The 72,089-nt window shown below is 32.6% G+C and overlaps 3 protein-coding genes and 1 pseudogene across 5 annotated transcripts; 1 reads left to right on the top strand and 3 right to left on the bottom strand.

The window, feature by feature from the left end:
- Positions 1 to 6,323: 6,323 nt before the first annotated feature.
- Positions 6,324 to 12,511, bottom strand: LOC114173040 (uncharacterized). 2 transcript variants are annotated; one of them, XM_085669570.1, is made up of 10 exons: positions 12,351 to 12,511; positions 12,118 to 12,252; positions 11,480 to 11,596; positions 11,152 to 11,280; positions 10,014 to 10,190; positions 9,539 to 9,679; positions 7,910 to 8,095; positions 7,645 to 7,716; positions 7,103 to 7,287; positions 6,324 to 6,759 (listed from the first exon to the last, which is right to left on the bottom strand). In XM_085669570.1, exons 1-9 carry the CDS (start codon positions 12,450 to 12,452, stop codon positions 7,141 to 7,143), a joined length of 1,206 nt encoding a protein of 401 aa, XP_085525696.1. In that variant the 5' UTR covers positions 12,453 to 12,511; the 3' UTR covers positions 6,324 to 6,759; positions 7,103 to 7,140. The 2 variants fall into 2 exon arrangements, with proteins under 2 accessions (XP_085525696.1, XP_027913038.1); XM_028057237.2 differs by lacking the exon at positions 6,324 to 6,759 and having other exon boundaries at positions 6,774 to 7,287.
- Positions 12,512 to 16,809: 4,298 nt separating this feature from the next.
- Positions 16,810 to 19,573, top strand: LOC114172243 (uncharacterized; annotated as a pseudogene).
- A 24,601-nt stretch (positions 19,574 to 44,174) lies between these two features.
- Positions 44,175 to 45,603, bottom strand: LOC114174247 (heavy metal-associated isoprenylated plant protein 22-like). 2 transcript variants are annotated; one of them, XM_028059047.2, is made up of 3 exons: positions 45,416 to 45,603; positions 45,255 to 45,330; positions 44,175 to 44,565 (listed from the first exon to the last, which is right to left on the bottom strand). In XM_028059047.2, the coding sequence occupies exons 1-3, from the start codon at positions 45,488 to 45,490 to the stop codon at positions 44,273 to 44,275; spliced, it is 444 nt and encodes a 147-aa protein (XP_027914848.1). In that variant the 5' UTR covers positions 45,491 to 45,603; the 3' UTR covers positions 44,175 to 44,272. The 2 variants fall into 2 exon arrangements, with proteins under 2 accessions (XP_027914848.1, XP_085525782.1); XM_085669656.1 differs by having other exon boundaries at positions 45,420 to 45,564.
- A 23,918-nt stretch (positions 45,604 to 69,521) lies between these two features.
- LOC114174426 (uncharacterized) lies at positions 69,522 to 70,436 on the bottom strand. Its single transcript, XM_028059269.1, has 3 exons — positions 70,191 to 70,436; positions 69,897 to 70,085; positions 69,522 to 69,818 (listed from the first exon to the last, which is right to left on the bottom strand). The coding sequence occupies exons 1-3, from the start codon at positions 70,434 to 70,436 to the stop codon at positions 69,522 to 69,524; spliced, it is 732 nt and encodes a 243-aa protein (XP_027915070.1).
- Between the last annotated feature and the right edge of the window lie 1,653 nt (positions 70,437 to 72,089).

The following is a 72,089-nucleotide window of genomic DNA, read 5'->3' as shown; positions in this document are numbered from 1 at the left end:
ATTTAATTGGAGGGTTACCCACAATTGGGGGCAAGGACATTATCTTGGTCGTAGTTGATCGTTTCACTAAATATGGCCATTTCCTTACTTTGACAAACCCTTACACAGCAAAGGACGTGTGAGAAAAGAAGTCCCACATTGATGGGAACTTACTTTGGGGCTTACTTTTAATGTTACAAAAGGAGCCCAATGTTTCCTTAGGAAATCATCCCAAAGTCTCTCCCATCTTATTCCTTTTGCTTTATTTGCTTGAGAGAAGAATTGAGAGAATATTAGTTTCTCCTCTAAGAGAGAAGGTTAGTTTCTCCTTTAAGGTTCTCCTTGTATTAGTTTTTCCTATTTCCAGGGGTTGTCATTGTTTTCTCCTTGTGATTAGAGAGAATGGTATGTAATTTTTCCTTTCCTTAAATAAATTAAATTCATTGTCTATTATCTATTTTTGTTCCTTTATTTTCATCTTTTATTTTAGTTGTGAGTACTTGTGCTAGTACTCTGATACCCAACAGTGGTATCAGAGCTGTTGGTTCGTGTGATTATATTCCGCTACTATTGTCATTAGAATAATGTTGTGATAGTGGATAAAGTGTGGTAGTGTGAAAGTGCATGTCTTGGAAAATTCTGGCTAGGAAAGACTTGGTACTTAAGCGTGTCCATTAGTGACCCACCTCTCTTTCCTGGAAATTACCTGGTGCATTGGTTCACGACCTGCCTTCATTGTTACAATAGACAATACTATTCATAGTGAGAAGTGCATAAGTCGGTTTTAAAGCCATGACAACAAGATACGTGATAGAGAGGTTCAATGGGAAAATTTTCTCATTGTGGAAATTGAAGATGAAGGCAATTTTGAGAAAGGACAACTATCTAGAAGCAATTGAAGAAAAACCTGAGGGCATTACAGATAAAAAATGGAAGGAAATAGATAACAATGCTATAGAAAATTTGCACTTAGCATTGGCAGATGCAGTTTTATCCAGCATTGCGGAAAAGACTACAACAAAGGAGATTTGGGATACTCTCACAAGCCTGTACGAGGTTAAGTCACTTCACACAAGAATATTCTTAAAGAGAAAACTCTATACTCTTCGAATGAGTGAGTCCACATCGGTGACAGACCACATCAACAATCTAAATACGTTGTTTGCACAACTTTCAGCGGCAGATTTCAACATAATTGAAAATGAACATGCGGAGCTTCTACTACAGAGTTTACCTGATTCGTATGATCAGCTTATCATCAACATTACAAATTACAACGTTGTTAACCTCCTACACTTTGAGGATGTTGCTGGAGTTGTTCTTGAAGAAGAATCCAAGCGAAAGAACAAAGAGGATATGGTGGAAAGTGCAAGGCAAATATAAGCTTTGGTGATGACGAGAGGTAGATCAACAGAACGTGGATTTAGTGGGAGTCAGTCTGATGATAGATGTCAAAGTAAGAAGCATCTCAAATGCTACCATTGTGGCAAAAGAGGGCATGTAAAGAAAGATTGTTGGCATTTGAAGAATGGAGGAAAGAACTCTGACGCATCAAAGTCACAAGGTTGTATGGCAAATACCTCAGAGGACGAAGATATTCTGTGAAGAAGAGGAGAGATCTGGTAAGTCATGAAAGCTCAAAAGATCATGGCAGATGTGTATGTGCTTTTGGGAGATACGTTGCAGGATGCTAATGCAATGGTTGCATCGACAAGTCAAGAAGAAGCGGTGTTGACGTGACATCGTAAACTTGGGTATAAGTCAGAGCGAAGTTTGCAAATCCAGGCAAAACATAATCTCTTACTCGGGCTAAAGAAGGTAATTTTACCTCTACGCGAGCACTATGTGGTAAGCCAACAAACGTAGTCATAGATTGCAGATTGCTAGTTTGACTACTAGAAAAAGGAAAACACAAGAAGACTTGGTTTATTCTGATGTAAGGGAATCACCAGAGTTATCACTAGGAGAATCAAAGTTTACTCTAGGAGATTGTGGGTGTACTACGTCAAGAGGAAGTCAAATGTGTTGTTACCAGTTCAAGGAATCCAAAGCACGAGTAGAGCTTGAAACTGGGGAAAATTAAGTGCTTGGGCTATGCTAACAATGTGAAAGGGTACCACCTGTGGGTCCCACTACCCATAAGGTTATTGTTAAGCAGAAATGAAATGATGCACCAACCAGAAGGCGTTAAAGAACAAGAAAACTTGGTTTGCATGGTTGAACAAATCTCAGTACGGTTTAAAGAGAGCGCTCAGGTGTTCGTACCACAAATTTGATTCCTTCATAAGCCTCGGTTACATCAGAATGGGTGTTTAGACCATTGATGTTGTATGTGGATGACATGTTGGAGGTAGGCCCCAACAAAGTTCAAATCCAGAAATTGAAGGCAAAATTGGCTAGAGAGTATGAGAAGAAGGACTTGGAACCATCAAACAAGGATTTCAGGGATGCAAATTCATCGAGACAAAATAGATAGGAAGGTTTGGCTTTCTCAGAAGAAATACTTACTGATGATCTTGTGGCGCTTCAACATGCAAGATTGCAAACCAATTTCTACCCCATTTTCTATCAATTGTTCCTCACTATGAGTCCTAGCAGTGAAGTGGAGAGGATGGAGAAGTCTCGAGTACTGAGTGCATCAGTGGTGGACAGCCTTATGAATGCTATGATGTGTACAAGAGGTGGGAGTGGTTAGTAGATTCATGGCGGGTTTGGTGGAGAGCAGTGAAGTATTAACAAGAGGTCCTTAGGAGGAACCTCAAGTGTTGCATTGTGTTTCGGAGGATCAAAATTATGTGTCAATGAAGTCTACATGGATTCGATCCTACTGAAGTTTATCAGAAGAACAAGCAACATGAAGGCAGAGAATAAAGCATGGTGTGAAGATTTAATTAATTTCATCAAAATCTTCAAGTGGGAGATTGTGAGAAAAGAAGTCCCACATCGATGGGAACTTACTTTGGGGCTTACTTTTAATGTTATAAAAGGAGTCCAGTGTTTCCTTAAGAAATCATCCCAAAGTCTCTCCCATCTTATTCCATTTGCTTTATTTGCTTGAGAGAAGAATTAAGAGAGAATATTAGTTTCTCCTCTAAGAGAGAAGATTAGTTTCTCCTTTAAGGTTCTCCTTGTATTAGTTTTTCCTATTTCCAAGAGAGGTGTTGTCATTGTTTTCTCCTTGTGATTAGAGAAAATGGGATGTGTCCCAACCATACCCAAGTAGGCGGCCATCAGAGAGCACAATGGCCGCCTACCTCACAGAGACGCCCTCGCACAGAACCAGGCAGCCATCCGAGAGCGCGATGGCCGCCTACCACGCAGAGCCGCTTACCACACAAGAGCCCCTTCATATGGACAACACGGTCCCCACCTGGCACCACACCCCCCCTGTTAAACCACGCGGCCAGCATACCGAAGCCCGACAGCCGGTTCCCACGCCAAAGGCACCCTCCCAAAAGAAAGCCCCCTTTTACGCATCTCATGGCCGAGCACCGGACGCCGCCAACACCTGAAGGACCTGAGGGACCCCCTGGTAAATTCTCCACTTTTACACTAGATCCAAGAATGGCTAAAAAGGAGTATTGGGCCAGAAAGCCCATCCCAGGTAGGACCCACAGGTAAAAAGGTATAAATAGCACACTATCCCATGCATTCATTACGCATTAATTATTCTCTGAAACCCTGACATCACCAGTGCTGACTTAGGCATCGGAGTGTCTTTTGCAGGTCCCCTGCGCCGCCCTCAAGCCCCCCTTTGACGAAAGAAGACCGGCCCCCAGAAGACGTACAAGACCCTTGGTTGATTTGTGGATTACAGACCTCGGTCCTTTAAGAACAGGATGTAATTTTTCCTTTCCTTGAATAAATTAAATTCATTGCCTATTATCTATTTTTGTTCATTTATTTTCATCTTTTATTTTAGTTGTGAGTACTTGTGCTAGTACTCTGATACCCAACATGACATTGCTGAATTGTTCTTAAAGGAGGTGGTAAAGTTGCATGTGTTCCCTAAATCCATTGTTTCTGATCGGGATTGCGTTTTCATGAGTTCATTTTGGACTGAGTTATTCAAGCTTGCAAGCACTAAATTAAATTTTAGTTTAGCCTATCATCCGCAAACTGAAGTGGTGACTCAATGTTTAGAAACGTATTTGAGGTGCATGACAAGGTTGCATTCCAAACAGTGGCTGAAATGGCTCAGTTGGGCTGAATTTTGGTACAATACAACCTACCATGAATCCACCAAAATGACACCCTTCAAGGCTTTATATGGAAGAGACCCTCCTCCAGTAGTGAGAGGTGATATACCAACAACGTCCATGGAAGAGGTGACAGTGATGCTGCAAGAGCGCAATGAATTGTTGGCAATTTTTAAAGATCAATTGGTGCGAGCTCCAAATAGGATGAGGCAGCAAGCCAAAAAAATAGAAGGGAAGTGGAGTATAAGGTGGGAGATATGGTTTATTTGAAAATACAACCATATAAGTTAAAAAAATTGGCTGGAGAGTGAACCAAAAGCTCAGTCCACGATGCTATGGTCCTTATGAGATCCTAGAGAAAATAGGCGAGGTAGCTTACAAGTTGAAATTGCCCGAAAATAGTAGAGTTCACCCTGTGTTTCATGTATCTCTATTGAACCAAGGGTGGTTGAGGAAGGGGTTGTCCAGCCGCTACCTTCGTCTATCAATGAAGATTTAGAGCTTCAGGTCCAACCCAAAGAAATCCTTGTGATCAGGAGCAAGGGAGACCACATTCTGGAAGTGTTAGTCAAGTGGCGGAATCTACCAACTTGTGAAAATTCATGGGAATCTTGGAATAAGATGCGAGAATCTTTTCCTGAACTTCACCTTGAGGACAAGGTGACTCTTCGAGGGGTAGGTGATGATATGAATGAAGGAGTGGGAGGGCAAAATAGGACACTACACCAAGTCTACGAGAGGAATAAGTGGAAACCCATCACATGGGAGCCCACGAGCACACATACTTGATTCTGTAATAACAATTTGGCTGAGGTGGCAGGGGGATCGTGGGGTTAGTTAGAGGAGAGAGAATATAATGAGAAAACGGGGAAGGATGGGGGAGGTTGGGAATTGGTGAGGGCTCAGAGGAATTTATTTCTCTTTGGGATTGTTTTGCTCTATTTTATTTGATTCCATAAACTTTGAATAGATAGCTAGAATTCTATTCATTTTCTGGTCGTGTTAATATTGAATATACCTATCAACTAATCTAGGGAGAATGAGATTTTTTTTTCTTAGTTGAAATTTTACAGAATGCACATGGAGTATGCTCAGGAAGTGTTATCTCGTTTTGGCACGAAGAATTGTATTTCCGTCAAGAATCCAATTGTTTCAGGAATAAAGTTGTCTAGAAATGATAGAAGGACTAAAGTGGATGCTACTTTATTCAACAATTAGTTGGAAGCATTATGTACTTGATTGCAACCAGACGAGACTTGATATATGAAGTTAGCTTAATTAGCAGATTTTCATGTCCATTCCTACATAAACACATTGGTCTACAACCAAAAGAATTTTGTGGTACCTAAAAGACAATACTGAATTCAGGATATTCTTCAAGAAAGGGCACAAAAACACAAAAATAGTTGTTTATACAGACACTGGTTTTGCTGGAGACATAAACGACAGGAAGAGCACATATTAATTTGTTAGTTTCAGTTTTGTTTTCAATTAAGCATTTTGAGTTTCAATAAATTAGGTCAGTTGTTGATCTATTCAATCGGGAGTAGAGTGAAAGCTAAGATTTAGCTCATGATTTAGTTAGGAAATCACCCATGATTTGCGTGAAGGTGGGACAGGTTTTTATTCTCTCATTTCCTATATAAATGCAATTCAATTTTCAGTTTGAATAATACAATTACAGAAATTCAGAATCACCTTATCTGATTTTATTCTCAAAACTAGAATTCTGAAAATTGTCGGGGTGCAGGTAGAAATTGGGGGTGTTGGAAGCAATAGCCTAGAAGAAGAAATCAATAGCTTAACTAACGTTGCCGTACACGAAAGTAAAACACCTGATTAAAAGAGCTAAAACTTTATACCTTGCTTGTGGCAGAAAAACGTCATTGTTCTTTTCTTTACAGAAAACTACCTCAGTTTTCTATTGCTAAATTAATGCCACTGAAAAAACTAATTGTCTGCTAATAATGAAGGGAAAAAATTATAATTTAATCTCACGTAGTGAGTCATCTACTGTAGTAATAATAATAATAATAATAATAATAATAATAATAATAATAATAATAATAATAATAATAATAATAATAATAATAATAATAATAAGCCGTACAAATTTCCGACAACCTTCAAAGCCCATATCCTATGTGTTACTTAAATTACTAAGAATTATTTATTTCATGCACCTGAAAATAAGTTAATTTACCATACACAATCGAAAGTGAAAAAAATTGAGATACTAACTTTAACATGATGGAAAGGGCAACCTTTATCGCAGCTTGACAAGGAGTAGATACTATATAATCTTCCTCCTGTAAAGCTTTGAACTGTTTCAGGTTTAACAAATAAAGCTTAAACATTTTAGAGACCCAAATAAAGGTCTGAAATCAGATGGTACTGAGTGCTAAACCTGTCATTAAACCAATTCAGGTATATATCTCAAATCTGACCCACACCATTAGAGGATAGTTAGAAGTTAAAACATTCAGTACCTTCCCTGAAATAGATAGGTTTAGTCTATATGTAGTGTGCATTGTGGTCACTAACACCAGCAATTTTTCACCACATGTACTCTTCAAAGAGACTACCATCAAAACATACAAGGAACAAAAATGTTTCAATAAAATGAAAGTATTGAATGAAATCATAAAAAACATAAAGCTATAGGCACAAATAAACCAAACTTTTAAGTACACTGACCGAGGTAAATTATATGGACCTAAATGTGTGAATCAAATACATATTTGGCTATATGAGAATTGAAATACACTACTGCCTCCAGTGATTAATAACAATTGCAATATATTATCATTAACTCTCCAATGTTAATCAGGAAAATATCTTCAATGAGAATGCTAGCCGTGTATTATATTGTGAATGGTTATAAATCTATTGATTCAAACAAAATTGTCTCTCTCAAGAGATACCTGTGAACTAGGCCAAATGTTAATCAGGAAACCATTCTTTATCTTGGAATGGTGTGACCATTGACAGACATGAAGGAACTGCACCCGATATTGAGAATTTTATCACGTCTAAGTGAAAATGGATCTATCCCTGCCTTGTGAGCTGCAATAACTCCAATGGCCTCCCAATAATTTGAAACATGCAGCTGCCGAATGATAATTTTATCAACCAAAATGTTCTCATTTCAATTGTAATAGAAGAAAAATTGACTGTCTCGATGGTGCCTACAGTTAATTTTATTTTGTCTTTTTAGCACCAACAATAAAAAACTAACACTAAGTTGCCAAAAATGGAGATGTTATTATTTTACTTGTATGCTTATGCATCTATCTAACTTTAACTTTTGTCCAAACCCACATTTTTTTCTTTGGTGAGCAAATGGTACATAGTAACTTGAATTCTTGTCAATTGATTTCTCCAGAATTTTGAATGAAACAGATAAAGATCCTAACTTTTATTCACATCTCTAAAATAACAAGTTCACAGAATAAAAATCACGTACCACTTCAAGACCAAGTTTGTCTGCAGTATCATTAAGAACAGTTTCATTTTCGTCCACAGTAATTATAAGTGGCTGCAAGAAAATTGTACACAGTCATGTATAACGAAATAATGGTGTTATCAAAATTCTAGTTGGACAGTTTGATTTGCCGAACGGATGAAAGCTAACTTACCACAAGGAGATAATTGTTGTTTTTGCTAATATGTTTAATCAAACCAAAAAATAAAAATAAGGCAAAAAGACGCTGATGTGTTTGAATGTATACCTTTTTGCTTTTATTTCTAGCAAAAGCAAGACATGCATCCCCGCCGCAAGCATCTTTGGGTAGGATTACGGAATCCACATCATTTGCCTGTATGCAACCTTTTTCCAAGGATTTGGAGTCCATGACCAAGTATTGTGGAGCATTACTTAGGCCAGCAAGCACACATGGTAGGAAAGTGTACCCAATCTACTTAACAAGAGCAAGTTATCCATAAGTACTATTATCCATCAAATACGCAGAATGAGAAATCTCCAATTTATAATGAGAACAAAATCGTCTTAATAATACAAGAAATGTTAAAAAGAACCTACTAGAAATGTTAAGCTTCATTTATTTAATGGACACGTCAATCTTGAAAATGAATGACATGGGAAAAAAAGTCCAGTAAAAAGAGCAGGGAAAGAATGAGGAACAGTTTAGTGTAAACAGTTCAAACTTTAAAGCAACCTTACTCAAAATGGCTTTATCTAACTAAAAATTAGTTTTTGAGCAGGTCTAATCCATTTACCCAAACTTGCACCGTAATACTAATAGTAAGAAGAGGCTTAGTTGTTAATTGTGTCCATGTTTGAAATAAGCAAATCTTTATTTTCGTTTTACTTTATAACTGTATTTTCCTTTTCTTAGAATTGAAGTTTCTAATTCTTGTATATTGAAACAGTGTAAGAAAAGACAATTTTTAAATTCATCTTTACTGAAATTTTTAAAAATGCTACTTTGGGACAGAGATTTGAAACAAAACAAATTCAACAAAGCAGATGAGGACTTGACGATTTCTAACACCTTCACAGTCAACAAACATATGAACTCCTGAACTAGGTAAACCACCTTACTTCCTACTAGTTTTATTATAGAGCCTCAAGTTATCATCAGTTTTCAGAGTTTTAAGTAACATTTATCAATTAACGTATATTCTCATATAAACACACGAAAGACATACCTACGACCGGTATCTATTGGAGAAGGTAAGAAAGGAGCAGCACGAATCATTGAAACGGGTGGAAAATATATTCATCCTAAAGTGCAAGAAAATTTTCACAAAGCACAAAATAAGTGAGGTCCACCAATACAGTACACGGTGGACCAGTACCATATATTTAAGGTATAGAGTTCTGAATCTTAGATGCCATCTCCCATCAGCACGTGCAGACATAGATAAATGACAAAATTATTGAAATTGTAAATGCTCAACTAAGAATCTAACCACTAGAAATCTTAAATACTATTTGCTTTGGTATGATTATCGACCCCATAATTACAAAATCTACACTACACACATATGCTGAGCTTAATTAAAATATACAATAAACTATAAGATATCAGATTCTCTTAGCTGATGAAAAAAATGGATTAAAACACTGGCTTCAGAAAATTTATCACATCAATAGCAAATTAAACATGAGGCATGTTTGCTTAGTCACTAAAAAAATCAATCATACTCGTTTAAAAGATTATATGTCTCGGGTAAGAGAAAAACACAGTTCAAAGTAATAACTAAAATTATAATTCATAGATGAATTGTTTTGACATGATACTTTAACCTATCAGTTAGTTCTAAAAGTGGTAGCTCCACCAATCTAATATAGTTGAAACAAATGCCAAATGCGCTGTTATTTAGAGTGTACCAACCTCCTCAGCTGCTGATTTCGGACTAAGAGATAGGCTCATGGGAAGTGGAGACATTGCAGGAGCATGTGCACAAGGAATTTGGAACTCCTTCACTACTTGATGACTTATAACTGCCTCAACTCCTGCTAATAGGTCTATTCCCTAAACAAGGTAAAAAGAGGGAAGCAAACGTCACTGTGTCAGTAACAAAATATAAGATTCATTACTGAACTGCTGAATATACAAAGGAATGACTAAAATAATGTTCAAAATAAAAATGAAGGAAAAAAGGAACAAATTCTTGTTGGAATTTAGAGGACAGTGATAAGATGCAGACATAATCTTTTAAAATAAGGTTACATTTCACGAACAAATATCACAGATATGGTGAATATGAAAGAACCAAGAAAAAGAAACAACCTCATCCACGACTTCTTTAATCTTATAGAACTAGCACAATTAATCAAATTATATTCTTCTAGATTTATTGTCATACCATTCCCTGCCGATAGTCATCTACATCATCAATTTCATCATCTGGGAAACGTCCAACAACAGCAATGGCATTCACTTTTGACCTCTTCACTAAAGTATTCACAGCTCTAAGTAAAGAATCAGGGTGCTTAATCCTTCCAGTTGATTGGCCAGTTTCTGGATCAACCCACTTCTCTACCTGTAAAATTTGATGCTATGCAAGTCAAATTCAGGGTTTAAATTGGATAACGCTCACCCTAACTTTGGCTAGGCATTTTATATAGCTCCAGATCATGATAATAGATACTTGAAATTATAGACTAGGCATGCATAAAGACTTCTACCTCCAGCTTAAAAAATAATCAAGTCTGAAAGGTAAGAATAAGAATTCTGAAATGAATCAAAAAGTGTTCCAATTTTAACTAGACCAAAAAAATTGAGATATAGAAATATAAAACATACAACAATAAGATAAACTGGCAAGGTTTCCTCCAGTTAAAACTCTTGTGTTACTTGTTTCTTTCTAGTGCACAACATAGAATATCTTGTAAAATGTTCACAACTACAGATCCTATAACTTTGAGATATAGAAATATAACGCATACAACAATAAGATAAACTGGCAAGGTTTCCTCCAGTTAAAACTCTTGTGTTACTTGTTTCTTTCTAGTGCACAACATAGAATAGTAAAATGTTCACAACTACAGATCCTATAACTTTGATTTTCATAGAATTTATCCTACCACCAAAAATTCAACCCTTGCCAGATCCAAAATAAGCAATTGTCACACAGACTGGTTTGATTAAATTAAAACAAAATCTAGCAAAATGGAAAATTATTCTTTTTGCGGAACATCACATGCTTTATATGACTTCAAGATGCCCCAAAAGATCAACAGCACTCACATGCCTCTCTTAGTGTAGAAAAAACCTTTGGCTTAAGAACCAAATCACTCGGTCCAAACATTAAGACTTTATCAGCAAACACAAGTCTAGTGAATGGAAAATTGGCAGAAAATATAGGATGGTTTAAGTTTCATTACAATAAGAGCCTTGTCCCACTAAGAGATGTCGGCTACATCCATCATGTGACAGGATTCAACTCGTTTAATGGATGCTTTATATTTCATTATGATAGTTAATACAATATGATTTATTACCTTCAACGGAGTGTCTGTGACAGTATATTCCACGACAGGTAATCCAAGGGAAGCCCTTGCAGCATCAGCTACTTGTAAATGGCGAACCCGGAGTTCCTCCTCTATTCCTGCATCAAGAACTAATCCCACCTGCTTCACAAGATAAAATTAGGTACATACTTTTAAACAGAATGAAATAGCATGACTAAGAAAGCAACATGCAAGGTTCAGCACACAATGCATCACATAAACTAGTCATTGATGGAGCACATTCATAATGTACATATCTCTTTCTTTCCTCTCAGTATCAAAGAAAAAAAAAAAGAATATACATATGTTTGAGTGATACCCTGTTTTGGTGAACGGGCTGTAATGCCCACGATCCTTCTGCAAAACGGTCAAGAGCATAACCTTCAACGTATAACGCATTAGGCATCGGCCAGTATAGCATTGCAGCATTAAGCACCTGCAAAATTTTAATCTTATTTTTCTATCATTCAAGACAGGCTAACCTACAAGATTGCATAAACATGCACTTAGCTTTTTTTCTCTTAACAATATTTTTTTGGTTGTTGTTGTAGAACTTTTAACAAGTACAGTGAAGAGGGTGTGATTTTGTGCCTTATCTATATAATTTTTTGCTTAATTCTATTTTTGTTAAATGTAGAATTTTAATTCTTATAAAAATTTAATTGCTCAGTTGGTCATTTAATTTTCTAAAATTAAGTAACTTTAGTCATTGTTTACGTGACATCTTATTTTTAACAGAAAATGTTGACAAGGTGTAATTAAATTTTTCGATTAAAGTGAACTAGAATGACTTAATTTGGAATAATTAGAGAACTAAACATGCAATTAACCTTTAACAAAAAACCGAAAGTGTAGAATGGTGAAATTATTTGAAGGATAAAATAGTAAACAATGGATGTTTTTATATGAATGGTATAGATAAAAAGGAGTGGAATGAAAAGAGAGAGAATGGGTTACGTTAGGGTGAGAGATAAGGCAATCAACGACGGAGGACAGAGCGCGAGCTACAGGCAAAGCGTCACCGGCGTAACCTCCAATGGCGGCGCCAATCCCCGTGGGCACTATCATCACGGTGGTGTATTCTCTCTTGCACTGCATCATTCTCAAACACCACACAACACTGGTTATTATTTCTTAACTTTTTTAGAGCAACAAAAAAGTAGAAGAGAGAGACAGAGAAAGAGAGAGACCTTGAAAGCTTGAGAAGAGAGAGAGCATGAAAGCTTTGGTTTGGAGTTGGAGTATCGGGTCAGTGACGGAGAGAGAGTTGAAAGGGTGTGAGTGAGTGCCATTTTCACCACACTCAACACAACAAAAAAAACTTGTGTAAAATGTTCTGAGTATGAATTCAGTATTTTTCTTACACTTTTAATGCAACTTCCTTTCGTTTTTACAAAATTTGCCATATTTTACCAAAATTAACAAAAAACTACCTCTTAACTTTTTGATACGAAAGGCTTTACATTTAAGTCCTAACAAATTTCTTTTATCACCCTTATAATTTCCTCCTGTACCCTTATATTTTTCAAATTTCTCATTTTGTCTTTTGTGGTTTCTACTGTGTATCAAGCTTTCTTAGCTCCATTATTCATGTTTTTTATTCATCGGCGCTGTTATTTTTAACACCAATTGGCAAAAGAATTATTTGAAGATTAAGATTTTGTATGGTGGCAGCTCATTTAGCAACACACACACACACACACACACATATATATATATATATATATCTATATATATATATATATATATATATAAAAGTTCGGTCTCTTCTTTCTGTTTGTATAATCAAAACCTTGAAAATATTGATTGAGAATTGAGAATATATAATCTAGAATACAAGTTTAACTGTAAGACTGTGTAATTTGAAACTTGAAAAAATATATTTTTGGATTATAATGTGAAATATAATTTTTATATTTCAAATTATACTATCCGAATGGTGAAGTTTGTGGTAAAAATGGTATATGTGATTGAAAGTGGTAATGTTGATTGTTTCTCGTAGAAATGGGTTCAGAAATTTAGAGTAGAATGTAAAATAAAGTTTATATGTATTGGAAGATGGTGGATTGTGTAGATAACATGTAGAAATTATAGCCATGAGCTGATTGTACATTTATAGGTTATGTTAATAGATTAAAACCAAATAAACAATTTGTGATAGTTGATATGACTGAGAGTTCAATTTTGTGGGTGATGATTTGAGGGAGAAGGAGAGGATTAATTTGGGTGGATTAGAAGGTAATATTTATGTTGTTCTTTTTATGGATAGTGGAGTGGATTTGAAAGTAATTTTTGTAAAAGTTTATGAAAGATTTAACTATGTGACTAAAAAAATTAAATTTAATAGATGAAAATGTAAAATAACCTAATTGTCCTTAGTGTTAAAAAAGTATAATAAAATTATATTTAGATAAGTTATAATTAGTTTCTCATATATTATTATAATAAATAAAAATATTATAAATATTTATTAATTGAAAGAATGCATGGATGACTGGCACACAAAAATGGAATAGATTCCAAAAAAAAAACAGATCCAGTTAAATATGGAATGGAATAGATTCCAAGCAAAACAGATCCGGTTAAATAAAGCTTGAGAAGAGGTTGAAATCAGATCCAACAAAAACTTAATAGGTTCCATTTACTGTGCTTCTCTTCATTTCAATCTCGAAAGCCAACATGATTATTTATTTGGAATAAAATAAAACGAGGATAATTATGTAAAATTACGTAAATCACTCTCTAATCTTTGCAAATAAGAGGGATGAAATAAAATCACTAATCCCTTAAATCAGCACAATACTTCGCTTCCCAATCTTTGAAAAAGAACATAAATATTCGAAAAATTCATTGCCCACTATCATCTGTCTATAGTATTCACCCACATAAGAACACGATGTAAAACTTGGAAACATCTTACTAACTATAAAAGAGAACAAAGTATGTGTATGCGACCTTAAGAATTTTTACAAATATTTTTTTGACAAATTTTGATTTCATAAAATTACTTAAAGTATTTAATATTATATTGTTGACGAACAATAATTGCAAAACAAACCAGTATTCTCTGACTTCTCTTCACGGGTCTTGGAGTGTGGTATGAGATTTTGATATAGTTTTATCTGCTGATAATATTTTGGGAAGTTTTTTACCTAACAGAATTTCTTAAGAGGAATTTTCAAACTGGATAAGTTCAAATGAGCTCATTTTTATTCTTCTCTCTGTTTTTGTGTTTACTTGGCATAAGGAAAGAAGGGGTGTTCATTGTATTCAACGTAAGTTGGATAGAGTTTTATTTGTCTTGATTGTCTTGATGATTGTTCCCACTATTGTTATCAGGTGCTTCCTAGGAATTGTTTTGATCATAATCTATTTTTTCTTTCTCTGTCACGTAACTATATGGTAATAGAAAACCTTCATCTTTTCAGTTTTTAAGACGTGACTTTTACATCCATGTTGCAAAGATCTTATTCCGAAGTCATTGCAGGATCTAGTTATTGGTTGTCCAATGATTGTTTTAGAGAAAAATTTGCAGAGGTTAAAATTGAGTCTTAAAGATTGGAATAAAACTGCTTTTGGTAATGTTCACAATTTGGTCCTTGAGAAGAAGAGGTCTGGAGTGATATTCAATGTTAGCTTCAAACATAACACCTTCTACGTTGAATTCTTTGTTTTTAAAAGATAAACCTGGTATGGAGGAACTTGATTTTCCTCTTGAATTGAAGCTTCGTTTTGGAAAGAAAAAGTCACTTTGAATTGGTTTACTAATGGAGACAAAAGCATTGCCTTGTTCCATATTACTTTGAAGAAACATAATATTTCAGTATATATATTCATCATTTAATTGATAATGGTCGAGTTTTGTAGGATACTAGTCAAATTGCTAAGCATATATTGGGTTTTTATCAAAATTTATATTATGAAGATTATTCTACTTTGGGAGTGTCGATGGAGGATTTAATTCCTAGTTGTATTCCTAAGCTTATTACTGCATATGAGAATAATAAATTGATTCAATGCCTTATTCATGGAGAAATAAGGAGGTGAATTTTCTCCTTGGTGGATCTTTTTATTATGCGCATATTGTTGGAAAAAACTCACACTAGAAGAATATGCAATATAACTCATTGTGGTATTTTTCATTGATGGAGAATGCGCTATTATATAGCCAATTACAAACCAAATAATAACAAACCAAACTAAATCTTTATCTAATCTAATCTTCTTTAATACCCCATATTATCAAACTAAATCTTATATACTCCAACTGATGGAGGTGTGACAATGAGCAAAGACAAGGATCCACTTGAAGAACTTGGAAGACCTATGACAAGGTCTAGAGCAAAGAAAGCAAAAGAAGCTTTACAACAAGTGTTGTCAATATTATTTGAGTACAAGCCCAAGTTTGAAGGAGAAAAGACAAAAGTTGTAAATTGCATCGCGGCCCAAATGGAAGAGGACTAACGCGCCAGATTAATGCAGTTTCTTTTATTTAAATAAAGGCCCATTTGACATCTTAAGAACCAGCCTTGGAAGACTAAGAAGACCTTGCTGAATAATTTTGGATAACTTTTTGGCTGCCCCAATTTCAGTTATAATTAGCCATTAGGTAGTGGACAATTATTAGCTTGATTGGTTTATTATTAGCACTAGTGGGATATAATGACAATTAATGGTCTTTTTGTAACCCTAATGGTTAAAGCCTCTATATAAGCTGAACCATTTCTTATCAATGAAATCAAGTTAAGTTTTGTTCAGAAATTCAATTTTCTATCTAATAGTGAGAGTGATTCTCCTAGTTCTTGAGTGATTCAAGAACCCTTGGCTGTATCAAAGGATTTTGCCATCCTTTGTGTGTTGCCTCCTTTGGAAAGAGCGATTCTTTCCTTCCACTTTTAGATTCACCCCTTATTACTTTCTTCTTCACCCAATTTTCAAAAGAATATCTAATTCTGCCCACAAAACATCTCGTGGTCATAACTCGTTCTAACCCTAAAAGAAAAAAAAATCATAAGTCAACCCTTGTGCAATGAGATTCATATCATTTGGTATTCAGAGCTTCGGTTTAAGGGTTTGAACGTCAAATTGGTAACATCCTTCCTTCTTTCTTATTTTACCAATTCATTACCTTATTACTTGTATTATTTATGTGTGTGCTGAATCATTGCAAAAGTTAGGCCCTTCTAAAAATTAAAAAAAGAAAATAGTTACAGCAATTCGTAATTGTACTGAAGCTGTGAAAAAAAAAATTGGGTCGAATGATTCATGCCTCGTAACAATTTTTATAAGGTAATATATTGGTGTTATTGAAGGATTGTTGCTGATTTCCTTCTTTTTACCTACTTTTCTTGGCCTTTTTTTTTCTTCTTTTTCTTTGTTAACCTTTCTTTGTCTACTTACAAGCGTTTCGCTGCACATATTGGAGAATTGTTCTTTGTTATGGCCATAATCTCTTGAATTGCCTAAGAAACCAAGGAGAATTTGAGTGGTAAAAGGCAAGAGTGTTTTATTTTTAGTAAAAGCCAATCTGTGAGTGCAAACACTTGAGTGGGTGAGAAAATTTTCAAACACCATATATATATATATATATATATATATATATATATATATATATATATTGTTCTTGTTACCTTAATCTGTTTGTTAATCATGGCAGAAAGGAATGATATTCAGATGCAAATTGCTGCATTATCTCAACATTTGGAGAGGTTGATGAAGCAACAACAAGATGAGTTTCATGATAGGTTGGACCAACTAGAGAATAGAACCCCACCAAGAGGAGGAGGAGGAGGGCCACAAAGGAATGAAGGGAGAATAGAAGGAGTAAGGTTGAATGTGCCACCTTTCAAGGGGAGGAGTGATCCTGAAGCTTACTTGGAGTGGGAGCTCAAAATTGAGCATGTATTTTCTTGCAATAATTATAGTGAGGAGCAAAAGGTAAGGCTTGCAGCAACTGAATTTTCTAATTATGCTTTAATTTGGTGGAACAAGTTGCAAAGACAGAGGATTAGAGATGAGGAGCCTTTGGTGGATACTTGGGGTGAGATGAAAAGGGTCATGAGGAAGCGGTATGTACCTTCTAGCTTCCATAGGGACTTAAAATTGGAAATACAAAGACTTTCTCAAGGAAGCAAGGGAGTGGATGAGTATTATAAGGAGATGGAGATTCTTATCATCCAAGCCAAAATTGAAGAAGATCCTGAGGTAACTATGGCACGTTTCCTTAATGGATTAAATCATGATATTAGAGATGTTGTTGAGTTGCAGGAGTTTGTGGAGATGGAGGATCTATTGCATAAAGCCATACAGGTAGAGCAACAAATTAAAAGAAAGAGTACAACAAGAAAGAGTTCTACCAATTTCAATTCTTCAAACTGGAAAGATAGAGTAAAGAAAGAAGGTGTTGCCTCCTCTAGCAATTCAGTGCTTTCTAATGAAGGAAAAATTGTTCAAAAGAAACCTGAACATCCACCAAAGAGGACTAGAGAAGTGAAATGTTTTAAATGTTTGGGCATGGGACATTATGCCTATGAGTGTCCTACAAAGAAGACTGTTCTTCTTAAGGATAATGGGGAGTACACAAGCGATTCTGATGATGATGATGATGGAGAGGTAGAAGAGAGTGATGGCGAATTGAAACCTAATGTAGAAGAGTTATACATGATTAGAAGGATGTTGGGAAGTCAAGTCAAGGCCGAGGATGCATCTCAAAGGGAGAATATTTTTCATACAAGATGTTCAGTTAATGGTAATGTATGTTTGGTAATCATTGATAGAGGAAGTTGTACCAATGTGGTGAGTTCAAGATTAGTGTCAAAAATGAACATGGACACTAAACCACATCCTAGGCCATACAAACTTCAATGGCTTAGTGAAGGAGAAAAAGTCCAAGTGAAACAGCAAGCTGAAGTCTCTTTCTCCATTGGGAAATATAAAGATAAGATCTTATGTGATGTGGTTCCCATGGAGGCTAGCCATATTCTTTTGGGAAGACCGTGGCAGTATGACATTAAAGCCATTCATGATGGTTTCACTAACAAAAACTCTTTCATGTATCAAGATAAAAAAGTGGTCCTCAAACCCTTGTCTCCTAAAGAGGTGTGTGAGGGATCAAATAAAAATGAGAGAGAAGTTAGCAAATGAGAGAAAGAGTGAAACACTTGAAAGGAAAAAGAAAAAGAGTGAAACACTTGACAGGAAAATGAGAGAAAATGAAACATTTGAGGGTAAGCAAGTTTATTTAGCAAGAGAAAGAGAGGTAAGGAGGGTGTTTTGCGCAAGACAGCCCCTCTACTGATTGTTTTGTCAAAATCAAATTTCAAATTCTGACCAATTTGGCAAATTTGAATTGCCCTCTAGTATTGAGTCCCTTTTGCAGGATTATAAAGATGTGTTTCCAGCAAGTGTCCCTGATGGTTTGCCACCTTTGAGAGGAATTGAGCATCACATTGATCTCATTCCGGGAGCTGCTTTGCCCAATAGGCCAGCTTATAGGAGCAACCCACAAGAGACCAAAGAGATTGAAAAACAAGTTACTGAACTCATGAGTAAAGGTTGGGTGAGGGATAGCATGAGTCCATGTGCTGTACTTGTGATTTTGGTCCCCAAAAAGGATGGCTCATGGAGGATGTGTTCTGATTGTAGAGCAATAAACAACATCACCATCAAGTATAGGCATCCAATTCCAAGGTTAGATGATCTTCTTGATGAACTTTATGGTGCATGTGTTTTTTCTAAAATTGATCTTAAAAGTGGCTATAATCAGATTAGGATTAGAGAAGGTGATAAATGGAAAACTGCTTTTAAAACTAAATATGGATTGTATGAGTGGTTGGTTATGCCCTTTGGTTTGACAAATGCACCTAGTACTTTTATGCGGTTAATGAACCATGTTTTAAGAGAGTTTATTGGTAAATTTGTTGTGGTGTACTTTGATGATATTCTGATCTATAGCACCAGTCTTGAGTTGCATGTTGAGCATTTGCAATCTGTTTTGGTTGTTCTTAGAAAAGAAAAATTGTATGCCAATTTGGAAAAATGCATCTTTTATTCTGATCATGTGGTGCTTTTGGGTTTTGTTGTGAGTGCTAAAGGTGTACAAGTTGATGCGGAAAAGGTCAAGGCCATCCAAGAATGGCCTACACCTAAGATTGTCAGTGAGGTGAGGGGTTTTCATGGTTTAGCAAGTTTTTACAGGAGATTTGTTAAGGATTTTAGTACCCTGGCTGCACCTCTAAATGAAATTGTTAAAAAGAATGTGGGTTTTAAATGGGGAGAGAAACAAGAGGAGGCCTTTGCTTCCCTCAAGCATAAGCTAACTAATGCACCTATTATTGCCATGCCTAATTTTGCAAAATCTTTTGAAATTGAGTGTGATGCATCAAATGTGGGTATTGGGGCTGTTTTGCTATAAGATGGACATCCCATTGCTTATTTTAGTGAAAAGTTAAGTGGGGCTGCCCTTAACTATTCTACTTATGATAAGGAATTGTATGCTTTGGTTAGAGCTTTAAAGACTTGGCAACACTATTTGTTACCCAAAGAATTTGTCATTCACAGTGATCATGAGTCCTTGAAATACTTGAAAGGACAAGGTAAGCTTAATAAGAGGCATGTTAAATGGGTAGAGTTTTTGGAGCAATTTCCGTATGTAATCAAGTATAAAAAGGGGAAAGGAAATATAGTGGCTGATGCACTTTCTAGGAGGCATGCATTGCTTTCTATGCTTGAAACTAAACTGTTTGGTCTTGAATCTTTGAAAGACATGTACAAGGATGATGCAAATTTTGCTGAAATATATGCTGCATGTGAAAAGTTTTCTGAAAATGGTTACTATAGGCATAATGGATTCTTGTTTAAATCAAATAAATTGTGTATGCCAAAGTGTTCCATTAGAGAGTTGCTTGTGACTGAATCACATGAAGGAGGTTTGATGGGTCATTTTGGGGTTCAAAAGACTTTGGAAATTTTGCAAGAGCACTTCTTTTGGCCTCATATGAAACGTGATGTACATAAGTTTTGTGATCACTGCATTGTGTGTAAAAAAGCTAAATCTAAGGTGAAGCCTCATGGATTATATACTCCTTTACCTGTTCCTGAATATCCTTGGACTGATATTTCAATGGACTTTGTTATGGGGTTGCCTAAAACAAAGAATGGAAAGGATTCTGTCTTTGTTGTTGTTGACAAATTTTCTAAAATGGCACACTTCATACCTTGCAAGAAGGTGGATGATGCTTGTCATGTGGCTGACTTGTTTTTCAAGGAAATAGTAAGACTTCATGGACTACCAAGGAGCATTGTGAGTGATAGGGGTACAAAATTCCTTAGTCACTTTTGGAGGACCTTGTGGGGTAAGATTGGTACTAAATTGTTATTTTCTACTACTTGTCACCCACAAATTGATAGTCAAACTGAGGTAGTCAATAGAACTTTAGGCACATTGCTTAGGACTGTTATAAAGAAAAATCTTAAGTCTTGGGAAGCATGTTTGCCTCATGTTGAGTTTGCTTATACTAGGGTTGTCCATAGCACAACTAATTATTCACCTTTTGAGATTGTATATGGATTTAACCCTTTAACTCCTCTTGATTTGCTACCTATGCCTAACATTTCCATGTTTAAGCATAAAGAAGCACAGGCTAAAGCTGACTATGTGAAGAAGTTACATGAGCAAGTAAGGGGTCAAATTGAAAAGAAAAACGAAAGCTATGCAAGGCAAGCTAACAAAGGTAGAAAGAAGGTTGTCTTCCAACCTGGAGATTGGGTTTGGGTGCACATGAGAAAGGAAAGGTTTCCAGAACAAAGAAAATCAAAGCTTCAACCAAGGGGAAATGGTCCATTCCAAGTGCTTGAAAGAATAAATGACAATGCTTACAAAATTGATCTGCCTGGTGAGTATAATGTTAGTTCCACATTCAATGTGTCTGACTTATCCCTTTTTGATGTAGAGGGAGAATCTGATTTTAGGAAAAATCCTTCTCAAGAGGGAGAGAATGATGGAGGTGTGACAATGAGCAAAGACAAGGATCCACTTGAAGAACTTGGAGGACCTATGACAAGGTCTAGAGCAAAGAAAGCAAAAGAAGCTTTACAACAAGTGTTGTCAATATTATTTGAGTACAAGCCCAAGTTTGAAGGAGAAAAGACAAAAGTTGTAAATTGCATCGCGGCCCAAATGGAAGAGGACTAACGCGCCAGATTAATGCAGTTTCTTTTATTTAAATAAAGGCCCATTTGACATCTTAAGAACCAGCCTTGGAAGACTAAGAAGACCTTGCTGAATAATTTTGGATAACTTTTTGGCTGCCCCAATTTCAGTTATAATTAGCCATTAGGTAGTGGACAATTATTAGCTTGATTGGTTTATTATTAGCACTAGTGGGATATAATGACAATTAATGGTCTTTTTGTAACCCTAATGGTTAAAGCCTCTATATAAGCTGAACCATTTCTTATCAATGAAATCAAGTTAAGTTTTGTTCAGAAATTCAATTTTCTATCTAATAGTGAGAGTGATTCTCCTAGTTCTTGAGTGATTCAAGAACCCTTGGCTGTATCAAAGGATTTTGCCATCCTTTGTGTGTTGCCTCCTTTGGAAAGAGCGATTCTTTCCTTCCACTTTTAGATTCACCCCTTATTACTTTCTTCTTCACCCAATTTTCAAAAGAATATCTAATTCTGCCCACAAAACATCTCGTGGTCATAACTCGTTCTAACCCTAAAAGAAAAAAAAAATCCTAAGTCAGCCCTTGTGCAATGAGATTCATATCACCAACTAACTAAAATAACAACTAACTTAAATCTAATTAACCAAATATAAAATACCCTATCACTTTGCTAAATAAAAACAACTCTATAATCTAAAATATAATCTAAATATTATCTAACAAAATTAAAGATTATCTAACAAAATTAAAGATTATCCAACACATATTAGGAGGATTTTACTTAGAATGTGTTAATGTGTATAAATATAGATTATTTTATACCTTTAATTGTGGATTATCAAATAAAATATCTTACTATCTCTTCATTTATTGCATATAAATATATTTTGTGTTGCCTAGTTAAGAAAAGGGAAATACTCAATAAAAGTAAGTTTTTTCTAAAATACACGGTTAATACACTGTTTCCTCTTGTGTCCTAGTCTTTTTCTCTATTGTGGGTGTTCTCGCTCCTTATATCTCATTATTCTTCTATTTTGGATCTTCTTCTTGATTTTGTGTCTGGGCTTGTAATATGGTTTTGTTTTCAAAAACACGTTCTCTGCTTCTTTATTCATCATGACCTTGGATCAACGCTTTTTTTGTTCGGTCTAATGGAAAAAATTGTGTTGCTTGGGAATTTCAGTTTAAGCTCTTTGTCAAGGGAAAAGAATTATGAGTTCATATTGATGGCAAAGATCCCACACTCGCACTCGCATCGATAGTTGCAGCAGATTTAGCGAAATGGGAAACCAAAAATGCCCAAATCATGTCCTGAATTCTTAGCTCTATTGAGCCTCATTTTATCCTTAATCTTCAACCTTACAACACTACTAAAGATATGTGGGATTATTTAAAAAAGGTTTATCATCAAGCCAATGAAGCTCGAAAGTTTCAATTAGAGTACGAGATGGCTAATTTCACACAAAGGAGTCTACCAATTAAGGAATATTTTTCTAGTTTTCAAAATATGTGAGTTGAATATTCCAATATTATCTATGCGGGTATTTCTGGTGAAGCCATATTTGTTGTCCAAACAGTGCACGAGACTAGCAAGTGAGATCAAATTTTTATTTAGCTACGATCTAGTTTTGAAGTTACTCGATCCAATCTGATGAACAGCTACCTTGTGCCTACTTTGGACTTGCTTGAGTGAGCTTCTCTGAGAAGAACAATGAATCACAACATACGCGCAACTATGGAACAAACTATCAAATCTACTACTCATGTTACTATGGCCTATGCCATCTAAGGAAAGAATCAGCCCAGAGATATGCACCCTGTCAAATGCTACAATTGTAAAGGATTTAGTCATCTTGTAAAGGATTGTTCACAAAAATTCTATAATTATTGCAAGCAAAAGGGACATATTATCACTACTTGTTCTATTCGCCCTACAAAGAAACAAGGCATCGCTTATCATGCTTCTCTTGGTGCTTCGTGTTATGCTACTTTGCCTGCTCAAGCTTTTGTTCCTACACCTCTTGCAGACAGTCTTACTCAATAAATGGTAAAACAGATGAGTATGTTAGCCTTTTCTGCCCTTGGTCTTTCTGGTAATACTCATGTTTCTTCTCAACTTAGTGATACACATATTCATCACTAAAGGTTATAAATATGTCATAATTAATATCTTCTCACAAAAATTAAATTGTCACTAACACTCTTGTCACTATTATATTTGTGACAATATTTTCATATGTCACAAAAATTAAGTTTTATTGTGACAAAAATAACTGTCGTTTTTAATTGTATGTAATAATAATAATAATAATAATAATAATAATAATAATAAATTGTCACAAAAAAGATAATAATGACATATTAGTTGTCACAATTAGTACTTTAATTCTTATTCTACTTGTGACAATATTTTAAAATCTTATTAAAATTGATTTTTTGTTGTGACAAAAATAATAATTTGTGACACATATTACATTCATTCCATTAAAAGACACAAATTATTCTAAAATGTTAAAATAAAAAAACATCATATATAAAAATTAAAATATAAAATATTCATTACATTTTAAAAGAAAAAATACACAATTAATATCTAAAAATGAATACAAACAATTTATACAGAGACCTATTTTCACATCAAAACATTTGAATAAATATTTTAAATACAATAATAAAATATAATATCTTCAGAAATTTTGGTCATGCAAATATTGTGGTCCTACAAATAAATAAAAGAAACAATTAATATTTTAAAATGTAGAGATAAAAGGGTAAATATATTAATGACAAATTTTAAGTAGCACTACAAGAAAATTACATATTAGCGAGGGAATAATCCCTAGCGAATCCCTAGCTAATCTCTCGCAAAACGATTCAGCAGGGGAATATCGAGAAAATAGCGAAGACACTATGCCGTAGCTAAAATATAGGTAGCTAAGTAGCTAGAGAACCACTTTGTCGCTAATCCCTAGCTAATCCCTAGCAAATCGGTTGTAGCTAGACCCTAGCTAATCCCTAGCAAATTAATTGTAGTTAATCCCTTGCTAATCCCTAGAAAATTGGTTGTAGCTAAACCCTAGCTAATCCCTAGCAAATTGGTTGTAGCTAATCCTTGGCTAATCCCTAGCAAATCGATTGTAGCTAATTCCTAGCTAATCCCTAGCAAATTGGTTGTAGCTAAACCTTAGCTAATCCCTAGCAAATTTGTTGTAGCTAAATCCTAGCTAATTCCTAGCAAATTGATTGTAGCTAATCCCTAGTTAATCCATAGGAAATCGGTTGTAGCTAATTCCTAGTTAATCCCTAGCAAAGTTGTTGTAGCTAATCCCTAGCAAATTGATTGTAGCTATTCCCTAGCTAATCCCTAACAAATAGGTTGTAGCTAATCCCCCGTTAATCCCTAGCAAACTAGTTGTAGCTATTCTCTAGCTAATCCCTAGCAAACTTATCCCTAGCTAATGCCTACCTAAGCCCTCGCTAATTCCTACCTAAGCCCTCGCTAATTCAACAATTTAATCCCTAGAAAAATAGTAGCGAATTGCATCAATCCAAAATATTCCATTCTTTTACTTGTACCTTATGAAATGCATTTTGACATAAATATAACATTAAGTATAAATCTTGCCAAACATTTTATATGAAACATGTCAAATGTTACTACATTCAAAATAATAAAAGTGATGAACATAATGAAAGTAGTCTTCACAATTGTCAACATACATCATTAAAATATGTGTTTAGAAACAAAAAAAAAAAAACATCATCATCTTCATATTTTCTTCTCGCCATGTTTCATGACAGACGGTGGTGAAGATATCTTTAATGCAGGAAATATTTGTGTCTTGAAAAACTCCATCTGTGTTTGCATTTGTGTATGCATTTGTTGTTGTAAAAGCTTTTGCATTTCTACTTGTGCTTGCATTTGTGCTTGTATTTGTGCTTGGAATTGTGCTTGAAATTGTGCATGCACATCTGCTTGTGCTTTCAACTGAGCTTGTACCTGTTGTGCATGTGCCTCTATTTGTGCTTGTAACTCTATCTGTAGTTGCTTTTGAGATTCAGTTTGTAAATGTAACTGTGTCTGCATTTCTTGTTGCATTTGAGACATTTGTGTAGCTATTGTCGTGATTTCTTCTGTTGGAGGTGCATGATTTGGATTTGTGGAAGGACCTACAACTGATGAAGATGAACCATTCACACTGATGATGGCAAGTTCCAAGCTACGACCAATACCGTGAATTCTACCTTTCTTATTTAGGAACCAAATTCGACGTCGTTGCAACCTCTTCGAGTTCTCTTCCGAGCTTCTCGGTACTATCTTCACTTCCGAGCTTCTCGGTACTATCTCCAAGCTGAAATCAAAACCCTAATGTTCGCACTTCTTCATTATACGAAATCCAACAGCCTTCGATGCGAGAGCTTCCGGTGCCTGCGAGTCACTATACGAAATCCGATAGCCTTCGATCCGAGCTTCTTATGCGAGCTTCTGATGCTTGCAAGTTTCCGACTGTTCAACCAAAAGAACATGAATGTTTGAACAGTGACATAAATGTCTCGAGAAGCAACTGTTTAAAGTTTCAATCAAATAGGATTAAGTTTTAAGTTGTATGCTTTATGTTTTTTATGTTTTTAAAGTCTCATACGGATAGATTCATTATATATTTTGTATCATTTTCATTTATTTATAGTATTTATATTATATATTATATATTATATATTATATATTATATATATATATATAATATATATTATACATAAATATATATTTTTTAAAGTTAAGTGTTTAATTAAATCAAGTTAAATATTCATATTTTATAAATAAAATAGATACATACAATTTATTTTTATTTATAATATATCCTAAATAATTTATTTCATATTTAAATTTTTTTAAACAAAAGAACAAACTATACCATAAATATAATAATATATAATAATATGTGACAATATAAATTAATTATTAATTTAATAATTCTTTTATTCAAATAAATTAATATAAAATATAAAAAAAATAGAATAAAAGATACTAAATAATTATCAAAATAATAGCTAATCATTTCATTTTTCATATAATTAATAAGAATTGTTTTAATACCTTTTGTAATAATATTTAAATGGAAAAAAATATTGTGTTAGTTAAATGGTAGTTATTATTTAAAAAAAAATATATATATATATATAATAAAAATAATTTACAAATAAGGGATTAATTTATATAATAATAAAATATATTTTTGAAGATTTTTAAATACATTGATAGTTTTTAAAAATTTCTTTAATAAATTCATTTTTTATAAAATAATTTGTATATTATTATTTTTAATTAGAAATTCTATTTACTAGTTTTGGATTAGCAATAAAATCATTTTATAATTAAAATCATAGCTAATTAGGTTCAACTTAATTATCATATTATGTTGTATCTAATCCCTAACTATTAGCTACAACTTAGCTGCTATATTATGTTGTGTCTAAATCCCTAACTAATTAGCTTCAGTTTAACTACCATATTATGTTGTGTCTAATTCCTAACTAATTAGCTACAACTTAGTTACAATATTTATGTTGTGTATAATCTCTAACTAATTAGTTACAATTTAGCTACCATATTTATGTTGTGTTTAATCCCTAACTAATTAGCTACAACTTAGCTACCATATTTATGTTATGTTTAATTCCTAACTAATTAGCTACAACTTAGTTACCATATATATGTTATGTCTAAGCCCTAACTAATTAGTTACAACTTAGCTACCATATTTATGTTGTATTTAATCCCTAACTAATTAGCTACAACTTAACTACCATATTTATGTTATGTTTAATTCCTAACTAATTAGCTACAACTTAGTTCCCATATATATGTTATGTCTAATCCCTAACTAATTAGCTACAACTTAGCTACCATATTTATGTTGTGTTTAATCCCTAACTAACTAGCTACAACTTAGCTATCATATTATGTTGTATCAAGTCCCTCACTAATTAGCTACAACTTTGCTACAATTTTTGTTTGTCGCTAATTTGTCTCTAATTAGCGAGGGATTAGCGAGTAAAATTTTCTCTCGCTAATTTCTCTCACAAATCAGCAAATTTCTTGTAGTGATAAAATAATAGATCTTTCAATAGTGAGAAAACCTCCAATTAAGTAGTCATGTGACATTTGGTATACCTTTCAAGATGTTATTGAACCAAGATAAAAGTGCTATAAATATGATTAAGCCAAATAAAGGTTCTAACACATAAAGCAAATGTAGTGCTACTATGGCACTAAATATATAAATTAAAATTGAGTATATTTAAATTAATAGAATTATACTAACCTTTTATACTTTTCTCATTGCACTTAAGTCATTTACATTCTACATGCAAGTGCTTTAATTTGATGAGTATCAATAAACTTCGAAGTATTGCGCCTTTCAGAATTTAATGTTCAGATCTACAAACATATAAGACTACACAATCGACAATAATTAAAGAAAAATATAAATTAGTCTTTTTTAAGTAATAATCAACAAAAGGTAACATTGTTATAATATTAATATGAATTTGATTATACAAATTACACATTTGATCAAATTAAATACAAACATTCATAACACTATAAGAATATTATTATTTACCTTATTTTTACTTTACTATTCTTCTTTTTCACTAAATATTGAAACTTTTTCAAGTCTTGTGACATACACATTCCTTTTTCCTTCTTTTTTGTATTATAATCAAGGGCTTTCAAATGATAAGATATAACACGATAATCCATCCCAAAGTCTCTAATTTTATACATCTTACCATTTTTTCTAACCTTCATCCTTTGTACTTAAACATGTTTTCCTACAACTCAAAAAACTAAAATATATACATTTTAGCCAATCACTAATGCAAGTATGTTAATTGTTTTAGTAAAAGGAATGTAAAAATATAAATTAATATAGTAATAAGAAAATCAAACCTTGAAACATTAGATGTCGTATCTGCACCTCAAATATATGCACCAATGTAATGTCATTAAGAGAATAAAATACTCAAACCTTACTATAACAGTATCTTGATTCTGGAGCATCAAATCATATGACAAATTATGTTGTTTCCTTGTCCAATGTGAAACCTTATGATGGCAATCAACAAATTATATGGCTAATGGCACCTCCCTATCTACTAGTGCTATTGGCCATATTTCTCCTTCTTTGCCTAATATTTTTGTGCCTCCTAGTCTTTCCACAAATCTAATATTTGTTAGCCAATTAGTTGAACATGATTACAATGTCCAATTTTCTTGTTATGATTGTATTTTGCAAGATCAATTGTTAGGGAAGATCATTCTGAAAGGACCTAAAGTGGGATGACTCTTTTCGCTATGCTTTTCTCTTTCCACATATTATCTTGTTTTTTCTCTAGTTTGTGTTGATGATATATAGCTAAATAAAATATGGCATAAAAACTCATTTATTTCTTTTGATTGTACTAACCTGAAAATTGGTAGTAAAAGTAACACTTTACCATTTCCTCATAATGCATCTCGTGCATATCATTGTTTTGACATTATTCATAGTGATGTCTGATAGATTTCTCCTATTGTGTCTTATTTAGGTTATAAGTATTTTGTTACGTTCATAGATGACTATAGTCGATTTACTTAGGTATATTTTCTTCGGTCTAAAGCAGAAGTTTTCTTTGTTTTTCAATGTTTTGTTTCTTTCCTTAAGACTCAATTCTATGCTCACATAAAAATTGTACGATTAGATTCTACAAGTGAATATATGTCTAATGCATTTCAAAGTTTTATTCATAATGAAGGGATTATATCTCAGCGTTTTTGTCCTTCCACACAACAACAAAATGGTGTTGCTAAAAGAAAGAACTGTCATCTTCTGGATGTTGTACGCACTTTTTTTCTTGAATGTTATGGTACTCCTCCTTTTTTGTATGAAACACTCTCAATTACTGTTCATTTAATAAATCGTTCATCATCTCTTACTTTACATAATGTTTCTCTTTTCTATAAGTTGTGTAGGAATTCTCCTTCTTTTTTTTATCATTGCACTTTTGGTTGAGTTTGTTTTATGCGTCTTGCTCCTCATGAATGTCACAAACTCACTAGTCAATATGTTAAGTGTGCTTTTCTAGGCTATGCTATTAATAAAAAAGGTTATGTTTGCTATGATCCTTAGCTTCATCGCATTAAAGTTTCCAGGAATGTGGTTTTCTTTTAAAATCAGTATTTATTTCCCTCTTATATTGGACTATCATCTTCATCTTTCTCGTTTATGCCACATTTTTTAGACTTTTCTCACACCATGGAACAATTCAATCCTAGTTTGGTGTATGCAAGATGTCGTCTTCATCTTTTTGGTACCCTTCATGATTTTGATCCGACACTTGATTTTGTCCCTTCGCTATCACTTGATCCTGTCACGTCCATTCTACTCTTCGTTGGTCCACTCGATCATCAAAACCCCCTAATTGGTATGGTTTTTTTACACCTATTTATTTATCCACTACATTGCTTCTATTTTTGTTCCTTCTAGATATACCTAAGCTATGGGACATGACTGTTGGAAAAAGACAATGCAAGAAGAACTATAGGCATTTCAAGAAAATCACACATAGGACATTGTGTCTTGTCCTCCCACAGTCAAGCCTATTGGAAGTAAATGGGTGTTCTTTATCAAGCTTTGATCTAATGGCTCTTTAGATCGCTATAAAGCTCGATTGGTTGCTCTTGGCAATAGACAAAAGTATGGGATTGATTATGAGGAGACATTTGCTCATGTTGCTAAGATGACTACAATTCAGACAATTCTTGCTATTGTTGCTTCTCAATCTTGGCCATTGCATCAAATGGATATGAAGAATGTGTTTCTTCACGATGATCACAAAGAGGAAATCTACATGAAACTTCCCTATAGTATTGCTTCCTTCTTCTAATATTGATGTTTGTAAACTTCGACATTCTTTGTATGGACTTAAATAGACTCATAGGGCTTGGTTTGAGAAGTTTTGTACTACTCTTATGTTCTCTTTCACACAGAGTTAATTTGACTATTCTCTCTTCTTTCACAAGTCTCCCACCAGTATGGTTTTCTTGTTGGTTTATGTGGATGATCTCATCATTACGGGAACTGGTCATAAGTTAATTACTAAGTTGCAAATTGAGCTACATGCAACATTTTGCATGAAAGATCTTGGATAACTCACATATCTTTTAGGATTATAGGTACATCATCGATCCAATGGCCTTTTTATAAACCAACAAAAGTACATTCAATATTTAATCAAATCGGTGGGTTTAGATGGAACTACACCAATTGATACTCATATGGAAGTCAATGTCAAGTACATGAAAGATGAAGGAGATCTCTTGCCCAATCCCACTCTTTATCAACGTTTGGTAGGAAGTATTATCTATCTCACCACTAATAGACCTGGCATTTTGTATGATATTCACCAGTTCAGCCAATTTATGTCTTTTCCTCGTCATCTTCACTACGTTGCGCTTCGACATATTATTTGGTATCTTAAAGGATCATCTACATGTAGGTTATTATTTCCCAAAGCCTCATCTTTACAACTTATGGCATACAATAATGTTGATTGGGCAGGATGTCTGAATACTCATAGATCTACTATTGGTTGGTGTATGTTTATTGTTGATGCCTTAATTTCTTAAAAAATTAAGAAGCAATATTCTGTTTCCAAATCTTCTATTGAGGCTGAATATCGTTCAATGTCATCTAATTGTGCTGAAGTTGTGTGGTTACGTAGTCTTTTGGACCAACTTAGGTTTTCCCAACCTACATCTACACCTTTTCATGCAGATAATACAAATGTTATTCATATTGTTGCAAATCTAGTGTTTCATGAACGTACCTAGCATATTGAAGTGGATTGTTATTATATCTGAGAAGCCTTGACCAACATTGTCATATCTCTTCCTTACATCTCCTCTGATTTTCAAGTTGTTGATATCTTTATCAAAGTTATGACTTGACCACGCCATCAATTCCTTGTTGGCAAATTGTTGCTAGTTGACTTATGATGAAGGATTGACCCCAACCAAGGATGGAGGCACATGCTTAAGAAGTCTAAGCATGTTTAGAAAGGAAGTTCACTAATCCTTCATCCCTTTCATTTGTGTTTGTTATTTTTGATTCCCTAAGTTGACTTAGTTGAATCAACTTTAGTTGACTTGTTGACCTTTGACTAGGTTTGACTTGTTGATGATAGTTGACTTGACTTAAGCCAACATGCTAATCTATGTTTATTTACTTTGTAGGTTAATTAGGAGTAAGAAAGCAATGCTAGGTGGCGCATGGTGATTGGGGAGCATAAATGATGTGGAGGAGAGAGTAAAACAAAGGCATAAAGCATAAAGTAAAAGGCATGAAGCAAGTGTACCTATCTACCTTTGGTCTCCTTTGTTTTTAGCACACTTTGGCCACTTTTTGGAGACATATGAGACACATTCTTTGTCTCCTTTTGTGCTAGAACGAAATTAGCCTTGCACACACCATAGTTAGGTCTTTTGTCTCTCATTTTTGTAACCTTATTTGACCTAGTTTATAGAAGCTAGGGTTAGGTTTTTGTGGAGACATCCTTAGGTATCTTTTATTTGCTTAGAGGCCCCTAAACTCTTCTATATAAGGGGTGCTCCTAGATATGTAAAAGGGTTGAACATTTTGAAGTAAAAACACTCTTGTGTCTCAACCATTTATGAGAGTTTCCTTCCTTGGGAGTGAATACTTTTAAGCCTTATCTTGCATAGCAAGTGGCGGCACACATCCACTCATCTTCAAGGTTGCCATGGCTTCTAGCCTAGCCTTGTAGTGGCGTGCTTCTCACATTTCTTACCATTTCTTTCCTTTCCATTTTATGTTTTCTTCTTCCTTTAATTATTCTTGGTTTTCTATTGGTTGATGTGCTTTCCATTTCCTTTTTGTTTTGAATCAATCCATCATCTTCTTCTCTTAAGCTTTGTGAAAGGAACCTTCACATCTAGATAGCTTGCTATCTTAATGTCCAGTGGGAATTTTCAAAAAGCTTTCTTAAACAACTTCACCATATTCATAACTCTAAAAGAAAACAAGATAATCCTTCATCATTTGGTATCTAGAGCCTAGGTTATCTTGAATATGGTGTTTTTCATGTGCTAACCTTGTCTTGTTGTAGCTATCTTTGTATGGTTCAAATCCACTTCCATTGCACACAAAAACAATGCTGGCAGAAACTGTTCACGATTTTAAAAGATTAAACTGCACCTGCTCAGTGATCCAAAAATTACGTTCTTGATGTCAAAAGAAAGCTCTGTTAGTCTAGTTTCTAACAAAAAAAGAACCAATGCATTTGGAGTTTTGTGGAGAGAGTTATGATTGAAATAGTGAGCAAAGGTCAGAGCTGCCGAGATCACCGCGAATCAACATTTTTCAGGTTATGTTGGGCAGTTTTGGCTACTGTTTTTGTTACTCTTCTTACTCCTAAATGTGGTTGGATAACATGTCTTTGGATTCTTAGTCTTTGAGCCTCAAATCCATGAGTTTAAATGCATGATAGCTACATGTTTGTGTCTTTGTGTATGTCATGTTGAGTCTTTAAATGTGTCTAACTTTTGCTTGAGTCATATGTCATATGCTTCTTTGAGTTTTCTTATTCTTGTTTCTAAGTATTTGAGCTATTGCATGAGATCTATGTCTTTTGTTGTAGCATGCTCCTTGAAATTGATTTTGACCTAATTTTAAGGAACTAAGTGTTCAAGACACCCTAAAATATCTTTCTCATCATCTTAAGTACCTAGTTTTGAAAAGAAAAATTATTTTCATGACCAAAAACAGTTTGGAAGAGAGCTAATGTGTTGCTTGGTGAATCCATTTGGCCATTTTTACTAGGTGTTATGCTACCAAATTTTATACTTGGATTTTGGGTGATATTGGCAAATTAGTTCCATGTTTTAACTTGGTTATGATCTTTCTTGGTGTATGCATAATTTGAGGTATAATCTTGGCTTGTTCAAATGCTTTCCATAGAGTCTTTAAAAGTGTTTTTCATTGCTTTAGTCTTGTTCAAGTTTTGTCTTCAAAAAAAAATTTCCTTAGAAGTTAAACTTTCTTGTTTTTGTGCTTTTCTTGCTTGTCACTAGGTGTTCTTTGTTGTGTCTTAGTAGTTTTCTTTTCTTGAAACTCTTGGGATGTTGTGGCCGAATCACTTGTCTTGCATTTTGATGAAGGATTATCTTGTTCCTTTTTAGATTTTTGAATATGGTGTGAGTTGATTAAGAAAGTTAAGTGAAATCCCCACTGGACATTAAGATAGCAAGCTATCTAGATGTGAAGGTTCCTTTCACAAAGCTCAAGAGAAGAAGATGATGGATTGATTCAAACAAAAAGGAAATGGAAAGCACATAAACCATAGAAAACCAAGAACAATTAAAGGAAGAAGAAAACATAAAATGGAGAGGAAAGAAATGGTAAAAATGTGAGAAGCACGCCACTACAAGGCCAGGCTAGAAGCCATGGAAACCTTGAAGATGAGTGGATGTGTGCCGCCACTTGCTATGCAAGATAAGGCTTAAAAGTATTCACTCCCAAGGGAGGAAACTCTCACAAATGGTTGAGACACAAGAGTGTTTTTACTTCAAAATCTTCAACCCTTTTACATGTCTAGGAGCACCCCTTATATAGAAGAGTTTAGGGGCCTCTAAGCAAATAAAAGATACCTAAGGATGTCTCTACAAAAACCTAACCCTAGCTTCTAGAAACTAGGTCAAATAAGGTTACAAAAAATGAGAGACAAAAGAGCTAACTATGGTGTGTGCAAGGCTAATTTCGTTCTAGCACAAAAGGAGACAAAGAATGTGTCTCATATGTCTCCAAAAAGTGGCCAATGTGTGCTAAAAACAAAGGAGATCAAAGGTACATAGGTACACTTGTTTTATGCCTTTTACTTTATGCTTTATGCCTTTGCTTTACTCTCTCCTCCACATCATTTATGCTCCCCAATCACCATGCGCCACCTAGCATTGCTTTCTTACTCCTAATTAACCTACAAAGCAAATAAACTTAGATTAGCATGTTGGCTTAAGTCAAGTCAACTATAGTCAACAAGTCAAACCTAGTCAAAAGTCAACAAGTCAACTAAAGTTGATTCAACTAAGTCAACTTAGGGAATCAAAAATAACAAACACAAATGAAAGAGATGAAGGATTAGTGAACTTCCTTTCTAAACATGCTTAGTCTTCTTAAGCATTTGCCTCCATCCTTGGTTGGGGTCAATCCTTCATCACATTTGAAAGGTTTTGAACAAGTTTTTAAAATTGTTTGCTTCACTCCTTTGGTGGATTTTGAGTGAGCCTTGCCTTGTTACTTTGGGAGAGTGATCTAAACACTTGGGTTACAATTTGGGTTGGATTTGGTCTCGGTTTTCATGTTGTCTAACCTCTAATCCATTTATTTTGTCTCGTATTTAAGTGTTTTTGTTGTAGGAATCATGGCAAGTTCATCAAATGCACCTACACCAAACAAAAATAAAAAATTGATGAGATTGCTTCAGGACTTGGAGTTGTCTAGGAAGGAGGCCTTTGAACAATTGAGAAAAGACAAGGAGCAAAGTGACCTAAGAATCCAATAACACATTCAAAGGCTTGAAGCTAAAGAGCAAGAAAGAGAGGCTAGGAAAAGAGGGCATTATAGGCGCAACCCATCACAAGAGAAGCAAACTCCAAAGATTCCTAAGTTCTATGGAGGAAGTGATCCCAAAATCTTCCTTGATTGGGAAGCTAAAGTTGATCAAATTTTCAATGAAAATCATGTAAAGGATCAAGCACAAGTTGATCTAGTAGTTTTAGGATTTTTGGAGTATGCCAATACTTGGTGGCATAAAGTTTGTAAGAATTATGACCAAGGGCCACCCGCGGCTTCTTGGATGGACATTAAAACTCTTATACGCGCTAGATTTGTTCCTCCCTCCTATAGGAAGGAACTTCTTTTGAAGCTCCAAAGGCTTCACCAAGGTTCTATGAGTGTGAGTGAGTACTTTAAAGAATTAGAGTCTCAAATGCATAGGGTTGAAATAAAAGAAACTAACAAAGAGAAAATAAAAAGATTTGTGAGTGGTCTTAGGAGAGACATACAAGACCAAGTAGAGTTGTATGAGTACTCCACTCTTGAAAATATTTTCACACTTGCCCTTGGGATTGAAATTCAATTGAAAAGAAAAAGAAGGGCAAAGAAGAGTTACTCACCCAACCACTACTTTAGTCACTCATGGAAGGGAAAGGATAAAAAGAAACATGATAAGTTCCCTTCTAACTCTCATCAAGAACCACCAAGTAAAAGTAAGTCACTAAGTGATCACATTCACCATTCCACTTCTTCAAGATCAAGTTCCATTAAATGTTTTAAATGTTTGGGTTATAATCACATTGCTTTAAATTGCCCAACCAAGAGGACCATGATCTTAAAGAAGAGTAATGATGTTGAAAGTGAACACTCATCTCCCCATTCTCTTTCAAAAGAATCTTCTTCCTCTAGTAAAACTAATTTTTTTGAGAAAGACCCTATGTTATTAAGGCGTATGATAGGTCAAGATCAAAGTGAGCTTGAGCCAACTCAAAGAGAAAACATTTTTCAATCTAGATGCAAAATTAACAAATGGATTTGCTCTCTAATTATTGATGGAGGAAGTAGTACCAATGTAGCTAGCACAAGGTTGGTGGAAAAGCTTAGCTTAGAGACCATTCCTCATGCTAAGCCCTACAAGCTTGCTTGGATAAGTAAAGAGGGAGAAATAGATGTCAATAAACAAGTCCTAATTAACTTCTCTATAGGAAGCTACAAAGATGAGGTGCTATGTGATGTTGTTCCCATGGAAGTCACACATATCTTACTAGGTAGGTCATGGCAATTTGATAAACAAACTTTACATGATGGTCATACCAACCAATACATTTTCTTCATAAATGGAAAAAAGACCACTTTACAACCTCTATCACCTCAAGAAGTTAATAAGGATAGAAATATAATAAGAAAAGATAAAGAAGAAAAAGAAAAGGGGCAAGCTTTCACTAAGGTGTTACTTGCCTACAAAAAAATTCTTCCAAAGAAAGATGTGCATCACTCTTCCTTCTCTTCCCAAGCCAAAAAGGAAGGCCCAAAGCACAAGCAAGAGAGGAAGAGTACTCTAGAAAATAAAGATGGCCTAACCAAAGCTAAGGGTAATATCCTTAGAAAGGATGAAACTAGAGCTCAAAAAAGGGAGGCACAAATCCTCCCCCAAATCAAGTCAAGCTTCATCTACAAAGGCTTAAAGAATTTGTGGTCAAATTCTCTCCAAGGAGGGGAGGATGATGAAGGATTGACCCCAACCAAGGATGGAGGCACATGCTTAAGAAACCTAAGCATGTTTAGAAAGGAAGTTCACTAATCCTTCATCCCTTTCATTTGTGTTTGTTATTTTTGATTCCCTAAGTTGACTTAGTTGAATCAACTTTAGTTGACTTGTTGACCTTTGACTAGGTTTGACTTGTTGACTATAGTTGACTTGACTTAAGCTAACATGCTAATCTATGTTTATTTACTTTGTAGGTTAATTAGGAGTAAGAAAGCAATGCTAGGTGGCGCATGGTGATTGGGGAGCATAAATGATGTGGAGGAGAGAGTAAAGCAAAGGCATAAAGCATAAAGTAAAAGGCATGAAGCAAGTGTACCTATGTACCTTTGGTCTCCTTTGTTTTTAGCACACTTTGGCCACTTTTTGGAGACATATGAGACACATTCTTTGTCTCATTTTGTGCTAGAACGAAATTAGCCTTGCACACACCATAGTTAGGTCTTTTGTCTCTCATTTTTGTAACCTTATTTGACCTAGTTTCTAGAAGCTAGGGTTAGGTTTTTGTAGAGACATCCTTAGGTATCTTTTATTTGCTTAGAGGCCCCTAAACTCTTCTATATAAGGGGTGCTCCTAGATATGTAAAAGGGTTGAACATTTTGAAGTAAAAACACTCTTGTGTCTCAACCATTTGTGAGAGTTTCCTCCCTTGGGAGTGAATACTTTTAAGCCTTATCTTGCATAGCAAGTGGCGGCACACATCCACTCATCTTCAAGGTTGCCATGGCTTCTAGCCTAGCCTTGTAGTGGCGTGCTTCTCACATTTCTTACCATTTCTTTCCTTTCCATTTTATGTTTTCTTCTTCCTTTAATTATTCTTGGTTTTCTATGGTTGATGTGCTTTCTATTTCCTTTTTGTTTTGAATCAATCCATTATCTTCTTCTCTTGAGCTTTGTGAAAGGAACCTTCACATCTAGATAGCTTGCTATCTTAATGTCCAGTGGGGATTTCACTTAGCTTTCTTAATCAACTCACACCATATTCAATAATCTTAAAAAGGAACAAGATAATCCTTCATCAACTTACTAACATCAATTTGAGGGGGTTGTTAATGTGTGTAAATATAAATTATTTTATAACTTTAATTAGGGATTCTCATTTAATCTTCGTAAATAGAAAGTATCCTACAATCCCTCCATTTATTGCATATTAATATAAATATATTTTGTACTGCCTATTTAAGAAAAGGGGCTACTAAATAAAAGTAAGCTTTTCTGGAATACATTGTTTCGTCTTGGAGTATGTTTTCATATACCTTGATATTTTGATAGTATGAACTCCAATGTGGTTTCTCTTATCCCTAAGGTTATAGGAACTAATCAAATTAAAGACTTTACGCCTATTCTTATGGCAAACTTTTGGTTTAAGATTAAATATTCAAATGGCTAATAGGTTGGATATGATTGCTATTAGAGTGATATTCGTTAATCAGAATGGTTTCATTCTTGGTCATCAAATCAAAGATTGCATTTGTGTTACTTCAAAGGCTATGAATTTGTTTTCCAAAAAAATCAAGAGGAGGGTAATATTGCTTTAGAAATAAATGTTTCTAAAGATTTTGATACTTTGAATTCAATTTTTTTACTCAAGTATTAAAGGTTTTGGATTTCATAATCAGAGATTGCATTTGTGTTACTTCAAAGGCTATGAATTTGTTTTCCAAAAAAATCAAGAGAAGGGTAATGTTGTTTTAGAAATAAATGTTTCTAAAGGGTTTCTAAACACAAATCAGAGATTGCATTTGTCTTACTTCAAAGGCTATGAATTTGTTTTCCAAAAAAATCAAGAGGAGGGTAATGTTGCTTTAGAAATAAATGTTTTTAAAGCTTTTGATACTTTGAATTCAATTTTTTTACTCAAGTATTAAAGTTTTTGGATTTCATAATCCATTTACTCATTGAATTTTGACTATTTTAAATTTGATCTCCTTTCTATTAGAGTGAATCGAGTTTGGTGGGATTCTTCTCGTGAATAGGGATGTAAGGCTAAGAGATCATCTTTCTCCTTTACTTTTTTGTTTTACAAAAGAAGTTTTGAGTCAAGGGATTACGTAGCTTAAACAATCTAAGCACATACTTCCTATGAATGGTATCAAAGGTATCAAATTTTCATCTTTTGTTTTGTATGCAAATGATATATTTGTTTTCTGTAGAGGTGATAACAAAATACTGAGAAATTGAGTGAATCTATCTTTAATGCAATTGGTATTGTATTAACATAAAGGACTTTATTGAGTGATTTTTTCAAAAATTGAAACTTGATTGAAACAAAAATGTAAGTGATGACCTACTTGAAAAATTTTTAACCAAAATTGGAAACAACAAATTAATTAAGCTTAATTTTGTACACAAAAAGTTGCCAAAACGGTTTGTAATTTTGTTGGACAAAAAATGTTTCTAATTTATCCAAACAAAAATTATGAAAGTTTACAATTTTTAACAAAAGAAATTATATATTAAGTAATAATATTTTTATTGAGTATTTGTTGACGTAAATCTTAAAATATTTTCTGTATTTTTAATATTTAATTTTTTTTTTGCTTAAAGAAATTATTTTTCTATTATGTGATTCCAAACAAAGACATACATAAATTTCATTCATTAATACAATCCATAATCCATGATCCCTAGCCGGAACTATAAATTTTTTTCTTCCTTATAAATTATATGTTACTCAATTATAATCATGTATTACACGCTTATTTTAACTCAAATCATTTTTTAGTGTCATTTTTGTTTTGGTTTTCTAATAACGAAAAAGAGAAATAATTTTCCTCAACACTTTAGATTGGAACTCTGGAAAATTGTGATATTTTAATGATTAATATAGAGGATGTAAATAGATGATTAATGAGTTAAACGGAAGTATTACTTAATTGCATGTTTAAATAATGTTCAAATTGGAGTGACCACATAGAATTCGTAAAGAAATTTCTTCCTTGCTAAGAAAAATGAAGCCATGCAATGCAATGGCAAGAGAAGAAGAATGTTTTGGGAGGTTCTTTCTAATCTCATGGGATCCTGTGCCACATAATATTCCGTCTTTTTTTCTTTTTCCAACTTCACCCTATGGAATATAAACTCTAAAAGAAATGGACCAGCTTTACATCTTTTGAATAGTTTAAAATTGACTTAATATATGCTTTTTAAAATATAATAAAAATTATTAAATCACTTTATTATTATTATTATTATTATTTGATTTTGACATATAATTATAACATAAACAATGCAATAATAAAAGTTATATCAATGTAATTTGTTTCATATATAAATATATATATATATATATAATATTAATATAAAAATTTTATTTGATGTTTTATTTTACTTCAAATGAATTTTACAATACTTAGTCTCCTTTAAATAGTTTAAAATATTTTTTATAAACATTGCTTCAATAATGAAGTCTTAAAAATTATGTACTTTTATATTTTTTATTTAACTTAAACAATTGTTTGATATATATATATATATATATATATATATATATATATATATGTTAAAATTGATATTTGGAAGATAATTGTTCATATTAAACATTGCTTCAATTTGGAATTTTACATAGAACCAAATTACTAATATTATATTACATTAATTTATTCCAATGAAATTTTCTTTTAAAAAAAATAAATCGTAAATTCAAGAGTCTCACCTTAAGAAGGTTTAAGTATATAATCCTGAATTTTACTAAAAAGAAGCATTAACAGTAAAACAAATTTAAAAATTATAATCCATGAGTTACTGGTCTAAGTAAACCTTTTGAGTTTTTGTGAATAAGAAAATAATTAAAAAATAATTTAATTAATGATAGATTATCTTATCAGAATTAATTATTATGAGTTTTTACTATTTTGGGTTGTATCCCTAGACAGATGTTCTGGTGGGATAAATAGTGCTTTCAATTAATATTATCTCAAACTAAATGAGTAGAGTGTGGAGTCTATTATATATAAATTATGTAATTGAGTTAGAGTATCTAAGTATTCTATTTAATTATAGAAATTCATTATCGATAAAAAAAATCACCAGTTGATAAATAGTTTTTACTAATATTAACAATTATCCAAAAAATATAAAATATTAGACCTTTGTGTATAAGTAGTATTATGATATGTTGATGTATATAATTGTTGAGAAAATTGAAGCAACATATCGAAAAGAAAAACTATAAATTCATTATTTTAATATTTTTAATTAGAATGATGTTATTGTTTAATTTAAAATTTATTATTGTTTTAAAAATTTTAATTAGAATGATGTCGTTCTCTTGTATACGTTTAACTTAAACTTTATTTTCGTTGCATCTTTTCGATAAACTCTGCTAAAAATCCACCAATTATATTGGATTCAATAATTTTAAATTAAAATAAAATATCATTCTATTGACAAATTTAAAGTGATAGTTTGACTTTGTTGATTAAAAAAACTTAAGGTAAACTTATAAACAGAAAAGATGAATGTAGAACCTTTACATGCACTAATTTATCATTTTTTTTTCTCTATCATTATAACGGGGAACCTGAGCTCATTATGATATAATGATTGTTGAATGTGAAAAGGTGTTGATTTCACTTTTTTTCGTGCCATTGATGTGGAAAACTTGTTCAAGATTGAAGCTTTTGGAAAAGAATGGAATAATAGAATTTAAGCAACTTCGGTGAATATTTTAAGATCCTTTGTGAAGGCCATAGGTGGTCCCCAATAGAACCAAGGAAGGTGATAGAATAGAAATTAACCACCACTTTCATTATTTCATGATATATATATATATATATATATATATATATATATATATATATATATATATTAATTAGAAAACTTATTTTTGGAGGAAAGAACGTAAAATAATCACAACTCATTTTTTTAATTGGGAAAATGTAAGAAGACATAATATTTCTATTGCAGTGGCGGATCTTTGACCAATGTGGCGAATCTTTGACAAATATTTTGAGTACGTTAAAATTTTGGTTAAATTTTGATTTTTTATTTATTTAAAAATATCAAATTGCTCCTCTAACTTTTTTAAGTCTCAATTTGGTTTCGATTTTTTTAAAATTGATGTACTTTGATCTTTTAAGTTAAATTTTTTTAAAGGAAAGAAAGATCTTTCATCAAGATTAACACTAGAATCATATCAATTATACCAACAAATCAAATCATCCTGATTCACAACTTCAATTTGGACGAATTATCTGATTCAAGAAATCTAACAAAAATGACAAATTATATTACTTTTTTCAAAAATCGAAACCAAATTGAAACAAAAAAAACACACTGAAAGACTAATTTGAAATTTTTGAACGAAAATGAAAAACAAAAGAGTAATCTCAAAATTTTTATTTAAATTAGTAAAACATTATATTTACTTTTTTCATGATAATTAAAAAAATAAAATTATAATTATTGTTATTATTATAATTATAAAACTAAATATAAATTATTTTTATAATTGTACTATAATTAATTTTCATTTATAATGATTAAGTTTAAAAAAATAATCAAATAAAAGAGTAGTTAAATTACACAAATAATCATTTAAAAGATAATATTAATAAAATAATTATTTCTATTTAAAAAATATTTAAAATATAAAATTGAAAAAAAAAATGTGGACCAAATTTTTTTTTCTTACATATAAATATATATATATATATATATAATAAATTTATTAGAATATCAAATACATAAAATATATTACAAATATTAATTTTTTAAAAAATACATTTAAAATTATATATTAAAATCTGTAAATAAATAAAAAATTGGGAGAGTCATGGCCCCTTATCCCTATGAAGGTCCGCCACTGATTATATGTATTTCGTAACATAATAAATTTGTTGAAATTTCTGGTTTGACTTAAAAATATTGATTTTCTAATTTATAATATATAAAATTTAAAATATAAAAATAAATATAAATTTTATTTTATAAATTACATTTGTTAAAATTAAATTAGTCTCGAGATCTACATTTTAATATGATATCAAAATTATATATTAAAATTTATTTCAACAAAATCCGTTGATTATTGCATTTATTGCATCAAAATTACATTTGTTAGAATTTTTTTTGTTATCAGCAATTTATATATATGTATTAAAATAATGAAACACTCGGGTGTTTCAACCCTTATACAAAAAATATGTATATAATTTTTTGTTGAAAGTCTCACATCTATTACAGATCAGGCAATTTCATAGTATATAAGTGGAGTGCAAACCTCACCTTATAAGCTGATTTTGTGGGATTAAATTAGGCTTAAAGCCTACTTCTAATATGGTATCAGAGTCATGATTAAAAGTTTGTCGTAGCGAGATTTCTTGGATATTTTATTTCAACCGCTATTGGACCACCCATTTCTAGATCCACGATGTAGCAATTTCATAATATGTAAGTCAGTTTTGTGGGGTTGAGTTAGGCTTAAAGCCTACTTCTAACATGGTATCAGAACCATGATTAAAAGTTTTGTCGTAACGAGATTTCTTGGACATTCTGTTCCAACCGTTCTTGGACCGCTATTGGACCATCCATTTCTAGACCCACCCACGAGATGTAACAATTTCATAATATATAAATAAAGTTCAAACCTCACTTTACAAGCCAGTTATACCGAATCTTATCAAAACATTTATTAATTTCAAGTCTCACACATTTATAAAAGAGTTTTAGAGAGTTAACTTAAATTTAAAAATCCTAAACTTTTTAACAAAAATAATAATAAATATAAAGTAAAGTTAGTTTATGAATATTTATATATATATATATATATATATATTATCATATTATTTTGAAATGGCAAACTTTATTAGCTGGTATGGTTGATATGTTTTGGAGGCCCAGGGAATTTTATTCTTGAATTGTCATCTAGTGCAACTGTGAATGATTTGAGTCTGTGTTCATCACCTACTCTTCATGGTGGAAGCAAATACACTTTACTCAGTGCAAGGGGAATATACGAAAGTGTTACCACAAAAAAAATGTCATGACAATACTGTCTTTTGGATTTTTTTGGAATCCATAATCTAATACTAGTGATATGGATATCCTATTCTAGAGATGAAAGGAAAACATTATTTATGTTTTATTATGAATATTTCGTATATAGGACTCTATGTTTAGAGTTGATTAAAGATGAAAAGTTAAATAATATACATAAAAAAATTATAAACTCGTTAATTTTAATATCTTAAATTAAAAGTAATGGAAACTTTTTATTTAGATGAAATTCATATTTGATTAATATTATGCTTCTTCTTAAAGTTCTATAAATTTATTGTTTGAAAAGTTCTTAGTTGAAAATAAATTTAATTTTTTATAATAATTTTATATAAACTGAACTATGTTATATCTTATAAATGTTTTTTTTTTCCTTAAAATTTCTCCAAAAGTCCCAGTATAATGCTAAACAAACAAGTTATAAGCTTCAAAAGAAGACAAATTTGTTTGTACAAGGAACCATGAAATAGTAGAATAGTGGTGATTAACAGAAACAGTCGTCTCACATTCTTGTGTCTCCATAACAAAACTTGGTGCCTAGCGATGTTTAAGCACAGAAAATGGTTTACATGATTGAGCATGCATTGGGATTTTCATCACTGAAGAGAGAGGTGAGTTTGTCATCAAGTGAATTTGGAGCAGGTAGTGCCTGTGCAGAGTTTTTGACATAACCTGATGGAGCCTTCTTGTCATAAGCCTGTGCCACATAAGGGTAAGCCACCAAGTTGTAAGGAATGTAGGGCCAAAAATCTGCTCTTTTTCCTGTGCTCTGAACCTTCTTTAACACCCTGTTTCTGTCCACATAACCTGTTACTGTTACCTTGCTTTGCTTTCTGTTCACCTCCACTTGTTTCACACCTGCAATATTCTTCTAAACTTGTTTACTTCACCTTTTCATCATGACATAAAAATATATTTAATTCAATAATTTACAAAATATATGTTGAAAACAGGCTAAAAGAAGGTGAAAGGCACTTTCAAATTTACCTACTTGTGTAGTATAAGATGAAATACAAAAAAGAAAACAAATTGAAAAAAAAAAATTAGATAAGAAACTGGCAAGTAGAAAAGTGTGGTTGATATAACAAAGTAAAGGCTTGTAATTGATCACAACAACTCTATAGCAGGGCAACCGGTGTTAGGTTTACCTGCAGGTTGCATTTATTATTCCACCTTGTAATCATGAATAGCTGAGAAACAAGAAAAATGTGAAAAAACAAAACATAGAAGTTTGGTTTTGTTGTTTCTGACGAGGAGAGCCTGTAATCATTATTGAAAGACCTACTCTTTGAACTGCATTAAATGACTCTCCTATCTCAGACAAAGTCATCCTATCAGAATATGAAAGCATGATAAAGCATAGAGAAGAAACCCTTTTGCAAATTTTTGATGAAAAATATGTCAGAGATGAAACAGAATTCAAATAGTTTACTATTTTGTAAAACAAAAAGGGAACAAATTAGTTTGATTCAGCGTTCCATTTCTTGCTGTAAAAAGTGACCAAACCTTGGTGTGTGTGTGTGAATAGAATGGACATAGATTTTCACCTTTCATGTGGACGACAGAATTTCTAACTCTTCTTTCACAGCCATCACAGTCCATTTTCACTTTGATTTCTACAGTCTGCAAGAGAAATCAGAAGCATGAAAATCATAAAGGCACACCCTGAAATACATATACATAGATAGAATAAAAATGTGGTGGAAACCTGCATTGGCTTGCGTTTCTTTCCGGTGGAAGGTGCTACTGAGAAAAGTTCTGAGATATAGTCAAGAACTCCCATGGCTTTGGTTGTGTGAACAAAGAAGAAAAGATAGTCCTTAGTAGAGAGAGGTTGAAGGAGAGACAAGGGATTCTATGTTGTTGGGGTGGTGGCAGTTTATAGGTCTATAAAGGAAGTGGTTCCCTTATATAGAGAACAAAGGTGTGTGCACAAATATGCTGAAATTTAATGCATAAATTAGGAGAATTTGAGTTAATGATCATATTTTAATGTTTGAACAAGTTTGTTAAGTACTTTGTCCTAACTTATAATTTCATCTACCAAAAACATGTAATAGAATGATCCCTGATAAAGGGATTAGCTGTTTTCTTTTGCACTAAGAAAGGGAAACTATTGTCAGGTTTCTGATCTGCATAACTTTGGTTTTGTTTATCATTATTATAATGGGTGTGGCCTACATCATCATGTTCCGCACATCTCTGTCACAGATATCAGATTTCAAACCGCGGCTTCTGTTACATTATCATACGAAGTTTCATGATTACCGAAAAAATTCTTGAAAATGCTTCCAAAAGCCAATGTATAATTAATTTCTCTCTGTATGTTGTTTCATGATGGTTATGGAGAGTTAAAAGTTTTTTTCTTAAACCTTTTTTCTATAATGAATAAATAAAACGAAATTAATACTGATAAATAAATATTAATAATAAATATATTAGTATTAATTGAGAATAATAATTTAATAATAATCTCACAGGGAACGTTCTCGTTTTACTTTTTTCAAATAGAATAATCTTCATTTTTCATGTATTTTTCTTCCTTTCTTTTTTAATTAGTTTCCATTTATTTCCTTTTTTTTTTTACTAAACGTACAATAAAATACAAATGAGCTTGGATACAAATTGTCACCACTAGCAATCATTTCGTATATTATATAAATAAATATAGGAAAGTTATAAATTAAAAAGGTCAACTAAACAAATCGATTTAATTGAAAGAATTGTTTTTTCAATAAATTTAGAAATTAAAGAAATATAAATATTTAATTAACATTCAATTTTGAAAATGTAACGTCCCATTTAATTTATAAACATAATTAAAGGAAACGTCACACATAAAATAGTAAAACGCGCAGTTCTGGGGTTTCCAACATCACCCCTACAAAACCAGGCACACCACGATGCCAACAAGCAGGATAAAAGTTTGACTAAGAGTTTACAATCCAAAACAACGAATACAGGGGCCGTAGCCCTAAAGAAGACATCAAGAAGAGAAGTGTAAGATCTAGCCCAGACGGCTAAGCGGTGGAATCACCATTCCCCTGTTGACCACGAGAACTTCGCCCATCTGCTCCCATCAACCAAGTCGATGATCATCGCAAGAAAGAATAGCCACATACAACACAACCATGCAACGAAACGGGTAAGCTAGAGCCAACAACATATTCATCATGCAGTCAAATATATTTTTCTCATCTCATATCCACATAGCAACCAAACATGTTATGACTCTTCGTTCAATACACTACGACTCGACTCGACTCATCCGGATACGTATAACTTGGTCGGATTCAGCGGATGCTTGCACTTGTGGTGAATATCCCTGCTCAACTCTGAGCTGCTCATCTCCGAGCTATGTGTTACAAGTGTTACGATAAATCAAATCTCCCTCACCACAAGGTTAGCCCTAAATGAATTTCAGGCCTCCTGCTACTCTCACCACAGGAGTCAGTCTGCTCTAAGTGAGACTAACTGGCTCCTTAGAGTGTCAGGATGCAGTCCTTACCTTGAATCCTTACCTAGTTATACAGATGGGGCACCACCATGGGCACCCACTAACAGGGGCCATGGAATTACGTCCCGACCACTGAAGCGCAACCCCAGAGGTCCCACCTAGAGACCTCAAGGAATTACACGCTGACACGGACCAATCATTCATAATTCAGCAATAAGAGAATATTAAATCATACTTTACAATTTCATATCAACCCTTGAAATCAATTCCTCATCTGCATCACATCTCAAATCTATGCCTCTGATCATCACCACCCCAATGAGTCTAGGGCTTCGTCTCACATTAATACCGGGTTCCTTTAGTACCAAACCTCTCATTCATTTCACATGCCAATAACATACTCAAACCAAGGCCAAACCCTTCAACCAATCCATATTTCATCACTTATGAATCATGTCATACATATATATATCGATTTGTTAGGTATATAAAAAAAAACATACATTTGTATATGTGTTACATCATGGCAGTCATACCCAAGCACTTCCAATCATAAAAGAGCAAACACCCTACCAACCACCACTCTGTCTCGCCCAAATCCCTCGCTCAGGCTGAAGGATCTCGCTCAGGCGAGACAGGCTCGCTCAGGCGAGTCCCCCTTCGCCTAGGCGAGGGCCCAAAAAGTGGTGCAGAAGCATATGCGGGATCTCGCTTAGGCGAGACCCCTCTCGCTTGAGCGAGATGCTCGCTCGCTCAAAACCCCAAACTGGTCGCCTGGGCGACCTTTCGCGTAGAAACCCTAGGCGAGCTCCCTATTTCATCTCGCCTAGGCGAGACTGACTCGCTTGGGCGAGATTAACAGGTCTCGCCCCTGTTCTTCACTGCAGCAGCCATGATTATGGAACCAAACAAACATACAAGGCATCCTCACACACCAAATCGACAGATTAAACCATACAAACAGCAACCAACGCAAACACAGACCAAAACGACTGGAAACTAAAGGGTTCTAACTTCCCGTACCTGGAAATCAAGTTAGCGGGACGCTCCGACACGCACACAGGAAACCAAACTGTCCTTAGGATGATCGGCAGCTGGAACGAACGGTAAAACAGAAGAAGGAGACGGGTTATTACTAAACCCTAACAATAACGGCAAACATAGACCATGAGAAAAGAAGCATGAGCCAAGGGTGACTTACATGAGTAGGAACTGAGTTTGAGCTTGGATGAAGGGGACCTTAGGGCAAACCCTAGCAGAGCGTTTTGTGAGGGGAAAGGAGAGTGACGGCTGCTGGATTTTTCTGCAATAGTGCAAAGTGAGGGTTAGGGCATCCAGAAAGGGGTTTTATCAATTGGGCCAACCCTAGGCCCAAACACAAGAGGACAGCCCTTAACTTTAGGGCAGAAAATTAGTAAGCCAAAATTAATGGGTCTTACAGAAAACAGGATTAATAGATAAACATTATTTTTCAGATGACTTTTAAATAGTTTAATGTGGGCAAAAGAAATTAGATATAGGTAAATAAAAAATAAAGTAAAATTCACTTTAACTATATTTAAATAATAATAATACTTTCAAGATAAATTGGAAAACTCACAAAATTCATAAACTATAAAAATTAGATAAAAAAGTTCATAGAACAATATTTGAAAAATATCAATTTTAAAAATTTTATCTTTATTTTGGAATAACTTGTTTACACAACTTGATCTTTGACACAGTAATAAAGTATCAAAACTTGATGTCCAACTTGAATTTCAAATTGATTGAGGGTATGTTTGGTTTCACAGACACTTAGAATTTATATATCTGAGACCATCAAAATCATGTTGAGATTGTTTGGATATTTTCTAAAATCAATTTTAAACTAGAAAATTCACATTCAGACAGAATCAACTTTTTCTAATTTCTCCATCAAAATTAATTTAGCCGATGCATATCTATGCATACCCCGAGTATTTTTAAGGTTAAGTTAAATTCGATATCAAATAATCAACAAAACATTTTAGGATGTTTTGATATAATAAATTTAAACTAAATAAATAAATTAAAATTTTCAAAATTAAAATTACTTTTATTTTTATTTTATATTAAGCTACTTATAATAGGCAAAAGCAAAAAAGTGAAGCAATTTTTTTAAATACCAAAATGTGTTAGATTTCAAAAGATTACAAAAGTAAATAAGTTGTGTCAAAGGTAACGTGATTTTAATTTAAATCATTTATAAAGTTACAGTTATGTCAAGTTAGCATGACTTCAGTTCATTGCATTTTAAATAAAATTGTGCTAAGTTGGCAAGACTATAGTTGCAGACAGTTTTGGCCAACTTGGCATGAGTTTAGTTTAAAATGCTTTGAATTGAAGTCGTATCAACTTAGCACAACTTCAACTTTAAAAATGTTTTGAACTAAAGTTGTGATATTACTAGTGAAAAAAAGAGAATCTATGACAACTTATTATGACAGGTATAAGTCACTTGTCATAATAAACAAACTTGCAAACTTACTCTCTATGGAGCCTTTAGGAAAATTATATGTAGTGCTTTATGTCAGTCGATATTTAGAAACCTAAGGTGTTAGAAATGACTTAACTACTATAATCAGGCCTTTATGATATGGCCATGATTCAATTTGAGTCGGACAAGCAAGTGGGATTCAAGGAATACATGCAGTCAGATGGAACATGATCATATTTCTTTTGTTTGGATGCAGTCCAAAACCTATATTTGGGTGCAGGCTTCACTGAGGTACTTTTCTCTTTTTATTGGGCAAGAACTTTTAGCATAATACATTGTTTTCTAATTTTATTCTAATAGAAACATTAGTATGACTTGTGTTCCTACACAAAGTTTAATCCTTCTTAAATGTGTGGATTGAGTTTAGAATTTGTTGACTGTTACAGTGTTTGTTCATAATTCTGAACCTTCCATCTATCGTCAACCTTCTTGTAAAATTTGTGTGTCTGAATGTTTGGAATGTTTCTGACATTTTATATTTTGCTTGTATGTTATAAACTCTATAACTTGAACTTGATTACTGTTGTGTGAAGTCTATAAATTGACAGAAAGGGAAGTGCATGCAAAGAGTGTTTCAGGGGAAGTTCCAGAAGCCTGCACTGAGAAATGAATAATCTTTCTTTGTGTGTTATGAAGTTAAATGAAAATGTACACTTATTCATGTTTATCATTGTTTATAACTTCATTATATTTTTTGTAGATATTTAATGATTCATCCCTATTGGAAGGTAGAAAGGTTGAAGAAATTAGAACCAAGTGGGCTTTCTTTCTTTTGAGTGTTGCTGATAACTTGTAGAAATCTTAGTTTGTAAAAGTTGTCAAGGTTGTAGGTTTATGTATATACAGTTTCCATTTTTGAAGTTTGTTGGACAACTTAACTGTACGAAATTGGTTTGGTTGGGAATTGTTTGGTCTAGTGATATGAAATGTATTTGCAGGTGAATTGAATGGAGAGGAAAATGGTAAAATAAAAAAAATGATAAAAAAAAAACTAACTTACTATGACGTACTTTGCATTACTTGTCATGGTAAGCTGGACTTACTATGACAAATCTTTAAATACTTGTCATAGTAAGTCTAACTTAATATGATAGGTTTTTACGATGTCATAAAAGGTGTGCATTTTCTATGACTCATTCAACTATGACGCCAAAATACTTGTCAAAGTAAGCCATTTTCCACTAGTGTATCTTGGCACAACTTCTTTATAATAAAGTTGTGTCACATTGGTACCACTTACTCACTTTTGTAAATTTTTTGAAATTTTCTCCATTTCGATAATTTTAAAAAAAAAGAAAAATATTGCACCAAAATTTTGCTTTTGTCTATGATACAGGCATATATTTTAAATAAATATGATGAAATATACTTTTAATACAATAATTAGTATGAAACTCCACTTTTATTATCATAAAAATTTCACTATTGACACACCAAATGTAAGTACGTGAAGTTTTGTTCAAAATTTGTAAACTATGTAACTAAATATCCAATTATTCGTACACAAAGACCATGTAGACTTTTTTTACGTGGTTCAAAATAGAATCCTTGATTCTAAAAGTTATTTGAGTGATTCTTTAACAATCCTACATACAAAATTAAATACTTCCAAGTTGCAACCTCCACACCTCACTTAAAATCTATTGGGATTTTTAGGGCTTTTGAAATATGAGAGATATAAGATATATGAGAGATATATGTGATATGTTATACGGAGCAACATGTTATTGATATACCCTATTTATAGAGTAAAATGTAACAAAATATCAAGTATAAAATATTTACAATATCTCACTCTTAATATAAAATAATAACTAATTTCTAAAACTGAAACATATATCTAAAACTGAAATATTTTCTAAAAACTAATTTAAATAAAAAAGATATTAAGTAATATTCTCAACATTCCTCCATGCTTAATATCTGTTTATTTAAATTTTACATCTTTCGATTTGATTCTCCATCTTTTGGTGCTTAATTTTCTTTTCTTTTTGTGCTTGTAATTATTGCTTTTCTCTTTCTTCCATGGGATCACATCTTTCTTCAATTTGATATTCTTCTTTATATTTGTTCTTCTATCAGCATCATCTTCTTTGTCAATTATGGATTTCATGGCAGTGACATTGGACTTTTGATGAATATTAGAATGTGGACCTTTGTCTACTTTCTTCACTTAGACATCAAACTTCTTCAAGAGATATTTATCTTCTTTTGATTTTGATCCTTCTTTTCAACTCTCTTCATTTGTAGGAAATTCCTCCTTCATCAAATCCAACGCAAACCTTTTGTTTTTCATGTGGACTTTGAATGGTTCTAAGTTGTTAGCATTTTTTATCACACAAACTTTATTTTCAAAAGAGACCTTATAACCTTTCTCTAACATTTGAGCAACACTTAACAAATTCTGAATAATCTTAGGAACATATAAGACATTAAAAATTAGTTTGATACATGAGTGAGTTTTAATTGAAACTGTGCTTGTACCTTTCATAGCAAGCTGTTCTTCATTCCCAATTCTTACTTTGGAAATATTTAATTTGTTGAGCTCCGTGAAAAGTTCTCTATCATGACTCATGTGGTTTGTGCAATCACTATCTATAATCCAATCTTTTGTAAATTCGTTGGTTGTGACACGTGATATTGTAAGGGGTAGTTCTCCTCTGTTTTATCCTCCACAATCTGAACATCTTCTTGCAAATCTTGGAATTTGCATACCTTTTCCACATGTCTCAATTGACTGCATTTGTGACATTTGACATATGGCCTCCACCAACACCAGTTGGGTTGATGACCTTTTTTCTTGCAACAAGGACAAGATGGAAAAACGTGTGTGTTGTTGTATTTGCTCCTTCTATTGTTCTTGACCATGAGAGCATTCTCTTTAGTGTAATTTAAATTACATTCAACCGCCTCATTATCTTCTCTCATCAATCTTCGTTGTCTTGTGCTTGCAAGGCATGTATCACCTCTATCAAGGTAATTATAGATAAATCTTTTGTCTTTTCTAAAGAAGTAATAGATGCCCCATATCTTTTCGGCACCGTCACCAAAATTTTCTCAACGAGTCTTGAATTTGGAAACTCCTTTCCCAACAATTTTATCTTGTTTGCAATACCCAACAATTTGTTTGAGTATTCTTTAATTGTCTCCGACTTTTTCATCCTTTGCATCTCGAACTCCCTTATCAAAATTTTTAAACTATGTAATTAAATGTCTAATTATCCATACATAGAGACCATGTGGCCTTTTTTTTACGTGGTTCAAAATAGAATCCTTTATTTTAAAAGTCATTTGAGTGATTCTTTAACAATTCTACATACAAAAGAAAATACTTCCAAGTTGCAACCTCCATTCTTTTCAAGATAAATTACCATTTTCCACACCTCACTTAAAATCTATGTCATGCAATCACAACATAAATTAACTAATAGCACTAACAAAAATAAAAGCCTTAAAATTAAATAAATCTATAGGAAAACAAATTTAAGAAAATAATTTCTTGACATCGTGTAAGAAGATGCTTTATTAGATCAATAAATTTTTCTACTTAAAAGTGCCCAATCTTACCTTCAACAATTGGTTGTAATCAAACCTGTGTGACCTTGACTTTTATACTAATTATTGGATTGAGAGTTTACCACTAGACTAAAAGCTATATTGTTAAGACCCTAGATGGTTTAACCCTAGTGAAGTCCTTTACTAAAGAGTTTTAATGATAACAATCACTCAAACTAGCTAATCATATATCCCTATTACATTTTCATGATTTTGCTAATGTGTGTTTTGTACTAGCTTCAATTTGTTAGACCATCCAATGCAATGGAAACTTGAAGCATCAACCGATCTAACAATAAGTTTAATCATATATTGATCTTAAAACACATAATCAAAAGTAGTAACAATACACGTTTTGAAAGTTTTAATTATAAACATCTTTGAAAATATTAAACGCTCGTAAATTTGAAATAAGCTAAAATAGAAAGATTTTGTTTTATATATAGAAAAATATCCTTACAACATTCATATTAGAAAGTCAAAAAGGAAACAAAAATAAAATATGATACACTTTAAACTACATTTAAAACTTATTAGTATACATATTATTGTTTCCTTTCAATGTGAAGACAAAAGCTCCTTCAAATAAAATCATCCATATAAGCTTCCATTAAAAAAAATTCAAGGGATGTAGCACATGATCAACTTAGCTAAAAATGTTTTCAGATAACAAAAGATTTTAACATATTTTTTGACGCAATGATCATCTTTTAATTCCTATAAGAAGGCATCAGATGAAGAAGGAGAACACAAAAGGTACAATAATGTAGGTGTTATACAACTTTCCAGTGGTCATTAAATTCTAAAGTATTTTTTGTGGGTGAACAATACTTTTATAATTATTCACTTTGTGAAGTTGTTCTGTGAGCTTAAATTGTCCCCTTCTTTTAGAGTCTTTCTTTTGTTTTTTATGAGGACTTAGTCTCAAGGGACAATTAAGACATAATAATCAGGAATGGTTTGTGTACTTGTATAATTAGTTAGGAGGTATCTATGTACTTATGTAATCATTCATTTAATTAGTGAAACATCTTAAGGAGCTGACTAAAGGGAGAATCGTGTATGTAACTCTTGAGTTTGGCACTAATGCATGTAAAGGCTTTGACACCAGTTATTTTGGAAATTCTACTTCGGTTCTTTAACTGAAACATGTTTAGGCAAGGTAGAAAAAGATAGGACTTTAGGCTTCAGTTCATAACCGAAGTCTATTCTTTACTTTATGCTTTGGTTCTTTCTTGAATCGAAGCCTATTCCAATTTCTTTTCATAAAAAAAAATGTTTCAATTTCTTCCCATCCTCACTTTCCCAACATTTCCCATCCTAGAACCACTACAAAACCACTGTGCTCCCCACAACAAACAGAGCCACCACCACCTTCCCACCCCACATTGAATAAAAGACATTAAAAATACTTACATTAGGAGAAATGATTATGAAATAAATAAAAAGAATTGCAATACGAGAGAATGAACCTCTCACCACTTTCGAAATGGGGAGGAAAGGGAGGTTGACAATGGCGACACGACGACACAATTTGCATTATCGATGGGGAAGGTAAGGGAAGGGAGAAAAGTGGAGGAGTGGCAACGAAAGTTGTAGGGTGGTTCGTGTTTGGCAATGAGGAAGAGAGGAGAGTGGCTCTTGCAGTGGAGGAATGATGCAACAACGCAAATGGAAAAATTTTGGTGGGGATGCATAATTTGTGAAATTTTAACCTTAGCAAATGAATAAATCTCTATTATTTAAAAGATCGAAGCATATATCAATATAGACTTTGGTTATTTTAGAACATAAGTATATAGTTATGCAAAAAAATTTAAAAATACCACTACGTTTTGAAAGACTTTATTTTTCTTGAAACCGAAACATATTAGATGATTTCGAAAGTGTTTTTTGTACTAGTATATGTGAACTAGTATACCTATGTTATGTTACTTTTGAGTTCTTTGTTGTAGTCTATTCTTCTAGAAGAGTTTAGAGGATTTATTAACCTTGTTTTTAGATTCAATTGTTTCAACATTTATTACTAATGATTAGGACATGAGTTTAATTTACATAAAATAATTATTAATGAAGAGGTTTTTATATGTAGCATAAATTGTTCCAAATGAAACCGAGAAGATATATAAGAAAAAGGTCCAAACCACATTTTTTACTTCACCGTACTTATTTTATGAGTTTTTTGAGTTTGTCTACTGAATTAAATATATTTTAACATAACTAACTATAATTAAATTGTGTACAAAATTTAAAAATAAATTGTTTTTATCGACTTTTAATGGCTTTTATCGTTCACCTTCGTACACATTATTTTTTCATGTAAAAACTAATTTTATTTACATTTATGCAATATTAATTATTTTAGAATAAGTTTTCTCAAATTTACCCAAAACAAAAAATATTTTGTTATAATCTATTATGATAGTAATTGATTATAAATGTAATTCAGACTTGTAACACCTAGAATATAACATAAATATGTTTAGTCTTTGTGGGTAAAAATCCTATGATAACTTCTAGTCTCTTCTTATTCGTCACCTGCATATCTATCTATCCTATATTAAAACACAATCATAGCACAATCACAAATGTCAACATAAAACACAAAGACTAGTTAATGTTTAAATTATATACACAATACAATTTATATATCAATAAAATTCAACTTCATATCTATCAAAGTCATACTATACAAACCTAATCAAGTACATTAAAACACATTCCAACAGAACAAACACAGGAGAACAGCCTCTCTCTGAAATAGAAGTTGAACTTTTATCTCGCCATTATTATACGTTGAATGTTTTGGAAAAATAAAAGGACTACATTAAATTCAAAATAAACTGAGGAAAATTATTGAATAATTATTATAAATATGAGGATCCAAATTAGTATTAAACCGTGTGTATTTTCATTTGTTGTTATACCTACAACTCACCAAATAAAAAGATCTTAGTCGTACAAACATTTCTGTTGTAATAAATCATGAAAAGAATGTTCATTGTTTTATCCAATACAAGCAAAAAAGCTAGATCCAGCTTCATTGGCCTCTCTGGTATCGTTTGTTGTGATCATGCAATATTTTATGTTGAATATTTAATGCAAATAATTATAAAACCATCAAAAGAATGTTTTGTTTGATGCATGTTATCACGCATTGAATGTTAAATATAAGGTTGACCATTAAACCAAGGTTGTGATTTGCAACATTTTGTGTCTGCTGAAGTTGGGCAGTGATGGTTTACAACTCAGCTATCCTGTCAACTCCTACACTATATCATAAATGGCTAGACTCAGTCGTATAGAAGTAGGTAAATAATTGAAGAATTGAAATTAAGGATGTATTTTATAATTATATATTTGTAATATATGTCGGGACACTATTATTTCGGCATTATATCGGCGATATATCGTTATAAGAAAATTGATCATTAATTTTAATAAATAAAAATAATTAGTCATTATAAATAATTTAAATATTAATTTATAAAATAAAAATTAGTGGTAACTAAATTAATTTTAAAAAAATTATAATTGGTCTTTAATTGATAATTAAAATAATTTTTATTATAAATTAGTTTTTAAATTTATCACTAATATTAGTTACTTAGATTTTGATTACCAAAAGTCATAAAATTGGTTAATATTTGATAGTTTTCTTGTAGTATGTAATGTTTCTCCAATTTTTTTAAAATTATAATGAGGATTTATGATAATTAAAGTATAAGATTTTTAATTTTTTTAGTGTTCGTTACTAACTTTTATAAATATTAAAATATTAATTTAAATGTAATAATTAATAGAAAAATATGATAAAATGTATAAGCGAAAAATATTAAGATATTTTGTGTTTTTCCTTTAATAGTTTAATTTATTCTATTATTAATAATAAAAAATAAATTCATTGTTTTCATTCATCTTTTATATGTTCTTTTTTGTTTTTGGAAAAGAATAAATAAAAAAATGTATATTCATTAGAAAAAAGTAAATTAGTTTCTAAATTTGATTCATTAGTGACCAATTTAGATACAATTTTAGAGACAATTTTTTTAACTAAAATTTTGGTAGCTAATATTAGTGACCAATTTAAAGACCAATTTATTTGCTAGCTAAAACCTTGACATCTAATTTAGTGACCAGTTCATAATAGAAACTATTTTTGTTACCAATTTAGAGACCAATATCTTTCTTTGAAACTATTTTAGCTACCAATAATTTTTAGTTTATAAATTGGTATATAAATTGATCACTATAGTGACTAATTATTTTTTGTTACGAAAATTATTCAAAGATTTTCTTATAATGTATAGTGTGTTTTATTTATACATAATAATATTCATCTGGATATTTGTTTAGTCAACAAGAATGAACATATAAGAGTCGAAGCTTGGGACACGGATAAGTTGTTAATTTAAGTTGGATAGATTTGGGTATATTAAAGTTGTTAATTGAGAGTTCTTACCCTAGATTTAGTTTAATTAGCATTTTATACTAGTTTTGCGAATTTAACTTAATTAGACCTTTTTAGTACACTTTTAGTGTAAGTTTTAGAATTGATTTTATAGGAGTTTAATTTAGATGATAGACTCTTAGATAGGTCATTAATATTCTAGAAATGAATAGGTAGAGTTAATAGTAATACATATGTTGGAATAGGTAATGTAGAATAAAACTAGTGTCATTAGTTAGCTTAAGTAATTATTGATCTCTTGCCAAGCGTACCAATAATCAACTATAGTATAATTATTTTTAAGTAAGAGTGTCCATCCCATGAGGAACAGATTCAATTAAAATAGATAATTATCTTAATCAACATATATACAGAAAAATTCATTTGATTCATCATTGATTGTTATACTAAGTTTGCATAAAAATAATACAGTAAAAGCAAAAAGTTTAGAAAAAGTTCAGTAAGAGAAATTGGGATTGAATTTCATTTATCTCACTTGTCTATAATCTAGATAAATATAAATATACAACATCTAAATTTACCAATATTGATGTAACACCCAAAAATCATTTATACTAATTTCTCACGTATAAAATTCATAAGATTAGTCCCTTGAATTCCTCACATATTCAACAGATTAATCCAACATTATGTTTAAGTGTTATAAGTAATTGATATCTTGAAATCTATCCCTAGCATCACAGTACATCAAGTATCATTGTTCACATCATATTTTCAAAAATACTTTCCAGTCAGATCTAAAAATCACAATCAAGAATTTATTTATCAAATAGAATCAAGCATTAAGAACAAAACAATAATACCAATATTGAGTAGAAACAGAAATGCTATATATAAATATGACCAGATTACATCCAAGTTTGAATCGATTACATTCAATCCCAAGACAGAAGATTAGCCACGCATGGTAGCCATTAAAATCCTAAGAGATAAGAAGAAAACCCCATAAAGTATGGATCATGTGCTATTCGTCCTTCTCTAGAGCTTGATTCCAGTTTCGATCCAACCTTGTTTTCCTTCTGAACTCAGGGAATATATATATATATTGCACGAGCTCGCGCTTAAGCTAGCTGAGTCTTGCTTGGACGAGAATGTATTTCATGCTAAAGAAAGGTACTCTCGCTTAAGCGAAAATATTCTCACTTAAGCGAGAATGATGCCAAGCTTTATTGTCATGTGCTAGAACTCTCGCTTGGGCGAGAGTGCTTCTCACTTAGGCGAGAATGGTGCAAGTGTCTCGCTTGGGCGAGTTTACTTTGGCTTGAGCGAGATTGCTCTGACTTGAGCGAACTATGGCAACATTTCTTCCCTTTTTTGGTCTGTTTCTTGATTTCTCCTTTACTCTTTTTAAGTTATTTTCTCATCTACTTTAATTTACATGAAAAATACACAAAATAGGGACCAAATGATTTCTTTTAAGTAGAAACTTGGAAACATGTGATTAAATCTCATTTTCCTACATCAGGGAAAATTAAATATCATATAAACACAAATTACAAACAGAAGTGCCAAAATTTCGTATGAAAATTTCATATTTATGCCTTTTGTGTTTGAAATGTTTTCATATGAAGAGAAAGAGGTTCTAAAGAGCACAAATAATTTTTTGTAAAATCTCCCAATTAGCTCAAATCAAAAGGATGCAATGCATAATCTACATATATGATAAAAGCTTATTACAAAGGATCCGAACAGAGTATGTTTAAAGAAATAATAATAATCCTCAATAGCGTATATAAAGGATTCAAGTTGAGATTGAAGAACACAAGAGAGATTTACAATTTTCTAGAATCCTTGAGTTAGTTAAATGTTCTTTGTGAGTGAGCTAAACCTTTATGTATTTCTTCACTATTTGAAGTAAACACTGTGAGCTTAAAATCATCTCTGTGATAGTTTTTTGTTACATGTTTTGAGATCCTAGTCTCAGGGAAGATTAAGATGAGATATCTAAGAGGGGTTTGTGCACTCATAATAATTATAAGTGGTCTATGTACTCATTGTAATAATTCAATTGATTAGTGGAACCCTTAAAAAGTTTGTCCAAAGGGAGAATTGGACATGAATCATGAGTTTGGTAAACCAATTTTAATTACTCTTTGTTGTTTGCTTGTTCTCTAGAGGGTCTAATCTAGTTGTCCTGAAAAAAGTTTATGACTATATTCACTATTAGGAATCCAAGTGTGAGTCTAAGTCCCACATTGGGTAGAAATGAGAAAGTAAAGCACCATATAAGGATAAAGACCAATAAACCCATTGCCTTAAGGTTTTGGGTTGAGAGTGGTGTTAATGCCTTATGTGGTTGGGCTCAAGTCTCATCAGTGTTGTGTCTCACCAATGAAACCCCCTTCTATAAACCTAACATTCACCTCCTTCTAAATTAACATAATTTAACATATATTAAGTATGTTTGTACCTCACTTGTTTTATTCCCCATACTCTACATGAACTCTTTGGTCAACAAATCCATGAATATTTACTATGTACAACTATGTAAATACTTTGAACATTGAAAAAAGAATGTTAGAATAAACAATTGAATATATTATCTTTTTTAAGATTAATGAAAGTATACTTACAATTACTATATTTGCAGTATTGATGCACATAATAAATGAATACCAATAATAATTATAACATCTTGAAAAAAAAATTACATGTATACTAGATGGTACAAACAATATGTGCTAACATATATTTACAAATATTGGCACTAGTGGAAAAAGTGGAATCAATGACAATTTATTATGCATGAGTTGTCCACTTGTCATAAAAAGTTGACTTGTGGCATTTTCGTAATAAAAGTAACAGTTATTATGATTGGTAAAAGGGGACCTGTCATAATAAGTGAAAAGGGAAAATTTATTATGATAGGTGTAGTGGACCTATCATAGTAAGTGGAGTGCGGTGGCCAAAATGAAATTATGTTGAAAACGTATTATGACAGGTTTAGGAAGACCTATCACAATAAGATGTTACCATGATTGTTAGTTCAACACCTATCATTGTATGTCTAAATCCTTGATTTTACCACTGTCCCATTTCAAAAGCAGTCCACGCAAAATCCTCTCAAGTTTCTCATCTTTCATTCCTCACGAAGTCATCGTCCTCATTCTCTTTCTTGTATTTCACACGCCTTTGTCTCCCAAACCAATGTCATTGTCAAAACTTTGAGGCTTTGCCTTATCGGTTGTCGAGGCTGCTCTACTAAACTTAGCCTCATGTCGTCATCTCTGGTCAGACCATGGGAGCTCACCTCGTCATCTCCAGCGAGACCATTACTGACTAGGATTGAAACCCTCATTGTTGAGCCAATGATTTTGCTATCGTTTGGGCAATCAAGTTTTCTCTATTTCCTCCACTTAGTTGCTTGAGCTTTTTTTTTTTAGATTAGTTGCTTGAGCTTATTTTGTTTGGATGATTGATTCAGTTTTCTTTGGGTTTAAATCAATTTGAATTCAACACAAATTTCTTATATCAACTTGTCACTAAACACCATGTTTATGTGTTGTTCTCTAGCTTAAGGCTATGTGTGTTTTCTTAAAGCAAATTCAATGCTCAAATTGTAGGGTTTATGTAATGTTTTTGGACCAATCGTAGTAGTGTTAGAAATTGAGATTGGAGGAAGCATTGGATATGTTCGACTAAACTAAGTTTGGTGTTTATTTGTTCCTAAAGTTTGGTATTGTGTTTAATTGCTTAGAAAAGAGTGGTCTAATTAAGTATGTCAAGTTAATTAAATGAGAATTTAGTTTTCTAATTTAAGTATGACTACTAAACGAAAATAAAGTGAAAAATAAATATGAGAAGATCAAAACCCATATTTTAGGTGGTTAAGTAGGCGTTGAACAATATCATTCATATTAGACCTTTCGCCTTTCTTCTCTCTCAAACGTTGAAGTGAAATCTCAAAGAAGAGTTTCTAGATACATTATTATTAAGACCATGAAATCCCAATAATTACTTAATAGTTTACCATGATTCAAAACTTAGTGAAATAAACCACTTTCAAGTGAAAATATTCTCGCTTTGATTTTCTAAATTTTCCTAAATTTGCTTGCCTATAAATAAACACTTCCAAAATTAAAACCCTTAAGTTTATTAAGAGCTTATTTATACATTGTGTTATGAAACATAATGTTAATATAGATTGGAGTTGGATAAATTATAAACACACAATTAATGAATATGAGAGCAGAGTGCAACAATTTATTGAATTTGCTACGAGGAATGTTCCAAATAATAAAGGAAGATTCTATTGTCCATGTGTTAATTGTTTGAATGAGTGAAGACTACCCTTTGAAGTAATACGAGATCATGTTTTATGTGATGGATTCCTATAGAGGTACACAAAGTGGACATGGAATGGTGAATTAGTAGAAGTGCCAATAAGACATGTGTCTCAAACTGAAGCAGAAAAAGTGGATTTAGTTATTGAAGATCAGTTGGAGGAAATGATTGGTGATGTTCAAGATGATGTCTTCCAACATTCACATATGTATGATACTTTGTGTAATGATGCAGAAATTCCTTTGTATCCGGGGTGCACTAAGTTCACTCGATTGTTGAGAATAATAATGTGAAGGCAATTAATGGGTGGAGTGATAAAAGTTTCACATAATTGCTTGAGTTGTTGAGTGACATGCTTGGTGAAAGTAACACGATGCCAACATGTAATTATGATGCAAAGAAGATATTGTGACTGGTAGGTATGGAGTACAAACAAATTCATGCATGTTCAAACGATTGTGTGTTGTATAGAAAGGAATTTCAAAAGTTACATGAATGTCCACATCGTGGATTATCAAAATACAAGGAAAATATGGTGACTTCGAATATGATGTTAGGAAGGGTGTTCCAGCAAAGGTGTTATGGTATCTTCCTATGATTCCAAGGTTTAAAAGATTATTTGCTAATGTAAAAGATGTAAAACTCATTAGATTGCATGCAGATGAACGTAAAAAAGATGGTCATTTAAGGCATCCAATTGATTGTAGTCAATGACAAAAAAAAGATTAGATGTTCCTAAATTTTGGTAATGATCTAATAAACATTAGGCTTAGACTTGCTATAGATGGAATGAACTTGTATGGTAACTTGAGTAGTAAACATAGTTCATGGCCTATCATGTAAATGATCTAGAACTTACCTTTATGGTTGTGCATGAAACATAAATATATGATGTTATCTTTAATGGTTTCTCGTCCACGACAACCAGAAAATGACATTAATGTTTATTTAAGCCCACTAGTTGAAGATTTGAAAATGTTGTGGGAGGAAGGCATTGATGTGTTTGATAGATATACAGGCTTCACTTTTAAGTTGCATGCTATGTTATTTTGTACAATCAATGAGTTTCTGGCATATGGTAGTTTGAATGCGTATAACACAAAGGATCACAAAGCATGCCTTATATGTAAAGAAAACACATGTCACCATTAACTAAAGCATGGAAAGAAAATTTTGTACATTGGACATCGAAGATTTCTTAGTGCAAACCATCCTTTTCTTAAATTAAAGAAAACATTTAATGGTGGTGAAGAAAATGAAATGGCTCTGACACCTTTAAGTAGATTACAAGTATATGAATGTGTGAAGGACATCCAAGTTGTGCCCGACAAGACACAAAAGCAAGCACAACAAGAAACATATGGAATAAGATCCATCTTCTTTGATCTCCCATATTGGAGGGTGTTTGATGTGAGACATTGTATAGATGTCATGTGTGTAAAGAAAAAGGTGTGTGATATTATTATTGGAACACTCCTCAATATTCAAAGTAAAACAAAAGACGATATGAAGTCTCATTTGGACTTGGTTGAAATGGGAATAAGAGAACAATTAGCTCTGCAATCTTAAGGCAAAAGAACTACTTGCCTCTGACATGTCACACATTGTCTAAACAAGAAAATAAAACTTTGTATGAGTTTTCATAGGGTGTGAAAGTTTGTCAAGGTTATAGGTTTATTTATATACAAGTTCATGTTTTAAAGTTTGTTGGACAACTTAAATGTATATAATTAGTTTGGTGATATGAAATGTAGTTGTAGGTGAATTGAATGGAGAGGAAAATGGTAAAACAAAAAAGAAATCATTAAAAAAAATCAAACTTACTATGATGGATTTTGCATTACTTGTCATAGTAACTTTAAACGTAATATGACTGACCCAGTTATAGCTCTCATAAAGGTCCACTTACTATAACAAGTCTCCAAATACATGTTATAGTAAGATGGACTTACTATGATAGGTTTTCAAAAATGTGTCATAATAAGTCCATTTATTGTGCCAACATTGTCAACTTTTGTCATAGTAAGTTGGACTTACTATAACTGTTACTTGAATACCTAAGTAAGTCAGATTTACTATGACAAGTTTTTGCAGCATCGTAGAAAGAACGCATTTTCTATGACTCCCACAACTATGACTCTAGAATATATGTCATAGTAAGCTCGTTCTACTTGTCATAAAATGTCATGTGCACAATAATGTGGTATATACAACTCCTAGACATCTAATCCTTAAAATGAATATTAACATATATGAATGAGCTTATTTAAATTAAAACATCCACCACACGATATATAACACATAAATACTTTTATATCATCACGTAAAATAGGCATATAATTCATTTCTTATAAGATATATAAAATATACATATGTATCAACAAGATAATGAATGCATATAACAATCCATTCAACTAATTACGTTGATGTATTATCAACAAAATAAAGGAATTCCTCAATACACCCTTAATGAACATTCTCAATAGAAATATTGCCACAAGATATCAAAATCCTGAACAGTCACATCCCTAATGTAGAGTGTAATTGACAGACACATGATAGGAAGACTTACATTTATAGCAAACATTTTCTAATATAGACTAGCATCAAACTCAGCCTAGGGTAGTTCATACACCTACTTATCCAAGCTTGAGGTATGATCCACCTTCAACTTCTTGCACTTAATATCTTAATTTATGTGCATATAAAATATCTTTTTTACTTCAACTAATATATTTAACACCACCATCTAAGACATGAACTAATATGTTTAATACCATCACGAATTAGAAAATATGCAAAAAGAATGACAACTACATATAACTAGATATTATAAATACTTATATAAGTAGAAATAAGATGCAACAAATTAAAGAATGGAATAATAATACTAAATTCTTTTGCACAATATTAAAGGAAATAGGTATACAACTATATTTAAGTGTTACAAACCAAAGTGAATGGGTGAATCATCAAATGCGAGAAAAGAAAAAAGTTCTTGATAAATTCTTATATGAACCTTATAAGATTGAGAGGTGTTACAACCAAAATTACGATATCCTCTTCAGATGATGAGTCTTGTACAATGTTAACACATTTTCTACATGTAACTAACTTTTGAACCTAAAATCTAGGTTTCATATACCATGTTTTATTTTTATGATTTTTTCGTAATTTTTCAAAATACAATATCATGGCAATTCAAGACACTATTTTCTTTTATTATTTTTCGATTTTTCTAAATGTTTATTTTTTTCCCCAAAAATAAGAAGAAAAGATCATATAGAATAAACAAAAATATATTTTAAAGATTTTGGGTTTGACAAATATTAACTTACATATTTTTATTCAAAAAAAAAATCAGAGTTTACCGAGTTCTAAAAAACTATTTGAGAAATTTCTTTTGTTTCTATGGATGAACCCGATAAAGATTGACTTTATTCATATATATTTTCATTTATAAGGAATAATCAAATATCATATAGTTCTTAAAAAAGTTATTTGAATGTTAATTTGATATTTTTTTTAATTTTTTAATTTTTTTAAACTTTTTTTTAATTATTTGAAAAAGAATGTACGGCTATGTAAGGAGTCGTACATACACTAGAAAGAAAGGAGACAACTATTTTTCATTTCTTATTTTTTTTATTTTATTATTTTATAGAAAAATGGTGCATGTCTGAAAAAAGGGGGTGTGAAAAATAAGTGGGGTTGAGGTATAAAATGTTAAAACACGGATTATAGAAAGTAAAATAAAGGTCCAAAACTTAAAAAAAAAAAGTAGGTGGATGAATAAAATGTGAGGTGTAATTAGAAAAAAAAAGGATAAAATGAGGGGTGTATGAGTAATGCGCATGTTGCAAAGAGATATAGTACAATCCAATTCAAAATGAAATAAAAGGAGGTGAAGTGTGTAGTGAAAATGTGGGTACAGAAAATAAAAAGTGCGGGTGCAGAAAATAAAAAAGCACGTCCTTCCAAACCAAGGCTTATTAAAAGAGAGGTCGGTATAGGCGCCTTCTCCTTGCACCTCCAAGGCTTCTTCAGTACCCCCAAATTTATCATTATGTCTTTAATTAATTTGTAGGTGAAAGTGGGTGAAAACAGTAGAAGAGCAGTAAATGAAATTTACTGCATCAACTTGTCTCTGCACCCCCAAATTATTTCATACCTTCTTCTGTCTGTTTCTTCCCGTTTCTTCTCTGTTTCTTCTCCATTCTCACTGTGGTCCAGTGCCTTCATTTTAATTTTCTCTGCTTCATTCTCTTGTGGTGGTCCCTGGTCCGAGGTTTGTGTGTTCACTTTCATTAATTTTATTTTTGAAAGCTCTCTTCTTTATTCTCTCATTGTCACTGTCCTCCATTCTCTTCTATGCTTGAAGGTGTTCCTTGTCAGAGGTTGAGTTTCATTCATTTTTTTTTCTCGAAAGCTCTCCTCTTATCTTCTCTGCAGGTTAGCCTCTTCGAATTTGATTTGAATGGTTGGAATGTTAATATTATTTTTGCATTTTTTTCCTTTTTATTCTGTGAAACGGATTTTGGAATTTTTTTCATACTTTTCTAAAACGGATCACGTATTCCGTTTGTGGGAAAAAAATTTAAAATTTGTGAAACGAAATTCGTAATCCATTTCAAAAAAGTATGAAACGGATTACGAAATCCGTTTCATAAAATTCCATGGCTTTGTTTTATGAAATGAATTTTGGAATCCGTTTCATACTTTTCTGAAACGGATTACGAATCTCGTTTCACAAATTTTAATTTTTTTTTTCAGAAACAGAAAACGTGATCTGTTTCAGAAAAGTATGAAACAGATTCCAAAATTCGTTTCATAAAGTTTCATGTTTTTTTTTCAAACGGATTTTGGGATTCGTTTCATACTTTTCTGAAAAGGATCACGTATTCCGTTTCTGGAACTTTTAAATGCAGCTTTTGAAATTTTTAAATGAAGGGTTCTTGACGTTTTATTAACCCTAATCTTTTGTTTTCGTTATGAAATAGAATAATGTTGTTTATGTGTTTATGTGCGTGTTGATTGTGGATTTAGTGTGTTGGTATTGAATGTGGATTTAGTGTGTTGGTGAGTGAGTGCAATGGTGTGGGTGAGTTTGTGAGTGAGTGTATATTGTGTGCTTGAGTGAGGTGAATTTTTGAATGTGAATCATGCAATCAGTTTTGAATATCACCACCATGCAATTAGTTTTCAATGTGATTTTTTGAATGTGAATTGACCGAAACAGTTTTGAAATTGATTAAACGTTAACAAAAATTTTGTCTCACTTTGTGTTTGTCTGAGAACTTTGGATTTGTACGAGAACTTTACTTTGCATATGTAATGTGTGTTGTGTAATAGATGAGACACTCGATTAAGGTGCCGTGTTGCATTCTTTTCTCTGATACTTGTTGCATTGTTTTTTAATATTCTTATCAGTTATTATGTGGTTGCCCTAGATGGGGTTGTTTGACGTATTAAAATATTTTATTTTTTTATTATAGTTCATTATGGAAGATCATCATTTTAGTTATTTGAGTTTATTGGATTCTCAAGTGGATTCTCAACTAAATTGTAGTCTCATGTTAGACTTTTCTGATTTTGTTCATGATATCTGCGAACAAGATTATACATCTCATTTTACAACCGATGATATCTTCCCAACACGTGAAGATTTAATTAAGTGGGTTAGAGAGGTTGCTTATAATCTTGGATTTGTTGTTATTATTCTAAGATCAGATAAATATAATGGACAACTAGGAAGAAAGACCTATGTATTATTAGGTTGTGAAAGAGGTGGAAAATATAGAAAATACAAATGTGATGTAGAACTGAGTTTATCTGGGACAAGAAAATGTGATTGTCCCTTTAGATTGAGAGGGAGACCCATTTCTCAAGGGGAGGGATGGGTGTTGAACGTAAAATGTGGTTACCATAATCACGATGTCTCATCTACTCTAGTTGGTCACCCCTATGCGAGTAGGTTGAAGTCCACTGAACAGTCGTTGTTTGTTGATATAACTAAAAGTCAAGTAAAACCTGCAAATATACTTCTCACTCTCAAAGAAAAATATGAGTGTAATGTTACAACTCTGAAGCAAGTGTATAATGCAAGATATAGGTACAAACGTTCAGTAAAAGGTTCAAGGACTGAGTTACAACAGTTAATGTTGATGTTGGAACGTGATCACTACATCCATTTTAGTAGATGTCTTGATGAATCTGATGTGGTTAGCGATATGTTCTGGACCCATCCTGATGTTGTGAAGTTATTAAATTCATTCAATATTGTGTTCTTAATGGATAGTACTTACAAAACCAACAAATATCGGTTGTCATTGCTTGAGATTGTTGGTGTGACCTCAACAGGATTAACTTTCTCATGCATGCGATCCCAAGCAATTGTGCCCTTAGTAACGTCTCTACAGTCTATCATCCGCTGAAGACTGCTAACAATGCGTTTCACGACACCCTGCGATAATACCAAATTAATGTCAAATATTTAAGTTACTAATAATATGAACAAATAAATTTGTAACATACCAATAAACCACTAGAAGATGATGACGGTGACGTCCTCTGAACTGTCACAAGGCTAGGTCGGTCGGCCTCAGCTCCACGTAAAATGTATGGATGGGAGACTCTCCTAAACCACTGCAAATATCCATCTGAACATGAAAAAGGAGCTGGTGCGGGGAGCACTTGAACTACAACATACTGCTCGTGGTTTTTCCACCGATCATCAATAGTCCCAAAGTCCACCATGGGAAGCGAACTCGGCGATCGTGGAATAGGCTGTAAGAAGCCAAATTGTCGCAACACACGCTCTGACAGATGACGGTGTACGAGGGTACCAAGCCTCAGGAAGCTAGAAAACATGCCATGTGTTAGAAGTGGTCGACCAGCTCTATGTGCTACATATGGGTTCCAAATCATCCATCATATGTCAAGGCATCCAACTGGAGTCTAACATCAGTTATAGCAGAAATAGCGCGTCTAGTGACATAACGTATGGCACGGGGTTCGGTCTCCACATATGTATCCCGTAATTGCTTCCTTCCCAATGCAGGGAAGTGCTCGTATATCCAAGTCTGTATCAAATAACATTTCATTTAACTATTGTGATATAAAATAAAAAACAAGTAAAATATTGAATAAAATGTAATATAAATGGGTACTTGTAGAATAGGTAGATATCCAGCTAATTGCTTTGTATTTGCAAAGCTAGCATCTCCTAGCTGCTCATATAAGTAGACAAGAGCAGCAACTCCCCAAGCATATCTACGACATGTCGGGAGATCTCTAAATAGCTCGAGATAATGTGTACGAACATAGGTGGCGCTTTTATTAGCAAATATCGTGCACCCTACAAGGTGCAAAAGATATGCACGTGCAACAAACTCCCATAGCTCGTTATCACAACAACTATCATACAACTCTCTCAACCAGTTAAGTCTGACCTGTGCACCCCGACTTTGATTCAGCTCCTCATAAGCCATGGCCCGATCAACACCAAGAAGTGTCATCAAAATCTTAACTTAATCTTCATATTCAAGATTTTCAGTGGAGCAAAAATGTCCAGTGATGGGAAGATGGAGGAACGACCAGACGTCATCTAAAGTGATGGTCATCTCCCCAATGGGTAGATGAAAAGTATTAGTCTCGGGATGCCATCTCTCCACGAAACCCAATACTAACCCAAGATCGGTATATTCATATAAAATATCGCACAGAGGCGATAATTCAGAAGCTGCCACAAAGGGGAGAATAGAAGGGTGAGGACGTCCTAATTTCTTCACTTTTTTAATATGGGAGACTATTTTCACAACTCGATCCTAACATAAAAGAAACAAAAAAGAATAAAAATACATAACAACAATAAAATTAAACATTTATAAAAACTTCTTACTTACCTGACCATCCCATATCATGCGTGCAACATGATTCTGGTACCGAGTCAATAAAGTTGTATCAGACGGACCACCTGGAAATCCTGCACCATCGTTATCAATCCCCTGCTCGTCGTCTTGAGGAACATCAGAAACCTCATGCTCAACAACATCATCCTGAACAACATGGGAGACTATTTTCACAACTCGATCCTAACATAAAAGAAACAAAAAAGAATAAAAATACATAACAACAATAAAATTAAACATTTATAAAAACTTCTTACTTACCTAACCATCCCATATCATGCGTGCAACATGATTCTGGTACCGAGTCAATAAAGTTGTATCAGACGGACCACCTGGAAATCCTGCACCATCGTTATCAATCCCCTGCTCCTCGTCTTGAGGAACATCAGAAACCTCATGCTCAACAACATTAGCCTCGTGCTGACCCCTTCTACGAGCTGAAGCTGTCGGTCTCTTTCGTGCAACACCCTGTGTGGAACTCTCAGGTGCATCATGTGAACCACGTCTAGATAAATTTCCTCGTGTCCTAGCCATATCTATAATTCAAAGTTTGAAACATTACAATCCAATATAAATTTCCTCATGTCCTAGCCATTTCGTTTTTGTTTTTTATCTAATTTAAAGTTTAATTATCATTTAGTTTAATTTATTTTTATAATTACATTTATTTTTCAAAAAGTTATTTAAAAATTTCATAGCTAGAGAGAAATAGTTGAATTTAATAAAAATTAAATAAAAAATATCTTTTATTTTGAATCCTAATATTTTTATTAAAAGTGAGATACATTAATTAAGACAGAATATTTGAATGGAAGATAATTTTTAGATTTTTTAAAGACTAGAAGACGTTCAACTTACTTCACTTTAACATATTCAAAACAAATTGTATGACCAATGTAAATAACAAATCTTGTAGTTTCTTTGCACACTTAAAATTAATCATATTTCTTCATGAGTCATATCAATAACGTCTACAAACAAATAATTTTTTTTTTCATAAAAGTTTTTGTAAATATATAAGCCGATTAATCGTCTGGGTATAAATTTTAAATCAATAATACCTAGTTGAATATGATCTCAAATTAGTTAATTTTAATGTGCTTAACTCTATAATACAATATCAGATTTATAGAAAGACTAATTACAATATTATTATAACATAGAGCAGGAATATTACTCTAGTAGAAGTTATACTATACTATTTGATTCTTAATCCATAACATTTGTGAAGAACAACTTGCAGCTGATTAAGAGTGCATTTAAAAAATTAAATACTAATTATTTTTTGGTTAAAAATTCTCCAACAACTATTTGAAACCAATCCATTAATATAAACAGTATCTAACCACATCAAAATTGAGTGAAGAAATAAGTCCAAACTTATTTAACGTAATCTGTTACATATAAATGCAAAATCTGTTCAAGAAATAACAACAAAAATTTACAAAACGGATTTCAAATTCGGTTTCTGAAAGTGTAGAAACGGATTACGTAATCAGTTTCATATAAAAAAAGCAATAAATACAGAACGACTTTCAGAATCCGTTTATAAAAAACACGAAACGGATTCTGTAATCTGTTTCACATAACTAATGCAAGAAACGACTTTTGTAATCCGTTTCCAAAAAACATGAAACAGCTTCTGTAATCCGTTTCATAACACACACAAATTTTAGGAGCCCCTTTTGGCACAGATGGAATGATTTTATATATATATATATATATATATATATATATATATATATATATATATATATATATATATATATACATAAATCACCGTAACCACGAAAAAACATTACAAATTTGAGAAAACTTAACTGGAAGAAGACGTGTGTGGATTAACTACAGGGAAAGGTGGCTCTCAGTGTCGTCACGGACTCCTCTTGGGTTGGTGCTTGCTGCTGCTCGATGATCTTCTCCACAAATGAAGGCAAAGAAGGAGGCAAAGAAAGAGGGAGGAGGAAGCGGAAAAAAGAGAACCTTTTAAATGTGTTTTTTAGGTCAAAGAATCAAAGAATCTTTGGGGGTGCAGAGGCGTGCCCAGATTCGTTGGCTGGTGCAGGGGTGTAGTGCAGGTAATAATTTTTTTACTGCTTTTTGTTAAGACATCTCAAGTTTGTCCTTTCTGTTAAGTCTGGGTTGACACCATTAGAGGAAGTGCCACGTGTTAGTTCATCAATTTTT

The sequence above is a fragment of the Vigna unguiculata genome, chromosome 2, assembly GCF_037176805.1.
Source record: "Vigna unguiculata cultivar grain cowpea cultivar isolate G323 ecotype 2 chromosome 2, ASM3717680v1, whole genome shotgun sequence".
NCBI lineage: Eukaryota > Viridiplantae > Streptophyta > Magnoliopsida > Fabales > Fabaceae > Vigna > Vigna unguiculata.
The sequence above is the reverse complement of the archived record's forward strand: the minus strand, read 5'-3'. Positions and strand labels throughout refer to the sequence as shown.

What these genes read in the sequence shown, in the direction of transcription:
- LOC114173040 (XM_085669570.1), bottom strand. Translation starts at nt 12,452, where the DNA reads ATGGCACTCACTCACACCCTTTCAACTCTCTCTCCGTCACTGACCCGA. An exon ending in TCTCTTCTCAAGCTTTCAAG is followed by an intron (nt 12,253 to 12,350) that starts GTCTCTCTCTTT and finishes AGAATGATGCAG; the next exon opens with TGCAAGAGAGAATACACCAC. An exon ending in CTAGAAATAAAAGCAAAAAG is followed by an intron (nt 7,717 to 7,909) that starts GTATACATTCAA and finishes ATTTTCTTGCAG; the next exon opens with CCACTTATAATTACTGTGGA.
- LOC114174247 (XM_028059047.2), bottom strand. Translation starts at nt 45,490, where the DNA reads ATGGGAGTTCTTGACTATATCTCAGAACTTTTCTCAGTAGCACCTTCC. An exon ending in AGAAACGCAAGCCAATGCAG is followed by an intron (nt 45,331 to 45,415) that starts GTTTCCACCACA and finishes TTTCTCTTGCAG; the next exon opens with ACTGTAGAAATCAAAGTGAA. An exon ending in TTCTGTCGTCCACATGAAAG is followed by an intron (nt 44,566 to 45,254) that starts GTGAAAATCTAT and finishes AGAATATTGCAG; the next exon opens with GTGTGAAACAAGTGGAGGTG.
- LOC114174426 (XM_028059269.1), bottom strand. Translation starts at nt 70,436, where the DNA reads ATGGCTAGGACACGAGGAAATTTATCTAGACGTGGTTCACATGATGCA. An exon ending in TGACTCGGTACCAGAATCAT is followed by an intron (nt 70,086 to 70,190) that starts GTTGCACGCATG and finishes CTTTTATGTTAG; the next exon opens with GATCGAGTTGTGAAAATAGT. An exon ending in GCATGATATGGGATGGTCAG is followed by an intron (nt 69,819 to 69,896) that starts GTAAGTAAGAAG and finishes CTTTTATGTTAG; the next exon opens with GATCGAGTTGTGAAAATAGT.